A 72,089-nucleotide genomic window follows, 5' to 3' on the forward strand; every position below is an offset into this window, starting at 1 on the left:
ATGGGTGGCTAATCAAATGATCCTAGTATGTAGGCATCATCCTTGCATCTGCCACATTTGGGAGATAGTCCCACTATGTCGCAACCAAGTTGCACACATCTATCATTGATCACCCTGGGTCTAGTCATGGTGGCCACCCCCACTCTATGTCCTTTGCCAGTCTAGCGTAGGCACAGTACTCCTGTGATATATCTTGTAGTTGATCATACTACCGCCACACTTGTGAAATCACAAATCACTCAATGATCTGTGTCATCCTACCCAACAATGGCCATGAGAAAAACATCCAACCTAGCTCTCTAGGAGCATCATCCCACTCCTTTGTCTCTCGCCAGGGCCACCATACGATGGAGACTAGGTCATCAAGATGGGTTCTCTAGTGCTCAGTCTTACCTAGGGTAACCTAGGTAATGTGTCCTCGATATCGACAGATGTATGGCTCCATTGGCTCATGGGCATCCTCATGAATGGGCTGACATATTGGTAGATGCTCCCATGCCTAGATTTGTAGCACGTACACCTCAGCGGCCATAGTCTTCTTCCCATGGAAGACTATCTCATGCATCTCATGGAACATGTGTGCCAACATACACTAGCCCCACCCGAATATCTCTAGGGCCTCTACCATCTGACGTAGCATAACCCCCCAACCACACTCCAAGCCATGTTGTCCCCTATCTAGCATTAGGAAATAGCTCAAAAAGATTGCTAACACTGCTACCAATCTATGCGTCTACCCATAGGTGTGTACGATCTCATCCCAGGTGATGGCTCGTCCACTAGCCAACTGCCTCCCATGTTAGGATAAACCACGAACAAAAATAAAAACTACATGCAAATATAACCAATAACAAAAAATAATAGATCACACAAAAATGAACACAAGGCACCAAGATTTAACGTGGTTCACCCAATCCCTGGGCTACATCCACCAAACAACAAGTTCGATCTTATTACAATCTAGTGATTACAACCTAATTACAGTCTGTAATCCCTTACAGCCCAATACCATCGCAAGAAGCAATTTTGCATCACAACATAATAAAAATATCTAACCCTAAACCCTTTTATACATGTATTTTATGTCGTTTTAGGGTTATAACATGTCAGCCATAAATTAGCCATAATTTTAGTGGCGAATCTATGAATAGTACTATAAAAAATAAAATTATGGAGTATGTACAGTACTTTCCTAATCAGTCACCACAATCTAACAATCTCCCACTTGGGGACTGATCAGGCTCCACACTAAAAAAAAAAATCGCCCACTTGGAGACTGATCCTGTAGCTATACCACTACCACATGGGGCTCCCACTAGATCAAACCACCCTGGACTCTACTATTTTTTTTATTCATGTTCAGTCAACCGAAGCTGAAGAGGAGTTTAGCTTCTCCCTTGTTACAATCTTTGTTAACATGTCTGTTGGATTGTCATTTGTATGTATCTTCTCTAGCTTTAACTGTCCATCCTCCAAAATTGACCGAATGAAATGGTACCACAACTGTATGTGTTTGGTCTTAGAATGCGGAGCTGAATTCTTTGCAAGATGAATGGCACTCTGACTATCTGTGAACAAATAATTATCTTTCTGAGGATGTCCCAATTCTTTCAAGAAGAATTGAAACCATATCATCTCCTTGGCTGCCTCTATAGCAGCAACATACTCTGCCTCTGTAGTGGATAGAGCATTAATCTTCTGTAACTTAGAAACCCAGCTCACGGCTACCCCACCAACAGTAATGACATAACCTTTAGTACTTCGTCTGGTATCAATATCCCCTGCCAAATCTAAGTCAACATAGCCCTGCAAATCAGTAGTAGAGCCCCCAAAGTGTAAACACTTATTGGATGTTCCTCTCAAATATCTGAGAATCCACTTGAAAACATTCCAATGCTCAAATCCTGGATGACTCATATACCTGCTAACGACTCCCACTACATGTGCAATATCTGGCCTAGTGCATACCATAGCATACATCAAGCTTTCTATAGCTGAAGCATAGGGTACCTTGGACATGTTATCCTCCTGTTCCTATGTCTTAGGACACATCTCCTTAGTCAACTTAAAATGACCAGATAAAGGTGTGCTGACAGCTTTAGCATTTTCCATAGAGAAATGTTGCAACACCTTCTCAACATAATCAGCCTGAGATAGTGTTAATGTTCTGTTCTTCCTATCTCTACAAATCTTCATACCAAGGATTTTTTTGCTACCCCCAAATTCTTCATAGCAAATTTATGTGCTAAATGACATTTTAGCCCCTTAATATGATCCATGTTGGACCCAACTACAAGCATATCATCAACATATAAACATAAAATAATGTAGCTATCATCATCCAACCTCTTAAAATAAAAATAGTAATCTGAATGACACCTATTATATCCATGCTCATGCATAAAATTGTCAAATTTCACATACCATTGCCGAGGTGCTTGCTTCAAGCCATATAAACTTTTCTTCAATTTGCACACTAAGTTCTCCTTACCTTTGACCTCAAAACCCTGTGGCTGAGCCATATATATTTCTTCATCCAAATCATCATGAAGAAAGGCTATTGTAACATCCAACTACTCTAAATAAAAATCTTCAGTAGCCACAAGACTTAAAACATTATGAATAGAAGTCATTTTAACAACAGGAGAAAATATCTCATCAAAATCAATTCCCTTTTTCTGTGCAAATCCTTTTACAACTAACCTGGCCTTAAATTTTTTCTTACCTCCTTCCTCTTCTTTCAACCTGTAAACCCACTTATTTTGTAAAGCCTTTTTACCTGCAGGAAACTTGCACAAATCTCATGTCTTATTCTTCAGCAAAGAGTCCATTTCATCTTTCATTGCAGACTCCCACTGAATCTTAGTATCCACCTGCACAGCTTCACCATAACTTTCAGGTTCACCAACATCAGTAAGTAAAATAGAATACAAAGAGGGAGAAAATCTTTGTGGAGGTTGAATTTTCCTCATTGACTGTCTAACATTCACTAGTGTGTGTGGTATTTGTTGTTGCAGTTGTTGCACATCATAAGGAATGGCTGGAACATTAGCTTTTGGAGTATCATCTGGCACTACATAATCATCTTCTTTCTTCTCATGTTGTTGTAATAGATCTTTGTACAACACTTTCTCATTGAATATGACATCCTAACTTCTAAAAATTTTATGATTTTCAAAATCCCAAAGCCTATAACCAAATTCATTAATGCCATATCCAACAAAGACACATTTCTTTGATTTAGCTTCTAGCTTGGTTCTATTTTCAGAGTCTATATGAGCAAAAGCTTCACAACCGAAGGTCTTGAGAAAAGAATAACTCACCTTCTTACCAGTCCATGCCTCCTTTGGAATAACACAACACAAAGGAGTATAGGGACCTCTATTAATCAAATATACTGCATTATTGACAACCTCTGCCCACATGTGTAAGGGCAACCCAACATGCAACCTCATGCTCCTTGTGCACTCCATTATAGTCATGTTCATGCATTCAGCCACGCCATTTTCCTGTGGAGTCCTTGGAATATTTTTCTATCTACGAATACTATTAGTGGAGCAATAATCTTCAAATTCATGACTACAATACTCACCACCATTATCATATCTGAGACATTTTAATTTCTTACTAGTCTCATTTTCAACCAAGCATTTCCATTTCTTAAAAGTTTGAAATACATCAAATTTCTATCTAATGAAATAAACCCATACTTTTCTAGTTGCATCATCAATAAATGTAACATAATAATGAGAGCCACCAAGGGAAGATACCTGAGTTGGTCTCCATACATCTGTATGCACAAGCTCTAATTTCTCCTTTTTGTTTTCCTTCCCAATCTTTACAAAACTCACTCTCTTTTGTTTTCCATACACACAACTTTCACAAAAATCCATATTTACACATTTTAGACCTGGTAAAAATTTCTTTGAATGAAGTACTTTCATACCTTTCTCACTCATGTGCCCAAGTCTATTGTGCCACAGTTTTGTATTAGAATCTATAGCAGCTATTTGTTCTCCCTACTCAACTGCAACAATTGTTCTTGAACATTCATTTTTCTCTGAAACAATCAAAGTACAAGGAACAATATGACTTGTACAAAGATATAAGGTGCCTACTTTCACACCTTTTGCTACTACAAGGGAACCTTTTGAAACCTTCAAATTTTTATCATTAAACGTAACTATACAACCCTCATCACCGAGTTGCCCCGCTGAAATTAAATTCCTACTCAGCCTTGGAACATGTCTTACCTCATGTAGTAGCCAATGATTCCCATTCTGCAACTTAATCTTAATTTTTCCCTTTTCAACAATTTGACAGGGTTCATTATCCCTCAAATAAACAAGCCCAAAATCCCCTTGGACATAATCAATGAAATAACCTCTATGAGGTGTAGCATGAAATGAAGCACCAGAATCTAAAACCCATGAATCATCAATACTTTCTAAAGATAGAAGCAAAGCATCCTCTTCTGATTTGTTACTTACCACATTTGCCTCCTTGTCTCCATTTGATTTATCTCCTTCATTTTTCTTTCAATTCCAGCAATCTTTCTTTTTATGACCTAGTTTGCCACAATACCAACAGTCATTTGGTCCTCTTGATTGAGACCTCTTCCCCTTTGACTTTCCTCTTGATTTCCCACGATTTTCAGAGTTACTTCCTCTCTCAGTCGTTATGTCCCTACTTTGTGCATTCAAAGCACTTCCTGATGTAGATCCACCTGAGGATTTCCTATGACTTTCCTTACTCAAAACAACACCAATCACATCTTCACATTTTAGGGTACTAGATCCAGGAATAGAATTACTCACAGCCATTACCAAGCCATTCCAGCTTTTAGGCAAAGAACATAAAATTAAGAGAGCCCTAATTTCTTCATCAAAATTGATACCCACGGAAGATAACTAACTAGTAATAGTATTAAACTCATTTAAATGATCTGCAACAAATCCACCTTCTGCCATTTTCATATTAAATAAATGCTTCATGAGAAATACCTTGTTTGAAGCGGAGGGCTTTTCATACAGTGTCACTAGGGTTTTCATCAATTCTTCTATCATCTTTGCTTTTGTAATATTAAATGTCACTGATGGTGCTAGGCATAATCAAATGCTTCCAAGTGTCTTTCTATCCAAAAGATCCCATTCATCATTTGACATAGTTCCCTGATTCTTGGCTTTGCCTTTCAACGACTTCCATAAATCCTTCTAATATAGATAGTCTTCCATTTGCATCTTCCACAACTAGAAGTTATGCCCATTAAACCTATCAACCCTCAACTTACCCTCATTTTCCATTATTCCCACTCAACCATGAGACTCCCACTCGATTGTGAAACTTTCCTGCAGAGGATAACTGAAAAACAACTAGTCTTTGATACCACTTGTTAGGATAAACCACGAACAAAAATAAAAACTACATGCAAATATAACCAATAACAGAAAATAATAGATCACACAGAAATGAACACAAGGCACCAAGATTTAATGTGGTTCACCCAATCCCTGAGTTACATCCACCAAACAACAAGTCCGATCTTATTACAATCCAGTGATTACAACCTGATTACAGTCTGTGATCCCTTACAGCTTAATACTGCCGCAAGAAGTAATTTCTCATCACAACATAATAAAAATACCTAACCCTAAACCCTTTTATACAAGTATTTTATGTCATTTTAGGGTTATAAAATGTCGGCCATAAATTAGCCATAACTTTAGTGGCGAATCTACGAATAGTACTATAAAAAATAAAAAATTTGAGGCGATGCCTTGAACCCCACAAAATTATGAAGTATGTACAGTACTTTCCTAATCAGTCATCACAATCTAACAATCTCCCACTTGGGGACTGATTAGGCTCCACACTAAACAACATCCCAAACATGATAGACAAAGCCTCTATACCTACCTGGGGCACTACATCATACATCACTCTTGATCCATGAAATGGGATTCTTAATATCCTCTAGATGTACTCCAGGGTGATCGTCATCTCCCCCATTGGTAGATGAAAGGTGTTTGTCTCCAAATGAAAATGCTCCACCAAGGCTGTGAAAAGGTCGTGATTCACCAGCACTACTGGGATCTGGCATAGAGAAGACAGACCCAATCGCTTGATATGTGCCATGTCAGCAGCATTGAGACTCTAAATTAGAGCTCCATAGGGCAAAAAATGAGACCTAAATGACACATTGTCAAAGACCTCCTACATACACAACCAACAACGACAAGAAAACAATCAATACTCGGTCGATACAGCTGAACGATGAAGAAAAAAATGCAAATTTTAGGTTAAAACGCACAAATTTTTTTTTTTTAAAACAAATTGTACTTTGTTGTCACTGGATTTTGCGTGACATCTCAAGATCTCGCGCAATATTTCAACTCTTCACGTGAGAATTCACTTCTTTGAGCAAGAAATCAAATTCTTGCGTGAGAAATGAGATCTCGCGTGCAAAGATTGAGAGGAATTTCTCATTCTTCGCGAGAGAAGTGGGGGTCTCCCATGCGAGAAACTCCACCAAAGCGCACGAGAAAACACCAATCTATGTTTCTTTGTGCGAGAAGAGAATGTCTTTGCATGAGAAAGGACAATCTCGTGCGAAGACCGATTGACCCTAATTTAAAACATGCCTAAAAATGCAATGAATGACATCATAAATTATGAAAATGAAAGTACAAAGTTGGGAAATCGATGACTCACCGGAGGTCCATAGTCCACCAACAGACTGTGTCATCAGGACCACTCAAAATGATGATCTTGCATGTTCACTGCCATACCTCCCTTAGAGCTCAATCCACTAAAAGACAAAATGCACAAATGAATTGAAAATGACCCCTTAGGCCCTTATATAAGGGTTGACCTAATTTTTGAAAGTGCTATTATTTGTGTGAAAATCAACCCCTGGCTAATTTGACCATTCTGAATCTATTTTCGAGATCGAATTTGAAATCTGACACACCTAAGTGCCTTAAAAATGTGTTTTAAAATTTTGGGGACTGACACAATCGAACGCTTGTGCAGTTTGAATTTTTTTTGATATTTTGGGATTACCGGAATCCTCTCAACTCAAAATTCTTCATATTTTCAAAATTCATTTCTGAAATAGTCAACTCAAGTCAACTATGGTCAAATATGGTCAACTTCTGGTCAAACCTGGTCTTCTAGACCTTGAAATCATTGCAAATCAACTCTGAATTTTCTTCTGATTGTTCTGATCTCGTCTACATTCTGCTACATCTTGGATTTCTTCTGTATCTTTCAACATACTCCTTACATCATATTTCTAGTGTGTCATCTTTCGATTTTGCTCCCGAGGGGGCAAGATGATTACATCATTGAACTCGAATTCCAAATCAATCTGAATCCTTATTGCTCAAGGCATCTCGTTCCCATCTTATGTCCTCATCATTCAGGGCATCTCACCACTAGGGGCATCTTGTTCCCCTCTATCTGGCATCTTTGTCATATATCTCATCTTTCTATTAGTTGATTGTGTCAATTTCAGGTATCTAGGTGTTCTATCTGGATCCTTAAAGGTTAAGCTTCGTTCTAGAGATAATCTTTTAAATGCTTAACACTCTCAAGTATCTAGGTGTTCTATCTGGATCCTTAAAGATTAAATTCTGTTCTGGAGATAATCTTTTAAATGCTATCAATCTTACGTATCTAGATGTTCTGTCTGGACCCTTAAAGATTGAGCTCCTTTCTGGAGATTATCTTTTAAATTTTGTCGATCTCAAGTATCTAGATGTTCTATTTGGATCCATAAAGGTTAAACTTCATTCTGATGGAAACCTTTAGAATGCTTATCAATTTGGGTATCCAGGTGTTCTGCTTGGATTCCTTAGGATCAAGCTCCATTTTGGAGATGGTTCTTAAAAGCTTATCAATTGGTCTCTGTATCATCAACTTCGGAACTAATTTCATCTTTGCATCATGCTTTCTGATTTTCTTTGAATTGAATGTACTGCTCACACATTCATTCAAAGAGGGAAAAATGTAATACCCCAAAATTGGCTCATTGCCATTATATCAATTCTAGTCTATTTGATCAATTCTAAAGTCCTAATTAATTAGACAATTTTCATTCTGATTGTCGCTACTTGACTTAATTATCAAATGCATAAAAACCCTAAATCAACATTAATCATGCTCTTTATTTAATTCCCAAAGTATGGACTCGTATTAGTCACATTAAACCTGCTGATTAAGATTTAATTTAATTTAAAGTATTTACACTTTAATTAAATTATATTATATCCTAAGACTAATGTACTAAGGATTAAATTTATTTAATTTAATAATTATACTTGTTTTAATTAATTAAATGCAATCATTTAATTAAATAGAAAATGCATTCATGAGTTCATATCTCACTTTATTAAATTAAATAATATCTTCAAAATCTTCTCTTTAGTTCTAAATGGAAACTTTGAGTGAACTATCTATCAAATTGGAATCAATCTAGTTAAACTTGATCTCACACCCATGACAAGTTTAGTTAACTGCTCATCACACTCAGATAAAAAACAATTCACTTCACCTGCACAAGGAAGTTTCCATCTTAATTGAATCTTTGCTTCAATCTTGACCATCGATCCGAGTTGATCTCACCTATTGATGGATTCCAGGAACTCTATTTAAGGGACTCTTAATTCCTCATTAAAGAGGTTGAATTGAATTGATGTTGAAATTCATACTCACTTAGCTCATATATTTGCACACATTTACATTCCTAGCTTAATCTCATTTAGTTTAAATATGCATATGTTTAATCTAGTTTCCTTTACATGTTTTTAGATTAAGCACATATCTCATTTTAGATTACATTGCATTCTCACATAGATTAGTTGCATATCAAATCCTTCATTCTTAGAGGGTCTGGTTGTCTAAGCCTCATCTCTTAGGATTTTGAACAGGCAAAATCCCTTTAGATAAGAGGCAATGGGTCATGTTGTTGAGTGTTCTAGATGAACAATTCAATGTTCATTCCAGGATGACTTCACAGGTAATGACCACGTTGAAGTGTGTGTGAGGTTCAAAGGCCCGCATTTCATACATACAACAACCAGATTAGATGTTGTGGAGACTACATAGAGGAGAGGAGCACATCTTGATGATTTGAGTAATGATAAAGCAGCAACACCAAACCCTAATGTAGAACCCAAAGAAGATCAAGATGATGCAAGGTTGTTGGGAGTGTTGTCTAGGGAAAATTCAAGGCCTATTGTTGAAGTTGTTCCTTATGATGGGAAATTGGATACCAATGATGTGTTGGATTGGATCTCTAAAATGGAGAAGTTCTTTGAGAATAAAAACACTTCTGATAATAGGATGGTGAAGATTGCAGTTACAAAGTTGAAAGGACATGCCTCACTATGGTGGGAGCATTTGCAAACTGATAGACAGAGGAGAGGAAAGGAGAAGATCAAGACTTGGGAAAAAATGGTGAACAAGGTAAAGAACAAGTTTCTTCCTGTTGATTACCATGTTAGTTTGTTGAGAAAGATGCAAAATTTGAGACAAAGAGACATGACCATGAAGGAGTATACTAAGGAATTCTATAGACTAGACATTAGATCTAGACATGTGGATGATGATGTTGAGAAAATTGCAAGGTACATAAATGGATCGAGATCTAGAATTCAAGATGAGTTAAGTTTTGTGAAATTGGAAAGTGTGGAGGAAGCATGTCAATATGCCTTGAAAGATGAGGATATCTTAACAAAGAAGCATGAACAAAGATAGAGAGGTAGAGGTGGTAGATTCCAAAGAGGCAAAGGTAGATCTTATGGAGAAGGTGGTAGATATGACAGTTTTGTGCAAGATAAGAAAAAATCTGAATGGAAGAATGATGATAAAGAAAAGATCGAGTAGAAAGGTAGTGATTCTTACCGAGAAGGTACTAGTTCTTACCAAGGAAGAGGTAATTCTTATTCTAGAGGTGGTTTTCATGGTAATTGTTTCAGATGTGGTAAAAAAGGGCACAGATCTTTTGAATGTAGATCCTCTAAAGGTGGGCAAGTTAACATAAATATTGTGGTTCAAGGAGACACTAAGGGTTCACTGAGTGGACTTGAGGCTAGGGAAAATTTGATGGTGAGAGGAACCTTATGTAATAAGGGAAGTGATGATGAACCTTCCCTTAGGATAAGTCTTTTCAAGGTCAGATGTAAGATGGTTGGAAAATGTTGCAAGGTTCAAAGGTTCGCCTTGGAAACCTAATCTCCTACAAACTACTACCAAATTTCTTGGGAGACATGCCTTCTCTTGCTTTGAAATGTGTAATTTTGGTTTGATGGTTTTGTTACACCATTTCTAGCCCACTCAAATAATTGAAAAAAATCTTAATATATGTTAGGTTTAAAAAACTTTCACTTTCCTTATTTGAAACATATCATTAACATAGGCTTTAACAAGAATTGCCAAAAATATGATTTCTGATTGGATGCTGCCAAAAAAGTTTAATCTTGAATTATGCAAGAAGCCTTAGCAATAGTTACTACCATATGCATGGCAATGCATGGGGTTTGGAACATTCAATTGGTTTAATGGTTTGTGTCGAGGCATGTAAAGCCAGAGTGGAGAGTTTGGATTGTAGATTTTCTTTGCATTGCAAAGCCAAGTATAGGATTTCAAATGGGTCACATTGGTTACTAGTCACATGTCCTTAGATACCAAAAACATCTCTACCATTTCATCATATACAAGGTGTGGACAATTTTTATGACCTGAAATTGAATGGCCAAAAAAATATGGTGAGTATTATGTGGTTATATACTAGATTGGGTGATGGTGAAAAATTATGGATAGAGAAAAGATGAGTTTGATAAGTCACACCTCAAATTCCTATTAGAAGAATACTAGAGGGGTTTGGATACTAATAAATATGAGCATTTACAAAGAGGTGGTGGTGGGAGAAGGAGGAGACACGATAATGCAACAACTTCCTCATAAGGCCAATGGGACACACAATGAAGGAATACTAAGGATAATGGAAGGGAAGAAGACTAGAGATGTGGTTTCAAAGGATGGGTTGTACAATAAAATGACAAAGATGATCAAGGGTAGCAACTGAGGATCCAAGTATGTCAAAGCCAAAGGTGCAATCATTTTTAAGATGTGAATTTGATTTTTTTGAATTTGAAATGAATATTCAATGTTATTGTAATAACCTTTTGTGATGTAGTTTCAGCATCTATAAATATTTTTTTTAATGATTGTAACATACATACATCAAACTAATACTATATGTCAGGTGGAGGGGAGGTCATTTTGGATATACAATTGACAACCAATGAAAAGGGGTCAAAGGATTTTTGGGATTATTGGAATGCAATATTTTTTTTATGGGTAATGAATCAAAACCTACTCTAATTATTATTTTTTGAGATTTATTATTATTATTTTTAAAGCTTGAGTAGACTCAAACCAAGGATCTCCCAAATGAGAGACTCACAACTTTACCATTGTGTTGTAGTTTTTTGCTTGAATGTCAAAGCTATCAAACTTCCACAGTCCGTCTAAATCTTCAAGAAATTTTGGGATATGATTGTGTACATTTTTTTATCATCAACATTTCAAATCATACCATGTGATCCATCATTAGTATGCAAGAGATCAAAAGGAGAAGAAAGTTGACCTCCTTTTGATCTCTCACATCCTTATGATGGATCATGTAGCGTGATCTTAATTGAATTGATAGTAAAAAACCTTACATAATCAAATCCAAAATTTCTTGAAAAATATTATATACTAGTTTTTATTAACATAAAATTGAAGTAAATTTTTTTAAAGAAAGACTACAAATTGAATCCTCCCCCACTCAACCTCTCCCCTTGAGGATGAAGGGGAAAAGAGAATGATAATTTTCATCATCCTCCCAATCCTTGTAGTTAGATGAAAATGTCAATATCATCAATCACAGGTCTCTAGTACTCCATCTTTCTTGAATATGAGGATAGATGTGACAAATGTGTATGTATAGAGACTAGATTTCCTTATAGTTTTGAATCATACAGAGTAGTCTCAAGATTGCAATATGCTCCCATTCCAAAACATGTAGTAATGTCCCATGCAGTTAGACTCACTCCATCATAGTATACAACTTGATGAAGATCATGATATAAGTGAGCTAACAAGCACAAACCCATGTGAGTTGAGTGCCACCCATGACCATGTTCTCGAGCATGCACTCCCATTCTAAATTGCCAATCCATATGACCTCCTCTCTAGACATAGGAATCCCCCTATAACCCTAGCCAACACTATTGGGAGTGGTTAATAATATATAACCATTGCTCTCTAGCTGATGTCTCCTTGTTTAATCTCTAGGTCACCATGTTTGAATGCCCATTGTGGAGAATGGTCATCCCCCATCCAATCATATCGAGCTCCCCAACTATCTTTGATATACAACACACACATCCTCAAGAGTATCTGAAACCTCTATAGTAGTACATATATATTAAGTGGCTCTTACTATGCCACCTTTAAACCAATATAAACACGAGCCCTATGTTACCCTTGATCTTAGGTATAAAGGTCATAACCATAATTCTATGTAAGTGAGTACACCAAGCTACATCTCATATAGATCAACGTACTTACACCAGGTAAGAGGGTATTATTCTTGCAACATCAACACTAGTGCATTAATTTGTGATCAAACAACCATTGCTTCAGCCTATCAAGTGCTTGATCACAACTAATCAACTAGTCAAACTTGCCTAATTACATAAATTGTATAACTACCCCTATTTATACATTTTTATCAAATGCACGACATTATTTATCAAAAGCACAACTTTTTATTGGAAGTGTATTTACCCTAATCATTTGTATAATTTCATAAATTGCATAACACTAGTAATCATTTGTATAATATCCTACCAAATAAGATCACTTAGCATATGCCTAGGATTGTGCATACACACAAGAATGAGCTTCAAATACATTGTTGGAAATCACAAGCGTAGTTTTTGCTATCATATGCTGAAATACTCAGTTCCAACACATGATTAATTTAACTTCCTCCCTTATAAATAACACATTGATTTCAACACAGGGACACTTGAAGTGGATAAATATCGAGTCCTTGTATTCTTGCTGATCAAACCGTTGCATTTACCAAAATCTATGTGTTTCCATCATAATTTTTTCATCTTTTTTCTCACTCTAGGATCTTCTTTGAAAATGAAGGATGCAAATTGAACACCAAGCTCCTATATTTTGTAGCCTAATATTTCTTGTTACCTCATCATGGTCTTGTGTGACTCTAATCACCCTAATCTGACTCCATTTTCTTCCAAATTGATCAAGTTTTCTTCCAAGCATGGATTTACAAACTCAATTCAATAAACAACCAATGATGTTCTAAATCATGAAATGCAACAAAATAAACTATTTTATAGCTTAATCTATGGTACACTTCATTGTTCTCATATCCTAATATCTATCAAAATATTGATTTTTCCCCCAATTATGCAATGCGTGTACAAGATGATGTAAAGTAATGGGGTGTGGTTGAATTGATGATGCAAAAGCTATTAATGCAAGATGAAAAGATAGAAAAATGATAGCATGAAAACATAAGTGATAATGGTTAGTCAAATGAGAACAAATAAGCTTTTTATATTAAAACTTTGAAGAGAATCGATGGTGGAGATTTTATGAGAGCTACCAAAGATCAACATATGAGAATTGATGAGAGGAATTGGTAGAGAGTTAAGTGACTACATGACTTGGATAAAGATAATTGTTTCATCAATTAAATGGGTTGATTCATTAATTGACTAAGTTGATCGATATTTTAAATAAAGTAATTAAGTGGTAAGCCAATTTGAGTTGATTTATCCATTAAACTAAAAATCAGTAAGAGTTGAGAGGAGGAAGTGAAAGAATAATAAAAATTAAATAATTAATAATTACTTAATTATGTACATGAGCAAGAATTAAATAAGTAAGAAAATAAATGCTTTTTTTGGTCCCCAATGCCCCACTTGAACATGGCAACCTTGTAAAAACTAATTTTGAATTAATAAAAAAATATTAATGTCTTTGGTCTATTATCTATGAAAATAAAAAACAAAAAAATGACCTTAATTATCTCATTCACAAGATAGTGTCTTGTTAGGGTTTTTCTTTAGGGTTTTCAGCATCGCAATAAGGATAGGCTTGCTCTACGATTCTCATCCCCTCGTTTACTTAGCTGTCAATGCTTGTACTCCATAAACGGAAGGGTAGACTTGTGCTGAAGCTGATATTGGACCCTCCATTTTATTTCAGATGAAAGGTAAGCACGAAGTTTGATCTTGTTCTGTTTCTGATCTCAGTCATTCGTTTTGGAACCGTAAATGTTTAGTGATCAGCTAAGGCTATTGAGCAGTAGCGTGGTTGATGTAATAATGAGATGGGAAAAAAACCCATTAGGGTTCGTTGGAGATCTACAAAAGCTTCATAACATTCACTCAACAAGCTTTGATTCTAGGGTGATTTTGGGGATGGGCGGTTCTAGTAAAATCATTTTGACAAATGAGTTCTTTATAAATCTGTCCCATCGGCCTTTTGAATCAAGTGTATTTCATGCCACAAAACTTTTCTGTTGGCACGCGATGGAATAATTCAATTCATTCTAGGGCTTTGATGAACCTGTTGAAGAGTTCTTAGAAGTTTTTCATGGATTACCTTTGTCTCTTACAGTTTTTGGAGGACAACTATGTCAAGAATTTAATAATTTTTGATATTGTTGTCTTGATATTAGATAGAGACTGAAAGTAATATATATCATTGTTAATGAATAAGAGCAATGGATAGTTTTGAAAGCAGCATGTTTCTTTATCGGGAAGAAACATGTGGTCATCATGAGGAGCTAGAATATAGATATATACCATTGGTCAACTGAGCAAATTGGACACTGCAATTTGCAGAAAAAGTAAAATGTTAAAATGACACAATGGGTGGTTATGGTAAAATTGCATTTCCAAAGAATTAACACAAGAATAAATTCTTGTGCATCTATAACAACATTGTTTTATAGATCTGTGAGATGCTCACAGTTGTGATTGAGGTGGATCATTTGAACCAAATAGATACTCTACCGTAATCTATTGTTAGCAATTAAAAGTTATGGATTGATTAATATGATTGTTGTCCTAGCTGACAAATGATGTGTCAATTACAATTATGTGTCCCTTGTTTGAGTATGTTCCTTCATGTATGAAGTTCAGATAATGATCAAAGTTTGCCTATCTCCAATGGCTTTTGCTTATTTCTAAAATCATTGTGTTAATAAATCAGTGAGTTAAACAATTATTAGGAATGGATTATCTTAATTCTCTCACAAGATCTTTTCTTCTCAGTGATTTCTGTTTTTTGTATGTACTGAAATTTTAGTTAATGTTGCATTCAAGGGTTGCATGAGAGAATAAAAAATTTCACTTATAGGAAATTATTGTGTTCTCAGAATTTCTTCAGTTGCCTCAAAGGCTTTAGAAGAATTCATCTTCCTCAAGTTTAAGGACCAAGTTGTGTTTACCTGTCCTTCCCTTTTTTTTTGGTTAGCAAGTGAAATGAGTATACTCTCTACTGTTACACAAGTTGGAGGAGGTCTTTAGCAGGTCCAGGATGAAGAAAATGGTTTCCAATTCTGAGTATGTAGAAGGGGATAGTTTACATGAATGCGAGATTTTCACAGTTCAGAATAATTATGCATTGTTTTTAAGCAATTTTCTCCCTGCCAAATCTATAATTTCTCCTACAATGGATGAGAAAACTGTGTTTTCTGAATTTCTTCATTTACCTCATAATGCTTTTGTAGAATTCAATGCCTTCTAAAGGGTAGGGATTGGAGACATGGAATTGAAATTAAGTACTAACCCAAAGTTAAGGAAAATCTTCTGTTTCTCTGTCTTTTCCTTTTATTTTCAAGCATAAGTGAAATGAATATTACTCTCCTCTCTTACACAAGTAGGAAGGGGTGTTTAGAAGGTCCAGGATGAAGTTGGTTGCCAATTCTTATTACGTAGGAGAGGGATAGTTTACATGATTTTGATGTTAACATAGTTCACAAGAATAATCCATTGTCTTTAAGCAATAATTACTGCTAAATCTAGATTTTGTTCTACAATTTATGGGATTTTTTTCTAGTGTATGAACAAGGAAAAAATCCTACCTCTAAAGAACAAATCTTTATCCCTTCTGAAAAAGGAATTGCTTATGCAGACATCAAAAGGGCTCATGAAAAAATAGTTTTTACAGTTATCAATTAGATTAAAAACCAGAGTACAACTGTATTCTGATCTTGCTAAATCTTGCTGCTCTTTTCTATGCATATTGATGGAACTGACATGAGTGGAGGAATTACACTAATCTCTGTTTGGCGTTAGATTGTGCACGCTGCTTGCATCCTGTAGAGGAGAATTATAAGTTTTTGCAATGTAAATCAAGCAATTATCTTGTGTTCACAATTCCTCTCGAAGCCATTTTACTCAACTAAATACAGTGCTTGCCACTCAGAATTTATTGAAACCATCCAGCCAAAATGCAAGAGTGGGTGTATGATTAAATAGAAAGATCATGAAGAGAGTTCAGATGTATTTATGAAGTATAAAAGATTCAATATAGAGGAAATTGCAAATTCTATAGGAAATAAGTAAGCAGCATCCATCCAGGTTAAAGAATAGCAGTGCAAAAGGATTGAAATTCACTTTTGATTACATAAGATGGAAGAGTTTAGCTTCACAGCTGTTGATTGCATTTGTTTATGTAACAAACTCCATTTTCACCATCTGCTGGAAGGATACTGGTCAAAATTGAAGAGTTTAGCTTCACAGCTGCTGATTGCATTTGTAAACATCCACGAGTTCACATCTCTTCTGATATGTAAGAAAACATATCTTACTATACCTGCTGTTTTCTTTATTCAATAATAGTAAATTACATCACCAAATCTCTCTAAAATCTACGGTTTCAGCTCCCCTCTTTATGATCAAGAAACTCCTAAATCAACTCCTTCAAAGATTACAAAACAACAGTTTGAAACGAACATAACTAACTCTTAAATCTAATCCTAAGAAAAGGTTATCCTAAATCTGGGGATCGGTTGGCCTGTGCCTCCTAAATCACAGGAGTCAGTTTTGCATCATCTTCAAAAGATTTAAAGCCTCATTAAGAAACACCATTTTATGCATAACAGTTTGTGTGCTTACACATTTTGCATATGATTGAACTCGCAACTAGAGCATCTGACAAATCATTTCCAACATATCAGTTCCTCTCTCTGGTTGGCTAATCAGGTACGTTTTATGCAGCCTGGGGTTGATTCTGTTGGGCATGTCTCTGACCTTAGTTTGGGTAAGAAGCGCTTTCCGCATCAACTGATGTTGCACCATTCTGAGGGATTTGCAGATAGAGCTTCTACCATAGTTGGGAACGCCCTCATCAAGTTCCAGTGGCTGTCACGACAATTGGATTTTTCATTGCCATGATGCTTTCAAGATCATTTAGATTAAAGGCTTCTCTTTCGATTAGGAACTGAGGTTAGATTACTGGATTAGAGATTTCATTTGCAGCATTGTAAATTCTTTTGGACGTGGCTATTCTTTCTACAAACTATACAGTTGACCAATTTTCAAAAAAATTGAAAACATCATGGATTTTTTTTGAAAATTTCAGCATTTGATCTTCATGATCTGCATAGTTTATAGTCGAAAACAACAAAAAATTTGGAAAAAAATCACTACGTTCTTGTGATTGGAATTACTGCATTTTGTTTGGAGATTAGCATGATCAATTTAAGTTCTTTGATGTTTCAAGAATAGAGATAGAGATGGGATGTATATGTTTTGGGATGTTGTTTTCTAGAGGACTATTTATCAATATGTAAATAATAATAATGAGAGCATTAGTATAATAATTTAATAAATTTCACTAAAGCATTGTAAAAATAAATATTAAAAAATTATTTTCCAATAATGTTCCGATACTATATAAAAGTTCTATTCAAAAGTTAAAAACATTAAAATACATAAGTCTATGAAACTAAGCTTCTTTCATGTTATCAAAAATCCAAAGACTTCAAACTATCTTAATTACTATCACCCTCTAATATAGATGAAAAGTTTTGGAGTATGTTTTTTAAAAGTCTTTTTAAAACATCAAAATACACAAGCTTATGAAACTAAAGATTTGTTCAAGCTATCAGTATAGAAGCTATCAGTATAGAATAACTATGTGGGATCATCCAAATAATAAACATTTTGAGAGCAAGTAAAGTACAATCATATTAAGAAACAAAATAGCACTTTTTTTTTAATTTCAAAAGTTGAAAATTGAACTTTTCAAAAATAGTATTGAGATTCAAACTTTACATAACAAGGGCTGCAGGCCTAAGATTGAAGATTGAAAGAATAAATATGATAATAGCCACTTGTAACATATAATCAGCTGTAATTGACAAAGAAAAGGCCAGTTAGCCTTACAAATTTTAGTGAAGAAAGAAAAAACTAGTTCTATGTGCTCTAACATTTTGCTTCCAAAGCAACTATAAGACAACGTTCAAGACTAGTCAAGTTTGAATGATAATATAGTTCAGTACAATGTTTCACAATTGTGGAAGCCAATAAAAGAAAATTTCAAATACTTTATATGAATAATTAGCAATATTTTTCATAGTTGGGTTGGAAAGGATAAATACCTTAGGACACATAAGAAAAATAAGTAACAAAAATATAAAATTGAAAAAAAAAAATACTATGACAAGAACAATTTTTTTTGTGTTTGGCACTAGAAACAATATTAACTAGGTACGTTTTATTTTGTGTATAACCTGGTACATTTTATGTAGCTTGGGGTTGATTCTGTTGGGCATGCTTATGACCTTTGTTTGGGTAAGAAGAGCTTCTACCTTAATAGGGAATGCCCTCATCAGGTTCCACTGGCTGTCATGGCAACTGGATTTTACATTACCATGATGCTTGATCATTTAGATTACAAGGCTTCTCTTTAGATTAGGCTCTGAGGTTAGATTACTACATTAGAGATTTCAATTGTGGTATTGTAAATTCTTTCGATCAGTATTTAGGTTCTTTGGTGTTTCAAGGATAGAGATAGAGATGGGATGTATAAGTTTTGGGATGTTGTTTCTTAGAGGACTATTTATCAATATATAAATAATAATAATGAGAGCATTAGTACAATAATATAATAAATGTCAATAAATCATTGTAAAAACAAATATTAAAAAATTATGTTTAGTTAATATATAAAAGTTCTTAATATGTATTCAAAAGTTTAAAACATTAAAATACAAAGTCTATGAAACTAAGCTTCTTTCACGTTCTCAAATATCGAAAGACTTAAAACCAACTTAATTACAATCACCTTCTAATATAGGTGAAAAGTTTGGAGAATGTTTATGTAAAATGTCAAAATACACAAGTTTATGAAACTACGATTCATTCAAGCTATCAATATTTAATGACTGAAAACCATTTGAATCACTATCACTCTCTAACAGAGGCGGGATCATCCAATGATATCGCACTATGGATAGTGCCAAATAATGAACATTTTGAGAATAAGTAAAGTACAATCATATTAAGAAACAAAATGACACATTTTTTTAATTTCGAAAGTTGAAAATTAAACTTTTCAAACATAGTATTGAGATAGCTAAGTTCCTACCTAAGATTGAAGATTGAAAGAATAAATATGATAATAGCCACTTGTAACATATAATCAACTGTACATTATAAAGTCTTGCGTTTGACTTTGGCTTTCGCACCCGACTTTATGGCGACTGCTCTGGCTCTAGCTGCTGTTGCTTTTCAGGCCAGGGCTTCTTTTGATCCTAATGGGGATATTCGTTCCCCAAGAGCTGTAGGCGGTTCAATCATTTCCTATGCTGATGTGGTTGCTTATGGGGCTGGTCTTGGTGGCCAAGCTATGCGTCCAGGGCTCTGTGATGCTGTGCCTATTGCAGTTAGTAACCCGATAATGATTGATTTAGAGCTTGATATTGTTGATGAGGTCTCTGTTTATATGGATGATCTCTCTTCCAATGTTGTTATCTTTTGTTTTAAGGGTTTCTGGCCCTCTTTGCCGAAGCTGCATGCTTGGATTAGCCATGTTTGGAAGCCCTTCATTTCAAGTACAGCTCAGATATACCTTGTGACAAGAGGTTTCTTCATTGTGAAATTTGAAACTTCAGAAGATAGAAATGTAATTCTGCGCTGTGGTTTCTCATGGAGGAGAAGTTTCCTTTGATGGCTAAACCTTGGTATAAGGAGTTTGACTCAGCAACAGAATCTTTTAATTGGATTCCTCTGTGGGTCAGGGTGCCGAATCTCCCCCTTCACCTTTGGGTGGATTCTGTCTTAGAGGCAGTGGGGGAAGCCCTTAGGGACTTCTTGATGGTAGATACTGCATCTTCCAATGTGTTTAGGATGACGTATGCTTGCATCCTGGTTGAGATCAATGTCTCCAAGGGACTCCCTGAAATGATTATGTTGAAATCTTTGCATGGCTCTTGGATTCAGCCTCTTGGTTATGAGGGCATCCCCTTTCAATGCAGGATATGCCACAAGACCGGCCATCTTGCTACTCGTTGCTCCTCTAAAAAATCTGGACTGAAGAAGTCTCCTTCTTGGTGGAAGGGGGGTGTCTCAGATGCTCACTACACTGTTCACAAAGATTCCTCTGATGGGAATGGTGACTCTTCTCAGGACAGTGTGGTGGTGGACTCGACTGCTAGTTTTAATGGCATGACTATCCCTACAGTGGTGACCTCTTCTGATCACCTTCCTTCGGATTTTGGCTCTGGCGATTTGACTGTTGCCCCACCTGTGGCTTCGTCTCTGGATTTTGCAGCCCCATCTCTGGATGTTGATTCTTCTTTTGTGGTTCATTCCCCAGCTACAGGGGTTTTAGGGGATGGTTGTGGTGTTGTTGACTTTATAGGGCAGAGGGCAGTTGGTTTGGTGGAGGAGGGATGGACCATAGTAAAAGGTAAAAATGTTAGGTCCTCCACTCCTTTTGATATGGCATTACGTTCTCAAAAGTTGGGAACAAAAGGGAAAGCTTGATTGCGGATGCCCCTTTCTTTGGTTTTCCTAGCTCTTTTGGCATGTTGTTCTTTGTTGTCTGACATGGTAAGGGACCTATTGTGTATTCTTCCTTTTTACCATGGGGTTTCAGGTGCCCGTTCAAATTTTTTTTGTATGGCTAATGAGTACTATGTTATCTGCGATGCCACCCTGGTCATTGTCTCTTGTTGGGTGACCTGTTTCACCTTTGGACTGTAGTTTTGTTTGGTTGGGGCTTTGTTGAAAATTATATGATTTGTAAAGGGTTTTAGGCTCCCTTCAAAACCTGTTTTTCTTATCAAAAACATATAATCAACTGTAATTGACAAAAAAAAAGCCAGTTAGCCTTACTAATTGTAGTGAAGAAAGAAAAAACTAGTTCTATGTGCTCTAACATTTTTACTTCCAATGCAGCTTTAAGACAACACTAAAAACTAGTCAAGTTTGAATAATAATATAGTTCAATCCAATGTTTCACAATTATAGAAGCTAATAAAAGAAAAATGTAAATACTTTATGAATAATTTAGCAATATTTTTCATAGTTGGGTTGGAAAGGATAAATACTTTAGGACACATAAGAAAAATAAGTAACAAAAATATAAAATTGAAAAAAAAATACTAAGACAACTTATATTTAGTGTTTGGCACTAGAAACAATATTAATAGTTTATCTTCCCAGCCAAATTTCCTGTACACTAAGCCACTCTCTATTTCCAAAAGTGCAAGTACAAAACCAATCCATGATACAAAAAATGAATAGACAACATTGCCAATCACGATCCTATAAACATGCACCTTACAACTTGCTCTGCCTATGCCAATTCTTCTAGAAGAAATAGTCGTAACCGCCACAGGAGCTTCAACCAATTTAGGAGATTGAATGGTTGCTTGTTCAATTGAAGCGGCTTGATCCTTAGCAACTGCATGTCATTGTATATAGACAGTTTCATGGGCAAGAATCATTGAGAATGATTTAGAAACTCTAAAACACATGCAATTATCAAATATGTATTTAAAAGTTCAAAACATTTAAATACGTCTATGAAACTAAGCTTCTTTCATGTTATCAAATATCCAAACTTCAAACCATCTTAATTACTATCACCCTCTAATATAAATGAAAAGTTTGGAGTATGTTTTTAAAAGTCTATGTAAAACATCAAAATACACAAGTTTATGAAACTAAGATTCATTCAAGCTATCAATATCTAACGACTCAAAACTATCTGAATCACTATGTGGGATCATCTAATGATATCTCACTATGGATAGTGCCAAATAATAAACATTTTGAGAGCAAGTAAAGTACAATCATATTAAGAAACAAAATAGCACTTTTTTTAATTTCAAAAGCTATAAATGAAACTTTTCAAACATAGTATTGAGACTCAAACTTGACATAACTTAAAAAATTAAACAAAAGTAATTCAATTGAGTGTATATCATTCTCTTCCTTTTAAAATTACAATAGTTGTTTTCATTGTCATACATCTAAATTTTGAATGTACTATTTTGATTCACACATTGAGGTATATAAGCGAACCATTTTTTTTTCCTTTAACACATGTTCTTGGTCATAAGTATGGCTAGTTGTCCCCACACAATTAGGGACGTTTCTTGTTGTTTCCACAGTTGAGCAGGTATCAAGGTTAAGAGGAGAATGTCCACTTGGTGTCTCTTTTTCTTCAAAATGACTAGTGGACGGTAACACTAGGTTTGAGGGTAGGGGATCATGTGTCATTGTGTTTCATGTGTTTTTATCTATTATGAATGTTAGGAAACCCATGAAAGCCAGTAAACATTTAGTTTTTATTAGATTTTGTGTGTTGATATTGATAGGATCTTGTCAATCATTATAAAACTATGTTCTAAACTTAGGATTTGGAAGTTAAAAATGCATTACTATTCCTCTTCATAGATTTTCTACCATTTCCATAAAGTTAAGACATGTCTCCATTTATTCAAAGGTATTAAATAAAGCTTTATATTTAGATAAAAATATATAACGAATCCTCAAATACATGGGAAGAATTATCAGAATGTTTTAAAGGAGCCATTTGATATAATGGATAAAAAAATTGGTATTTTTTTGTCTGCCTTGTTGGGGATGTGTAGGGGTCTCCTTTTTAGGACACGTGGGGATCTCCCTTTATAAACAAAATAAAACTTAATTTGTGACTAAGTTCCCTTTGGGTGAGTTGAGATTTTCTTAAAAATTACTCGGGAAACCAATGACTTCTAAGCCATGAGAAGAAATATCCATTCAATTATATCATATGCTTTCTCAAAGTCAAGAAGAAGCATAGTAGAATTTTGATTCTAGCTCTTGGACCAATTCATTCCCCCAACTTGTTACGAGGTTATCATGGACATTTCTTCCCTTAAAGAATCTCGTTTGAGTACCACTGATGAACTTAGGGAATATATTAATCAATTTGAGAGCCACAATCTAGCCAAAATTTCATAGTACATTTAGTAGAGCAATCAATCTCAAATTCTATAAAAACCCCCTCTTTAGGTAGGAGCTTGATGACACTCTATTTTACTTTTGCCCACCTGACTTTTCTTTGAATGCTTCTTTGTAGACATAGAAGAAGATCATAGATAATCTAATCACAATTAGCTTTGCAAAACTTTGTTAGGAGCCCATCAATATGGGGAGGTTTATCATTGTTTTTTATTAAGGAAAACAGGTTTTAGAGGGAGCCTGAAACCCTTTACAAATCATAAAATTTTCAACGAAGCCCAAACCAAAAAAAAAACTATAGACCAAAGGTGAAACAGGTCACCCAACAAGACATAGTGACCAAGGTGGCATCATAGATAATAGAGTACTCATCAGCCACACAAACAAGTTTTGAATGGGCACCTGAAGCCCCATGGTAAAAAAAAAAGGAATAGACAATTAGTGTCTTACCATGTCAGACAACAAAGAAACAATAGGCCAAAAGAGCCAGGAAAACCAATGAAAGGGACAACCACAACTCAAGATTTCCCTTGTGGTCCCAACCTTTGAGAATGTAAAGCCATATCAAAAGGAGTGGAGGGCTTGACCTTTTTTTCCTTTAACTATGGTCCATCCATCCTCCACCAAACCAGTTGCCTTCTGCCAAGAAAAGTCAAAAACACCACAACCAACCCCTAAAACCCCTGCAGCCGGGGAATGAACCGTAGTAGAAGAATGATCAATAACATCCAAAGATGGGGCAGCAATATCCAAAGACAAAGTCGTATGTGGGACAACAGTTGAATCACCAAAGACAGAATCTGGATGAGGGTGATCAGAAGATGTCTCCACCGTAGGGAAAGTTGTGCCATCAAAAACAATAGTCAAGTTCGCCACCAAAGTGTCCTGAGAAGAGTCACAATTCCCAATAGAGGAATCTTTTTGAATCGTATAGTGATCATTTGAAACCCCCTTCCACCCAGAAGGAGACTTCTTCGGTCTAGATTTTTAAGAAGAGTGGCGGGCAGTGAGGTGGTCGATCTTGTGGCATATCCTACAAGAGGTTTATCATTGTTGACAATCTAAATAGTCTTAATAACTTCATCCATTGTGATATCTTTATCTGAGTTGAACAAGAAAATGAATAAAAGTATCATTATTATTATATTACTTTTTTTCTTATGGCATTACAAATTATTATAAAATTACAAATGCTCCTACACTAGTTACTCCATGCAGGAAAATACATAAGTTTCACCTTTTGAATTCTAAATAAGTTCATCTAAGAACTAGCCATGATGATTAATTTGAGGTTGCCTCATTCAAGTAGCATTTTGGTTGCTTTCCTATTCACTTAACTAGATACTCTTGATATTTTGTATCTTTCATTATCCTCTTGATCTCAACTAATGTGTGAATTAGCTATTGTTTATTTTCATATAATTGTTATCCCCATTTTGAAAGTTCCATTCAAATATACTATAAGCCCCCTTTGAAAACCTCACTTTTTAAATGTGCAAGAAACAACTCACTTATAATTGTACTTTCCTTGTTTACACCTGATCGTAATGTTTGCCCCTTTATTCTTTTTTTATCATCATATTGCCCCTTTATTCTTTTTAAAAAATAAAGTCTTTATATAATCACATATTTAAATATGTACATAAAAATACTTTTGGAGATCAATAAATGACTCTTTGCATCTCCAAAATTAGTCTTGTGATACCAAAATTCATGAGGATCAATTCCTCTCCCATCTCTTTCCAACTTAGTGTTGCATGTTTAGAAGTAATGCATCCCTCCTTATGATGACTATACATAATCAATCCATTATTTATCGACTCTACATTTTTAGTACTTTGAATAATCAATTGTAATATTTTAATTACAACAGTGACATCAAGAGATTGTCTTTTTCTAATAGCGAATAACTTTATAACATACATATAAATGTAGCCACCACTTGTAAGTGAGTTGGTCTGTGCCTTGAGGTTTATTTTGTTGAGGTCATAGGTTCGACTCCCCTTTGTAGTGGAGAAGGGTTGTAGGCCAGTTTCCCTTATGAGACTTTTGTGCCAAGTACCTACTTCGTTGACCTAGGGTATAGGACTGGACTTTTTCCCTAAAGTTTTTTTAAAAAAGTTTTGTTGCTCCCACTTGTTGCCCCCTCCTTCGCCTAGGCCAAGTATGGCTATTAGAGCCATGTTTGCTCGGCCTGTTTCTTCTAGCAGTGTTTTGGGGGTTTGGTTTTTTTCTTCTGCTACTGGAGGCAAGGCTACCTCTTTTGTGGATGTGGCAACTTTTGAAGCTGATGCCCATGGTTTGGGGGTTTTGGCTGTGGATCGTCCGATTTTCCCTCGGTTGTGATTTATATCACAGTTTGCAAACTTATCCAGTTGGAGTTAGAGGATGATATTGCCGAAGAAATTGCTCATATGATTGCAGACTTCTCTGTGAGGGTAGCCATTTTCAAATGACAAGGCTTTTGGCCCTCCCTTTAGGCTCTTCATGCTTGGATTTCCAAGCACTGGAACCCGTTGACTGGGACCCATTGATTTCTAAATTTGTCTAGATTTACCCTATGGCTAGGATTTTTTTCATTGTTAATTTTGATGCTACTGACAATAGGAGGGCTATTTTGTGCACTCGCTTCAGCTGGGAAGATCATTGCCCTTTGTTGGCCAAACCTTGGCATGAGGGTTTGGACCCTGCATCTGAATCTTTTTCTCATATGCCTCTTTAGGTTAGGCTTCCGAATCTTTTCCTTCACCTATGGCTGGATTTGGTTCTTGAAGCTATGGGAGATCCCATTGGTGACTTCCAAATGGTGGATTCTAAATCTTTTGATATTATGCATACTACTTACGCTCACATCCTTGTGGTGGTTGATACTTTGAAGGGCCTCCTTGATAAGATCAAACTTGAGGTCCCTAATGGCTCCTGGATTTAGGCTCTAGACTATGAAGGAATCTCTTTCCATTGTAGGGTTTGCTCTAGGACTATACATATTGCAATGTGCTATCCTACGAAATTGAGGAAATCAAAGAAAAGACCTTCTTGGTGGTTTGGGGTTTTGGTCCAACATTACTCTGCTCCTATGGATTCCCCTATGACTGTGGCTGCTACAAGTTCTTGTAGCTCTGCCATCGAACCAGACTATTGATTCATTATTGGATGTGGATGTCGTGGTTGCCCCTCCCTTTGTGGGTTGGGTTCTTGTAGGTATTCTTTCTAGTGTGGTTTTTCGTGTTTCTCTAGGTGGGTCATATGTCGATGCTTTAGAAGTTGATGAAATCCAACTCCACAGCTCACCAATATCACCTGCATGCAAATAACCTGTCGAAGGGAAACCAAGAAGGAAGAGGTGGAGCTTGGAAAAACCCTAAATGGATTTGAGAGAGAACATATTGCAAAACAATAAAAATATATTTACAATGAAAATGCAATGTTGTGAAAATACAATGAGAGAGCTCGAATATAAAGGCTTCATGGAAGCTTGTAGAACAAGCTGGAAAGTAGTAGAAGATAAGGTTGACAACTAAGCACACTTCCACAAAAAAAGTGGAACATGCTAGAAGGGAACAAACTCCTGTGTTGTCAACAACTCATCACTACAAAAAATAACCACTAAATATTAAATAAATGCATTAACCTAAGTAAGCTTAAGTAATAGAATAAATAATTAATTATTTACTCTTAATACCCCCCCCCCCTTAAGTACAACTTAGGGGAATGTCTTAAGCTCACAAAACTAAGATGAAATGCAAAATGGGTCCCGACAACAAGGCCATGTTAGGTACCCATGTACAATGCAAAGAAATGTAACCTCTGAAAACAGGGAAAGAGAGAAAACCTCATGGGAAAAAACCTCCCCCAAAAAGAGGTAAGAACCTTGTGAAGGACTGAAGAAGCCTCCAACTAGGGGAATGTCCCCATAAAACAAGAACAAAAAGTGATCATGAAGAGCATCACTAAAGCATGAAGAAGTCGCAAAATCTGCCATCTGAAAGAAACTATTGATCTGAAGAACCTCCATGGAAGAAGAAGGCACAAACTGAGCGTGTCTATATGGTAGATGATCCATCTCACCGAAATGCATAGGTAGCCAGCCACTGCAATTGCCTTGTATATATGATCAACCACTGAATACATAGCTCACATTATCGAACCATCGAACCAAGGATGCATTAGAACAACAACATAACCCCCCCTTAATGCAGATGGGGTGAGATGATAAACAATTGAGAAGGTGGGCCAAAATCCTCTGCAAACAAAACCAAGAACAACGAGAGAGAAAGAGGTACAAACACCTATAAAGACATGGTAACACCGACACTACATGGGAAAACAAAAGGAAGAAGGCCAAAAACAACAAAAAACTATCCCCCCATGGTGCTTTATAAAAATAGTGCATGTACAACTATCTCAAAACAACGGTCATGAACCTGAAATGCAAAAGTGGCACTTTATCTCAGTGCATATACATAAAAGTGCTTACAAATGATGTCAAAAATGATCAAAAAAGGAAAAAAGTTGAGAAAAAAGATAGTATAACCTAAAACAAAGGAAACCATGCTAGGAAAATGATCCTCGAACTTGAAACACCCAAGATATCCACCATAGAGAAAAAAATGTCAAAAACATGATAGAAAGAGCATGGGCCAGAGTTTAAAGGAAATGATAGCATTTCTAAAAAGATGACAGAACCAGCTTTCCAAAAATATAACATTTTCCAAAAAACTAACATGAGACGCAAAAATATGCATGCTAGAGTCAAAAACAAAACTTCAAACTTCAACTACAAAAATGAGCAACTAAACTACATCAAAACCTAAAAATACTTGCACAAATGTCTCTATCTCGGAACTAGCTTTCTAGCGCTTCTTTTGGATTGGAAAAATACCTCTGTAAGATATGGCCAAAAAATTGCAATTAGGTCAAAATGACATTGGAGAGCCTGGTAGGGGTGCTGATGTAGGGTGACATCATGCGACTAACTTTGAGGGCCTGGGGGTCGTCACCACAAAAAAAAGTGTGACATGGTAGGGTCTACGTGGCAAAATGCCACCCTCGGATTCGGCCAAGTGGCAAATTGAACCACGCAGGCAAAAATTGACGGGCTGACTGTCCAGAGCAGTGCTGACTGTTCAGAGGTAGTGGGAACTAGTGGAGTGGAGGAGGAGCTGGATGCAGGTGGTAGGAAGTGGGGGTGCCACCGGCTATGGAGGAAGGTGGGCGGCGGCCTGGCCGTGGTGGTCCTGTGGCAATGCGACTAGTCGTGGCTGCTGTTAGGTTGCTTGGTGGCGGCCTCACGGCGGTGCGTTGGTGGCCGCTTGGTGGTGCCTATGTATTTATTTTTAATTTTAATTTTTTGCTCCAAATTCCATATAGTCCGTACAACAACCTATTGGGGGGCTAATTTATTTTTTTCGGATGCAATGTAGCCAAACTTGAAAAGTTTTATATGAATCTTGACTATAAACGGCCTTCCAAATCCAATGGTAGCATCCATTTGGGCCCAAAGTGCTTCGAAAAAATGCTCTTCCTCCGGATTGAAAAAAAATGCACAAACAAACTAGGGTTTGTGTCTCTGAATCACAGATTCAAAAATCCTTCAACGAAGTAACAGTAGAGCCACTCTGATACCATGTAGGAGTTGATGAAATCCAACTCCATAGCTCTCCAAGATCACTTGCATGCAAATAACTTGTCGAAGGGAAACCAAGAAGGAAGAGGTGGAGTTTGAAAAAACCCTAAACAAACTTGAGAGAGAACATATTGCAAAACAATGAAAATGTATTTACAATGAAAATGGAATGTTGTGAAAATACAATGAGAGACCCTGAATATAAAGGCCTCATGGAAGCTTGTAGAACAAGCTAGAAAGCGGTAGAAGATAAGGTTGACAACTAAGCACACTTCCACAAAAAAGGCGGAACATGCTAGAAGGGAAAAAACTCTGGTGTTGTCAACAACTCATCACTACAATAAATAACTACTAAATATTAAATAAATACATTAACCTAAGTAAGCTTAAGTAATAGAATAAATAATTAATAATTAATTAATTATTTACTCTAACAGATGCTTTGGTTTGGGAGAAGGAGGCTTCTCTGGTGGAGAAAGGTTTGACAAAGGTTAAAGGAAAAAATAAAAAACATTCTCAACAATCCTTTGATCGACTTCTTAGATCTCACTCTTTTGGGATTATAGGGTCCTAAATAGTTTTATTGAGTTTTTATTTGGTGGCAGAAGTGTACTGTGTTCTGTGAAGCCACCTTGATCACCTTATTTTGGTTGGTGACTTGTTTCACCTCAAGTCTATTGTATCTTTTGTTTGGACTCCATTGAAAATATTTTGATGTGTAACAGGTTTTAGGCACCCTTCTAAACCTATTTTCCTTACTCAAAAACATCATGTAAATGTAATCCAAGTTTGGACAAAGACTATAGCAAACTTTTATTTTCATCTGTATTTATTCTTACACAATGTTTTACTCAATTAAAAATAATATATAATAGTTTATTTTAGGAAAAATAAAACATCTTTCTTAACATTCTTGTAATGATTGTACGGCTTAAGACGTTATTTTTTAATGGCTGCAATAACAATTATTGATTTAATGCCCACACTTACTAATCTAATGTTCAAGATTTTTTTATCACACTACATCAATAGTTGTGACTTTAAAGTTGTTGTTGCCAATAACGACTACTCATAATTGAATGAAATGTATCCCTTCTTGTAAAAAAACCAATCACATGATGTTACACTAGATGCACTAGTATGGATGTCCCTTTGTCATGACTCGGCCTATGACTACCTACCTTTCATAACATTTTTGACATTTGACTATAGTTGACTTAGACTATATGTAGCAACTTTGTGTAGATTTTTTTGCTCACATATCATTAGTCGATCTTGTTAGATGATTTGACTTATGTCATCATGTTTTTTATCTACTTGTTATACATATGGGTTGATATTATGATATTAGTAATATTACATGTTTCAACTAGATGACATTGATATTATGTTTAACACTTATCATTCTTCACCGTGTTTTCTTCCAAACATGACTTCATTTTCTTCCAAATTTACCATGTTTTCTTCCAAGCATGGATTACAAACTCAATTCAATAAATAACCAATGAAGTTCTAAATCATGAAATGCAACACAATTAACTATTTAACAACATAATCCATGATACAATTCACTCCATTTTTCTCATATCTTGTAATATCTATCAATGAAATATTTTTTTATCACAATAAGTGTAGAAGGTGATGTGAAGTGATGAAGTGTGGTTGGATTGATGATGCAAAAGCTATTGATGTGAGTATGATAGAAAGATTCAAATATATAAAAATGACACCTTGAAAGCATAAGTGATAATTGTTCGCTAAATGAGAATGAAGGAGTTTCTTTATTAAAACCTCAAAGAGATTTGATGGTAGTGCGAACTTCTGAAGATCAATCGATCAAAGGAATTGGTAAAGAATTACGTGAATACATGACTCAGACAAAAAGAATTGATTCATGATAAAAGATTTCCACAATCTTTAGTCTTATATTAGTCCAAATAATGATTAGAATAATTGATTAATGCTCAAGAGATTGGTGAGGTAGCACCCTTGACAATTTGAAAACAAAATAGCTTGTAGGCCTATACCTAAATTCAAATCCACTTGCCAAAGCACCAAACAACTACCAAACAAAGAATATTTCCACAAAAGTGGGGTTAGATTATAATAATCCTGAATATATTCATGAGTTTCTTAGGAAGCCTTCATGAAAATTTCATGCATGGGAAAGCTATAGGGTATTTTGTTTGCCAATGAAAGAACAACCCTAGCTTAAGATTATTAAAGAAAAATAATAGAATAGCTCATAAAATTGGGATTATAAGATTCCAAAAGAAGACTAAATGAAAGGAATCTCTTTATAATAAAATAAAGTCCCGTTTCCCTAAAAAATTGCAAAATGACATATTCAATTCACCTTGCTCGCCCTTAAATAGGAAGATAGGGAAGACAAGAAATAAAGGTCTATCAAATGATAAAGTACCTAATGCTGGCTAAAGTGTTGAGTACCAAACCAGAGCATATGAGAATCATCAAATTGTTAGATTATGACCTCAAAGGTAAGGATACTATTCTTCAAGGTCACAGTATTGCTTCTTTAAATTTACATTATGGAATCCACAAACAATGTTCCGCTAGAAAATAAACCTTGTTAAAAAGTTAGAAATGAACCAATAATGCTAATCGAGTAAAATACAAAGCAAGGATTCACCCTGGGTTCAACTAATTTAAAGAACCCACTTAATAAACATGCATTGTCACTTTGACAATTGATTATAGCAAGTAGACTAAATTACAAGAAAGAGTTCCTATTAGAGAGCATTGTTTATGTTAATAATTCATCAAAGACTTCAGTTATTTACAAAAACCATCCATGGTGAGAAAATTTCACCTTAGAGCCAAAAGATAAACGATAATATTGAGATTTAATTAGGACTATAAAGCATAAGCTTTTTTAAAAGTAAAAGTAAATCGAGAGTATTAGTCTTGAGCTCTAGCAAGCTCCAAAGGTTGAGATAATTAAAAATAAAATATGTGCATTAGTTCACCCTAAAGGCCTCCCAAAGATCATCAACAAAAACCCTGAGGAATCTATCCTGTAGAAAATCCTCATCACCAAAATAACGCTCCAACCAGTCATCTTCTAAGGGCTCTAAGATAGAGCAAAAAGTGAATGAGGAAACACATGTTCCTTTTGCAAGTGTCACTTTTAGCCCAGAAACCAGTCAAGTTCTTTGTGAAGGTGATCAGGTAAGTGATGAAAGGTTCCCCTTTAACATATACCATATCATAGTTTTTCACTAATGGAATAGTGAGGTCATCCTTGATATTTTGGAGAGCAGTGTCTAGGTTACCAAGAAGAACATCCTCAAACAACTCCCTAAATAGATTGGCAATGAGGTTAAGGTCAACATAGAAGTGACGAGAAACTATAATAAACATAGTGATAATGTCCAAGTTGGACCAAAATTTATTAGGGCTATTTATGTATTGGGTCCCTAAACATCATAGGATGGCTCATCAGATGACCATGTTCTGAACTTTAACAATCTACACAATTCTTTCTATTTTGACAGGCTTGTCAAAAGCCATGAGCCGAGAGGGGCAAGAAAGCTTGATCAGAGTATATGTGGGGAAAAGTGAGGCCATGGAAGCAATCCACTAAAATAAATAAGTGTGGAAATGCCACCCAATCCACATAAATTCCACAAAGGCTCTCGATTTGTTAACTGGAGAAATTGACCAAAAAGTACTACCAATTCCAAGACTTAATAAAGATGGTGCATAATTTAGGACATTTAATTCTAGGTAAATATGCCACCAAAAGAAAGATGTAACAAGGAAGTGTAAATTCTTGTTGCCAAAAAGAAACTCAAACAACATAACTAGAGGGGGTGGGGAAAAGGGGAAGCCTAGGAGAAAATGGGAGAGCCATCCTCCTACCTAGAAAGAACTTTTAATTAAAATTAAAAAGTAGATTAATAGAGGAAAATTTCCAAAGCTTAAGGTAGGAAGGGGTGAGAATAGAGGATAATTTCCTCCTTTCCATCAACTCCCTCATTGGTAAGTTTATCAGCCAAAATATAGCCCTTCGATATATATGTGTAATAATGAAATTTTGGATGTTTTTAGCTAGGTCTAAAGCCTTAGTTAAGAGGGAATTTAATCTCTAGTTAGGCAATGATTGGTTCGTAAATGCATTGACCACAATAGCTGAGTCTCCTATTTCAATTTGGTTAAGATCTAATTTAGTGAATAACCATAACCCCTAAATGAGGGCATTAAATTCCATTTTGTTATTGAAATCTTTACTTGTAGGATTCAAACATTGGGCTAGAAGCTTTCCTTCATGATTGTGTATAGAACATCCTATCCTAGCAATTCTTGGGTTACACCTTGATGCTCCATTAAAATTCAATTTAACCCAATTTTTCAGTTGGAGGGGTCCATCTACAAAGGGCTCTTTTTAATTTGCTTTCCCCACCACCTCTACCATAGAAAGATGGAATTTTGAGGCCTGGCCATTTGTTCTCATTTTTTAAATCCCAAATTGACATGGATTTTGAAGCCATTAGAGTTTAAAAGTTTACTGTTAGGGGTTTCTATGATAAGCGCCTCAATTTTTTAGGTTTAGTTGTCCCCAAGATGTACTAGACTCCTTAAAGATCCTTCTTTTCCTTTCCTTATCCATAAACCATGATAGATGTTGTTGGAATACAATTTTGGCCAAGAGAGCATGAGAGATAGTGTTATGCTAGGGAGGGCCATCTTAAGATTCAATTTATTATAGAGCCAATACCAAACTTTAAATTAATAGGAGCAATTGAGAAGGATGTGATCCATATCTTCCTTAATGACAAGACATAGAGGACAAGTTGGGGGTCCCTCAAAAACAATTCTTTTAATTCGATCTATTGTCAAGATTCACTTTTGAAGGTCCAACCATGAGAAGGACCCAACTTTTGGTACACATAGGGGGTTCCATCATAGTGAGTATGGAAATTACATCTTAGCGTGATGTTTTAGATTGGTCAGATAGTTATAGCAATCCTTGGAATTATACCCTCCACTTTTGAAACCATCCTGAATTATCATATCTTTTGTAACATTTTATTTATTTAAAATATTCAACATGATTGATTCTTCCTCTAGCAGGATATGGAAGGGAGAGAGCGATTTCCACACATAAAGAATTGTGGTGAAAACCTTTGTTTCAGGTTCCAAAGTAAAAAGGGTGGTTTCTATTAAGCCAAAATCAACTGGTTTAGTAAGTGAATAATCTTGCTACTATAGGATATTTAAGTGAATATTATGTTCATCAGATTTATGAAGACTGATATGGGTAGAAGTAAAATGTTTTAAAGATCCATTGACCTATCTAATTTATTGCAAATCCAACCATTGTGACCCTTAGTTGTGAGTTATTTCATTCATTTACTACCAACATTTGAATTTATGAGTCTATATGATTGGATTTTCCCCAAATAGTTCTTCATGTCATAACAACTATTTTATCAAAGCAATTTGTCTCCTCTAAGAACGTATAAACTAATGGCAATAAAAGTAGCAAGGTATGATTGCCTGATTGGATTGGAGAGTGAGTTAAAGAGTTATTTTGACACTTAAATTTTTACGACCTGGGTGATCTACATAGAATACTCAATACCCAACCCATTCATCTAATTACTCAGAAGTTGAAAGAGAGTAGACTAGTTGAGTCTACTAAGTACCCCATGCCCATGCAAGTGCCATAATTGGTAAGGGAATGTATTGAATGATACAATCTGGAGGCAAAGAAAATACTACTACTTGATCAATCTATACTATGTTTTGTAAACAAAGAATTGATGTAATCTACATTCAACATCCTAGTAAAGGAAGCGTATTGCTATATCAATTTCTCTTCCTCTGCATCGATGTTCAATGAGAAGAAGACTCTAGTGAGAGAGGACATTCAGAGAACATGGTTTCAAACACCCCATTCCAAAAAAGAGTAAGATGCTAAGGATTCTTTTCAGAACCAATTTAAAGAGGGAAATTGTGAATATATTGGCACTGTTGCTAAGATTAAAAGGAAATGAGGAGATACTTTATTTCATTGAACATCACTTCTTTTTCATCCAGGTCATTTGTTTTGAAGGACTACAAATTGATTGGGCTCAAATTATATGTGAAGAGCTTGCCTTGTGGCTAAATTTGGCAAAGGTATTTAGGCAGTTCTTTATGTCTTCATATTTGATATACACCTTAGCCATACATCATCTCTAGCCTGGTCTTCCCAGTATTGAAGACTATGATGAGAATACCAAGGCATATGAATTCTACCCTCACCTACAATTGTAGAGGAGTTTTGAGGCAAATGAAAGGTAAATGATGCCTTCATAATGAAGATGTGTCAAGAATTGCAAGGGTGCATTTAGTAGAGATTCTCACCAGAAGCCATATCAGTGGTCAACCAATTTGGATGTTGTTTCATTCAATCTCAATCTTTCTCCTACCTGAGAATTGGTGCATTTGATGCCTTTCCTAGGAAGGTCCCTAGATATCTTGAATATTACACAGTTCTAGTTGAATTATGTAGGAAAATACTAGAGTGGACACCTTATGCTCTAATGTGAAGAAGATAGTCAAGATCCCTTTTCCAATAGTGGTAAGACCCTATTCTTGTGCCTTAAGATCTGATGCTCAAAATTTAGTTAAATCCTTTGAGAGTAGAATTAACTTGATTGATTATGAGGTAATAAGACCCTAGTATGACCCTGTTAACTTTGTAAAGTATCATCTAAAGCTAGGGTACACTCATAGGCATGTTTCAGATATAGAAGACTATTGGCCCAAATGTTATAATGAATAACAAACCAGAGAAAGGTACTAGTCCATATCGACAATTGATGAAATTAATTTGTATAATGACACTATTGATGTTAGTGATCTTGCAGATGATGGATCCTACATGCATCCATCAACTTACAAGAAAATTAAGGACACTCCTATAGTGTCAACTCTGCCTGAAGGTCCTCTTATCATCACAATGGAAGTTATGATGTGTGATATCATCAAAAGGACTGACAACTGGGTGGAATGGATCAAAGAAAGGAAGAAAGAACTAGAACTGTAAGTTCTATAGGTGGAGTAGCTTCTGGGACAACCTAATCTACTATTGCTACATCCAAAACTATCGCTACATCAACATTAACTAGACCAATACACTCCATTGGTGTAGGAGGAGAGAAACCTCTTGAAAAGAATAGTCAAAACATTCCAATTTGTGGAGGAGGATCTTTGCCAAACATGGGAAAGGTTGGGGAACAAGAGGAAGACAAGGAAAAGTAAAAGGAGAAGGAGAAATTAGTAGCCAAGCCCTCCTCCCATGTTCTAGTCATCAAGCTCGATGGTGACAATAATCCTTTGGATGGTCAAGAGTAGAAGGCATCTCAACAAGGTGATACTTTAGCTCTCTTTGTTACTAAGGCAACTTCTTTTCCTATTGTGAGCCAAAGAAAGATAATTCCTCAAGCTGCAAGGAAGTTGTTTGATCCTATAATGAAGCAAGTCTGAGGCCAATAAACTATGAAAAAACCCAAGACTAAGGAATTATAGGAATAGAGTCTAGGATGAGATAGAAGATCTTGATGCCTTTTCTATACAAGTTTCTCCAAGGGAAAAAAAATGTAAGGGCTAATATGTTAACTGCCTCTTCATCTCTTCTATTACCTCACCAAAATTCAAAGATAGGGAATACAAGGTTGACATCCTCTTCAGACCTAATGCAATTGATAATACCGAATCATGGAAAGTCTTTAAGAATGATAAGTAAATCCAATACTTTCTAGAAGGAGCCAAGCCTTTCACAGACCTATACTTTGAAGAGAGTGTCAACCCCTACCACGAGATTTCTCCTAACAATAAGAAAGACTTGGAGATAGTTGTTGAGCAACTGAAAGGTAAAAAAATACCTAGACACCTAATCTCTTTAGAAAGGTTGTGCAATAGACATGATGCATATATTAGGAGAGAAAGAGGCAAAAAATGTGGAACCTCAGATGATTATAAGGGAATCGATGTAGGCATTGAACTCAAGCCTAAAATTATCAACATTGGTAGTTGTTGTTCAACCAAAGAGAGAATCAGAGCTAAAGCACTACTTTCTGAATATCAAGATATTTTTGCATGGGGTTATGAAGATCTAAAAACCTTTAGGGATTGTGAATTTAAGCACAAAATTCCCCTTAAGCTAGATGTAGTCCCATTTAGGAAAAATTGACACAACTAAAACCTAATGATTTCATATGCCATCTTTAGAGAAATTCAGTAAATGTTAAAAGCTAAGATTATCTACCCAATATACCATTCAACATGGATAGCTAACATTGTCCCTGTCAGGAAGAAAAGTGGGGAGATCAAAATCTGTATTGATTTTAGAAATCTAAATCAAGTATCTCTCAAAGATAACTATGCTCTCCCCAACATGGATCATTTGCTACAGAGAGTGGTAGGTTCTGAAATGATGTCTATGTTGGATGGTTTCTCTAACTTCAATAAGATTGAAGTTCATCTTGATGATCAGTTTAAAAAAATGTTCACCACTCGTTAGGGAACTTTCACTTACAATAGAAGCTGTTTGGGCTAATTAATGTTGGAGCCACCTTTCAAAGAGCCATGAGTTCATCCTTTCCGAATTTGAAGGAAAATATCGTTGTTGTCAACCTGGATGACTTGACAATTTTCACTAAAAGAAGAGATCATTTGAGAGATTTGGAGAACATGTTGAAAAGATACAGGGAACATGGAATCTCCCTCAATCCTAAGAAACCAATCTTCTATGTGATAGAGAACAAGTTCATGGGTCACATAGTGTCTTGGGTAGGCATCAAAATTGACCTTGACCACATTAAAGCTATACAACAACTCAACCTACTAGCAAGAAAAAATAGAGTTAAATCATTCTTTGGTTAGGTAAATTTCTTAAGGCATTTTGTTCCTGACTTTTTTGAAATTAAAAAATGCATTATCGACGCAGTGTAGGGTAGGAGAATCCCCAAAGGAGATGTCCTATCCCCCAACAATATAACCACATAGTAAAAAAACAATAGAAAGAAACAACAATGCAAGATCTGATACCAAATTACAATACTTGATTTATAAAATATAATTGATTACATGCAATCCCTACTGTAAGGCCTTCTGGGTTAGGGCCAAATACAAATAGCAATTACAAAATACAATCAATTCTACAAGATCCAACAAGATCCAACTTACACCCAATTTCAGCTAGTGTAGATACACAATTGGATAAGAACACCAAGAAGAATCCACACTTGTACCCATAGGTCCACCAAGAGATCCTCTAGTTCCTAAGCTGCAACTCTAGCTTTTCAAATTTGCATCTATCCTTCATTCCATCCCAAAACTAAATAATGACTAAAAGACTCCACAAGACCCCTAATAATACCAATCTAAGCCACAAGTTAGCCCAAAACACAAATTAAATACAAATACATAAATTAAATGCTACAAGTCAGCCTGCAACAACAATTAAATGTCCAAAAATTGATATCTAAGTAAAATTGTGATATCTCCTAGCTCTAATTGAATTAGAACTCATGATTTGAATTTTAGGTAGAAATATAGGTAGTCTACAACCCATTAAATGTGCAAAGGCTTATTCCCCAAGGAAAAGTGTGCATCCATCCTAAAAGTCACACACAATAGACTGTCGCATGAAACTACCAGAAATTGATACTTCGGGAGAATTTCCATATCTCCCAACCTATAATGAATTATAATTTGCACCCTTAACCAAATATTTTAATCTAGGCCCTCTTTAATCCCTAAAGTTAAAAGCATCTCATTCATTAAAGATAATTAGATAGATAGCCTGCAACAGACACCGAAAAACTACAAAAACATAGTTTCAGCAACAAGGTTCAAATAGCTCAAACTTCAACTTAATCCATACAATCTCTATGCAATCATAAGGAAAGGTTCTCCAATGTGTCTCCAACACATCCCTAACCATGAAAATATAACTCCACCAAAATCCAAGCTCATTTCTCCTCAAAACTTAACCAAAATCCCTCCAAACATGCAGGATTGTAGGAAAGCCTAGGATGCACCTACATCAGACACCCTAGGCTCAAAAAGATGTTCTAGTAACTGGAAGAACATCTTCTAGGATTCAACACATAAATCCAAAAATAGTTCTTTACATACACATCCTCCAAGTCTTCAACTTGTACACTCTTTCTCTTCTTCTTCTTCTTCTTCTTCTTCTTCACATCCACCATAGGTGTTCCATAAATTTGCTTTCCATGTTGATCCCCAACCTCAAAATCTGCCAACTCAACTCGGCTGCTAATACTTAGATTCCTCCTACTGAGCTCTTCATTCTACAAAGGAATGAGAGAAAAGTTCCTACCACCTTTCTCAATAGTAAACACATTCCTAACACAATCATGCACAACTCTGCAATCATACTACCAAGGTCTGCCAAGTAACACATGATAACTATTCATATCCACTACATCACACAACACTTGATTCTTATACTACCTAATCTGGAAATCAACAAGGCATTGCTCCCTCACTTCCAAAGCACTCTCACCTTGTAACCATTCAATCCTATAATGATAAGGATGTCTCATTCTCTTCAAACCAAGTTTCTGAACCATCACTTCAGCAACAAGGTTATCAGTACTACCACCATCCAAAATCACCTTGCAAGCTTTACCACTAGACTTACAACAAGTCTTGAACAACCTAGTTCTCTGAAAAGAATCCAATGTCCTCTCACCAACCAGTACTCGTCGAGCCAACAAACTCTCTCCTTTCTCAGGCTGACTATCCTGGACTATAGCCTCATTCACAATAACAATTGTCCTACCAATTGGGCATTTTATGCCCTTCTTGACCACACTTGAAATAATTACCTATGAACACACCTCCACCTGTCCTTCTTTTCTGTTCAATGAGTTTTGGTTCACCTTCTACTTTTGGTTTAGCTTGTGTCAAACTATCTTGCTTCCCCTTCCCTCGGGAACTACCTTGATTCTTCCTCTTTAGCTTCTCCTCTACTCTCAAAGTATACTGATAAGCATCCTCAACTGAAGAAATATTCAACATACCAACCTCATCCTAAATATTGAATCTCAAACAATTAATATACTAAGCTACCTTCTGTTTTGACAATTCTCTATTCCCATACCGAATAGTCAACTTGTAGAACTCCTCTATATAATCTTTCACAGTCATATATGTCTACTTTAGATTCTCCAACCTTTTAAACAACTCAAGTTCATAATCAGTAGGAATGAACTTAGCCTTTAGTTTAGTCACCATTAATCTCCATCTAGTGATCTTCATCTCACCTTCCTCTTCTCTGTCTCTTTGTAATTCCTTCCACCAAAAAGTAGCATGTCCCTTCAACTTAGTTTGTGCCAACCTCACTCTGAGTGGATTCTCAATATTCTCAAGCTCAAAGTAGTCTTCTAATTCACCAATCCAATCAATTAGGTTTTTAGGATTCAAAGTACCTAAAAATTTAGAAACCTCCATCTTATATTTCAACTTGAATTGAGATTCAAGCCTAGCAAACTGACTAGCCCTGGTTCCAATAGGTCTCTCCACATGATCAATTCTGTCCTCACTACTTGATCCAGCAACTTCAAAGTCTTTAGCAACTTTCACATAACCATCTTTAGTATCCACATGTCTAGGTAGACCACCTGAAGCATTTACAATTTCTACAACCATGTCACTCTTCAACAATGCAATCTCAGATCTAAATTCTACTCTCAACTTCTCTGAGATCCATTCTTCTACAACATCACTAAGATCAAAAATTACCCTAGGGTCCAATCTTCTAGGAGGCATCTTCCAAAATTTTATCAAACCCTAAGTAACAAATCCACCAATAGATCAAGATCAACAAAAATCTACTTCTTCAACCCAAGTCCTGGTGCAAACTGCCTCAACTTTGGCGATTTGTCTACACACTCATGAACAACCTTTACTCTGATACCACCTGATGCAACATGGGGTAGGAGAATACCCAAAGGACATGTCCTAGCCCCCAAAAATATAACCACACAATGGAAACACAACAACAAGATCTAATACCAAATTAGAATACTTGATTTATAAAATATAACTGATTACATGAGATATCGCTCGGGTGTAAGGCCTTCCTAGTTAGGGCCAAATACAAATAGCAATTAAAAAATAAAATCCAGTTCTACAAGATCCAACTTAAAACCAATCTCAACTAGTCTAGATACACAACTGGATAAGAACACCAAGAAGAATCCACACTTGTACCTACAGGTCCACCAAGAGATCCTCTAGTTCCTAAGCCACAACTCTAGCTCTTCAAATTTGCATCTATACTTCATTCCATCCCCAAACTCAATAATTACTAAAAGACTCCACAAGACACCTAATTATACAAATCTAAGCCACAATTTGTCCCAAAACACAAATTAAATACAAATACATAAATTAAATACCACAAGTCTGCTTGTAACAACAATTAAATGTCTAGAAATTGATATCAGAGTAAAATCACAATATCTCCTAGCTCTAATTGACTTAGAACTCAAGCTTTAAACCATAGGTAGAAATATAGGTCTTATACAACCCCTTAAATGTGCAAATGTTGAAGCCCCAAGGAAAAGTGTGCATGCATCCTGAAAGTCACACACAATAGACTGTCATGCGAAACTGCCAAAAATTGATACTTCGAGAGAATTGCCATATCTCCCAACCTATAATGAATTAGAACTTGTATCCTTAAATAGAGATAATACTCTAGGCCCTCTTCAATCCTTGACCTCTCATATATATATATATATATATATATATATATATATATATATATATATATATATATATATATATATATATATATATATATATATATATATATATATATATATAGCTTGCAACATGCACCTAGAAACTATAAAAACATAGTTTCAACAGGAAGGTTCAAATAGCTCAAACTTCAAACCCATCCAATCTCTATGAAATCATGAGGAAAGGTTCTCCAATATTTCTCCAACACATCCCTAACCATGAAAAAATAACTCCACCAAAATCAAAGCTTGATTCTCCTCAAAACTTAACCAAAATCCCTCTAAAACATGCAAGATTCCAGGAAAGCCTAGGATGCTCCTGCATCAATTATAGACATGATAGTGGTACCCACCTCAGTCACTCTTCAAATTATTTCCCATAGGGAAATGGTCAAGCAAAATCAAACAACAAGGGTTTGGTCAATATCATGAGAAAGCTTGTCTCTGACAACTAGAAGGACTAAGACAAGAAGCTATATAAAGTTCTTTGGGGAAATAGATTACCACTTAAGAAGGCCATTGGTATTTCCCCACTTGAGCTAATATATGGAGATGAGGCTAGTCTTCCCCTTCCCTTGGAGTTGTCAATTTGCAAGTTGCAACAAACAATTGAAGAATCTATAATTAACTTCTAAAGATACAATGGTTTTCCTTTTAGATTCTAGCATGTGCTATCAAATCCTTGTTGTTGGCGCACTCGATTAGGTAGCATATCGAAGAACAAGGTGTGTTGACATCTCTACGTGCATTTAAAGGTTGATTCATGATGAGAGGATCAGAAGGACATGGATCCAAAACCATGGAACTCTAAAAATACAAATTCAAAGTCAGAATCTTTTTGTGTGTAGAGAAACAAAGTTTCATCAATCTGAGTGCTTCCCCTTGGAAGTGTGTGTCTTTGAGTTCATTTCTAAAATAATGTTAGGAAAAGGAGAGAAATACTTCTAATTTTTCAAATCCTTGGAAAGCATATGCTTCAATGGTACTTTTAGTCTAAGAGATATTATGAAGCCTATATATGAAATGTGGATATGTTAAAACCGGATGCAAGGACATCCTTTGGAATTACTACAAAGTTGTTCTCGATGGAATAGTTTGTGAAGTCCAAACTTGACTAAAGAAGAGAATTTTCCAAGTGCTCAAGGAAAAAATATCATTTTGTGGCCTCTCCAAGGAATGAGATAAAATATAAAGGAAAGATTTGCATGGAAAGGAAAATGATAGGGTAACCAAGCCATTGAAGGAGTATTGCATGTGATGTGATCCCAAATCAAAGGAAAAGGAAAGCTTATGGACATATAAGCTTATGCTTCCTTTCCTCCACATAAAGAATTGTGGTGCAAACCCTTGTTCCTATTTTCGAAGTAAAAAGGGTAGTTTCAATTAAGCCAAAATCAACTAATTCGGTAAGTGAATAATCTTGCTAGTATAGGAGATTTAAGTGAATGTTATGTTCATTGGATTTAAGAATCATGATATGGGTAGAAGTAAAATGTTTTAAAGAGACATTATCCTATCTAATTTATTGCAAACCCAATTGTTACAATTGTTAGTTGTGAGTTATTTTGTTCGTGTGGTGCCAATGTTCGAATTTATGAGTCTATATGGATTTTCCCCCAAAAAAGTTCTTCATGTCATAATGACTATGATAAAGTATAAGCTGATAGAAATCAAAGCAACACGATATGATCACCTGATTGGACTAGATAGTGAGTTAAAAAGCTATTCTAAAACTTCCTTCAAATTTTTCAAATGAGTGATCTATAAAGAAGACTCAATACCCAACTCATTCATCCAATTACTTAGAAGTTGAAAGAAAGCAGACTAGTTGAGGCTGTTGGGTTCCCCATGTTCGTGCATGCACAAGAATTGGTAAGGAAATGTATCGAAAGATACAATATAGAGATGAAGTAGATATTGCTGCCTAATCAATCTTTTCTACTTTCTTTAAACAAAGAATTGACACAATCTACATTCAACATCCTAATAAAGGAAGAGTATTGTGACATCAATTTCTCTTCCTCTGCATTGATGTTGAATGAGAAGAAGACTTTGAGGAGAGAGGCTCTGCAAAGAACTTGGTTTCAGACACCTCATTCTAAAAAGAGTTAGATGCCAATGAATCTTTTTGGAACCAATTTAAAGGGGGAAATTGTGGATATATTGGCACTATTGCTAAGATTAAAATGAAATGAGGAGATTCTTTATTTCATTGAACATCACTTCTTATTGGTCTAGATCGTCTGTGCTAAAGGACTGCAAATTGACTGGGCTCAAATTATATGTGAAGAGCTTGCCTCCTGGCTAAATTTGGCAAAGGCATTAAGGTAGTTCTTTATGTCTTCATATTTGATATACACCTTAGCCATGCACCATTGCTGGCCTGGTCTTCCCATTATTGAAGACTATGATGAGAATACCAAGGTGTGTGAATTCTAGCCTCACCTACAATTGTAGAGGAGTTTCAAGGCATATTTAAAGGTAAATGATGCCTTCACAATGAGGTTGTGATAGGAATTGCAAGGGTTCTCTGAGAAAATATTCTCACTAGAGGTCATATTAGTGGTCAACCAATTTGGATGTTGTTTCATCCAATTTCCATCTTTCTAATACTTGAGAGTTGGTGCATTTGATGGATTTTCTAGTAGGCTCTCTAGATATCATGAAGATAAGGTGGTTATGGTTGAATTGTGTAGGAAAATACTAGAGGTGAACACCTTATTCTCTAATCTAAAGAAGATAGCCAAGCAATCTTTGTATTGCTTAGTTAGTCAAACATCCTCTCCTTATACAATATGTATTGTTAGTTAGTCATGCATTACTACCTTTTGCATTCAATAGATTAAATGGGTTGCATTTAGGTGTTCGAAGAACTTAAAAGTGACTCTTGTGTCTTCATTGTTGTAGAACTCTATGAGTTATTGTCTAAAATTTGTCTAGATTGTTTGAAGTTTTTTTGTAATCTAATCATGCCTCTTTTTATCTCTAGTTAAGAGCATACCCCTAACTCTTTCTTATCTACTAAAGATGGTATTCATTGCAAATCTTTGCATATAAGGGAGTTGCACCTTTCTAGTTCAGGGGTCCTTAATAGAACACCTACTTTGACCCATTATGTTGCTAAAAACTTTGTCTTTCATCACAATGGACATATTGAGAGTAAGGGCATAGACCAAACCAAGGAAGATTAATTGTTAACCAACACTTTAGTAATGAAGGCTTCCCAACTAGATGCCTTTTTTGACCCAATTCTAGGAAAACACCCAAATACTTACAAGGTAAGGAACCTTTCTTAATATTCAGGATGTTATTAATATTTTGTTCCTAGGCAACAAAAGTGTTGAAAAAAAAGATCTCATATTTGGATAGGTTGATTTCTTGTCCTAAGGCATTCTTACAAGAACTAAGGACATTGTTTAAGGCCTCAATTGTTGGAAACTTACAATTGAAAAAGTATTGCTTTGTCATTGATGTCAAATCTATTGATAAGATATATTGCTACCTAATCTAAATGTCATATATATTTGATTGATGTATAGGATTTTAAAAATTTCTTATAACAGTAGCACCTAGAGGTAATGTTGAGTTATGAAAAGGAAGTTACAATGGAATTTTTTTAAGATAGACTTTGATAAAGAAAAGTGATTTTTTATGTCAAGAAAGCTAAGACATGTTGAGAAAAAGTATAAAATATAGTTAGTGTTGAGTAAATCTAGTCTCAACTGAGCTACTTTTAGTGTCAATAAAATCGAGTGTTGACTAAGCATTAGCATCAACCAAGCAACACAGTTGATGCCGAGCCAAAAAACTTTATAAAGACCAAGTATTTCAGTGATGACTGAGTGTTGGAATGTAGAGATTGTCAAGTGGCAATATGAGAATGAATTCAATAAAATTGTGAGATCAAGCCAACTAGGTTGATTTCTTGGGAGATGTAAACTATGTTGAAGATAAGATTGATGAGTTGGATCATTAAATTCAAAACAAGATGTTAGAATTAACCTCAGATAGAAATAATAGTTACATGAAAATATAACCAATACTAGGAAATAGTAGATCGCATAAAAAAGAGAACAAAATATAGCAAGATTTAACATGGTTCACCCAATTCCTGGGCTATGTCCAACAACAACAAGTCCAATATTATTATTATTTAGTAATTACAACCTGATTACAATCTGTAATCCCTTATAGCTCAATACTGCCGCAAGAACCAATTTTCACATCACACATTATGAAAATCCCTAACCTTAAGCCTTTTTATACAAGCTTTTGTCCACTTGCAAAATTAGGGCTAGAATAATAAAAAAATAGTAGTTGATACCTTTTACAATATAAGGGTATTTTTGGCTTTAGAGGCACTGCCCCAAAAAACCCTCGCAGACCCCACCCTTTATTGCGATAGGGAGCGCATCTAGGGCATTGCCCGAAGACCCCATAGGGGCACTATCCCTTGACATCGTCTTGGGGGTATTGCCCCAAACCCCTGTAGAAATAATATTGGGGAAAAATTGCACTAAATAAACCCTTGAGTCTTATTAGGATCCACATCACAAGACAAGAATTAGGTAAATACCTAATGGATGAATTCTAAAAAAGTTTCAAGAAGAAGATCAAGAAGATGGATAGATATCGTGAATCAAGTTGAACATGATCGTAAACCCAAAGATCTATGATGGATGTAGAAAGTGGTAAAACATGAAATGCCTATTTAAAGAGATAAAGAGCCAAACAATTATGTGTGTGTGTGTGTGTGTGTGTGTGTGTGTGTGTGTGTGTGTGTGTGTGTGTGTGTGTGTGTGCGGAAAGCTTGTATGTGAAGAGAGACATAGAGAGAAAGATTTATCAGTAACACAAAAGTGTGGTTGATTATGAAGCTAATAGAGAAAGCTTGTTGAGATAAGGTTAATGTTGTTAGGTGAATCTAAGAAGAAGGCTTAAGTGTTATGGAGAAGAGTGGATTGACTGCTTGAATGGCCTCCAAGAAAATCAAGATCAGAGATGAAAGTGAAGAACTTATCAGCCAGTCAACACAATGACAAAATAGAGATTTGAACCAACAAAAGTGAGTTGTAATTACACAAATCAAACCTACTATTTTCTTTCTAGTTATTGTAAGTAGTTTGTATTAAAATCCTTTTAAAAGAGGTTGACCTAATAGTTATTTGAAGACTTAACAGTCTATGTAAATCTTTTAACTAGGCGATATTCTAAATGGAATGATCAAAGTCCTCTTACAAGGCCACTCCTAATAGGGTGATTAAATCCTCTAACCATGTCACATTTAAAAGTGTGTTTTGTAACCTTTAATAGGGTTGGCTCCTAGAGTTCACTTAAAAAGAGTGAAAAAGAGTGACATGTTGTTAGTGGTTTTCCCTAGATTGCGTTTCTACATAAAAATCCTAGTATCAAAACTATGAGGAATGATTTATGTATGTTTACATTTGATAATGTTTTCATTATGTAATCCAAGTTATGTTTATGACAGTTTTACAATATAGACTAAGCAACAACATAATAAAAAGAACAATGAAGTGTTTAATTATTCAAGTGGTACATATTGACCTTGAGTAACTAATTCACCTTACCCCCCCTCTTAGGTATTCTAAACATTTCTAACATCTATTTCTTTACAACTCATTTCCCCATATAACATGGTATTGTCTATAAATAGCTGGTGGGTGGTTGCCTTTTCTTCTTGTGAGATTTGAATTCCTTTAAGGGAATTGTTATGTTTGAAATGCCTTAAGCCTCATCCCAAAGCCTTAGACATAATAATGAAGAGAAAAGGGGATATGGGTTCCCCTTGTCTTAATCCCCTAGATGAAGAGAAGAAACCCCAAGGGGAACCAATGACCAAGACTAAAAACTTGGGAGTTGAGATACATTCATAGAGAAAATTTATCCATTGTTTAGAGAGCCTAAAGGCTTGAAGACATCTACAGAGGAATCTCCAACCGATTTTATCATAGGCTTTGTTGATGTCTAATTTGATCATCATATTAGGGGCTCTATCAAAGCCAAAATAATGGATTACTTCTTGTGCAATAATAATTCCATCATAGATAGATCTACCTAGGAAAAATCTTGTTTATTCCTCACTTATAAAAAATGGGAGGAAATTAGTCAAGTGGTTGGCAAGAGTTTTAGCCAATAACTTTGATAGAGTGTTGTTGTAATGAAATAACTTGCATAATAGAAGAAATAACTAAAATTAATAGGCCACTTCAATGGGGAAACCTCAAAATATCTCCAATGAGAACACACTACAGAATATGATGTTGAAATAAGACTCACAACCTCCTATATATACCTAATTATGCTTAGGTTAAATAGACACAACCCTACATAACAAATAGGCCGACCTACCTACCTAAATAATAATATAATAATGATAACATGACTTAATTAAGGATTAAGATAGCCACAATTTAACTATTTATAACCCTATATACACCAATATTAAGGGCATAGCATGCCCCCTCTCTTGAAAGAAGCATTGTCCTCAATGCTAATCAAGTGTGGATTCTTTTGAATGACCTCCTCATCCTCCCATTTGGCCTCTTCAACTAGTAAGTTCTTCCATTGGATGAGATACTGAGTCAAGGTTCTATTCCTTAGCTTCTTCATGTGTGTTTGAAGAATGCACTCTAGTTCCAAAATTATTCTTCCTTCTTCATGAAGTTCTGGTAGTACTATTTGAGTAGGAATATTCTGCCCAATTACCTTCTTTAAATGAGAAACTTGAAAAAATTGATGTATGTTTATTATTGGTGGCAACTCAAGCTTGTAGCAAACACTACCAATCTTTTGCATGATTTGGCATGGTCAATAATATCTTGGAGACAACTTATTATTCTTTTTTGTTGCTTCATTGAGATTTGTTTATAAGGTTGCAATCTCAAGAAGATCCAATCCCCAAATTCAAAACTTCTTTCACTATAATTTTGGTCTACTTGTTGTTTCATTCAATTTTGTGTCATAAATAAATTCTCCTTGAGTCCTAATAGTACCCATTTTTGATGAAGCAAGTGGCCCTCTATTGCTTGAACTCTTGGTGACACCTTTAATGATGATGTGATGGAAGGATGATGATGATGTAGGAGCATCATAATTTGATTTTATAGAGTTATTAATTTCATGGTTAGGGATGTGTTGAAGACACATTGGAGAACCTTTCCTCATGATTGCATAGAGATTGGATGGTTTTAGTTGAAGTTTGAGTTGTTTTTACCTTGCTGTTGGAACTATGTTTTCTAGTTTCTGGGTGCTTGTTGCAGGCCATGTAACTAATTTTTCACAATGAATGAGAGGATTATCTCTTCAAGTATTGAAGAGTGCCTAGATTAATTCATTTTTTCAAAGGTACAAGTTCTAATTCTTAATAAGTTGGGAGTAATGGCAATTCTCCTAGAGTATCAATTTCTTGAAATTTTGCACGACAGTTTTCTATGCGTGACTTTCAGGTTGGATGTGCACTTATCCTTTGTGAATCAAACTTTTTTAATTTAAAGGGTTATAGAGGACCTAAATTTATACCTTTCTTTCAAAGCATGAGTTCTAATCCAATCAGAGCTAGGAGATATCACAATTTTTCTCGGGTATCTATTTTTGGATATTTAATTTATGTCGGAGGCTGACTTGTGGCTCTTCAAGTATTTAATGTTAGTTTTTTGAATTCTAGGCCAAATTGTGGATTAGATTGGTATAAGTAGGAGTTGTGGTGGACACTTTTATTGATTCATTCAATCATGGAGTGATTCATTCATTCAGAGGAGTGAGTCTGGTTTTCCTGAGCCTGTGGATAGAGCGCAAAATGTGAGGCAATTTACAATAGGATTATGATGGAGTTGTGAGTGTGTGGATAGGGTGCCAAATGTGACGTAGTTTACACTTGGGTCTTGGATAAATTAGAGAAAAGCTAGGGCTACAACTGGAAAACAAGGAGATTGCTTGGTGGGCTTGTGAGAACAAGTTGAGATTTCCTTGATGGTTTCTTCCAGATTGTTGTAGCTTGTTGTTATGTTACAGATTTGGGCTAGGTAGGATTGGTTTTGTAAGTTGGATCTTGAGGGATCTTGTAGAACTGATTTTGTAATTTCTATTTGTATTTAGCCCTAACTCAAAAGGCCTTACAATTAGGCATATATCATGTACTCACTTATATTTATAAATAAATTATTGTGAATTAGTATCAGATTTTTGCATTGTTGCTTCTTATTATTGTGTTTCCACTATGTGGCTATATAGCTTGGGGCTAGGACATCTCCTTTGGGGATTCTCCTACCTTGCACTATGTTAGGTGGTATTAGAGAAAAGGTTATTCCTGAATATGTAGATAGATCACCAAAGTTATGGCAGTTTACACTAGGACTTGGGTTGGAGAATTAGATTTGAGTTGATCTTGATCTGGTGGTGGATTTTCTTTCTAGAGTCCTAGATCTCTTGGTTGTTAGGTGGCAGATAATGATTATGACTTGCAATTGCAGAGTGCTTGTAGATGGATCAATGGATGCAAAGGTGAAAGACTAATCTTGTTGAGGCATGATCGAAGAGAGCTTGTGGATTGTAGATCCATGGTCCTAGACTTGTGATGTGGTTCCTGATTGTTCATGCAAGGTGGTAGGTTGCGATCTAACTTGCAAACAATTGAATTTTTTCACAAGGAGCATAGGAAGGATTTCTTGCAAAGGGTTTATGAAGATCTTGGGAGTCATGATTCTGACTTATAATTCCAGAGTGCTTGTAGATGGATCGATGGATGCAAAGATGAAAGATTGATCTTGTTGAGGCATGATCGTAGAGAGCTTGTGGATTGTAGATCTATGGTCCTAGACTTGTGATGTGGCTCCTTATTGTTCATGCAAGGTGGTAGGTTGCGATCTAACTTGCAAACAATTCAGTTTTGTCATAAGGAGCATAGGAAGGATTTGTTGCAAAGGGTTTATGAAAATCTTGGGAGATGGCTCCGAGAGGATTGGACTCCAAGATAATTTTAAATCTCTGTGATGTGTTGGAAAGGAGGTTTTTTGAGATGTTTGCTTAGGTTGAAGCTAGTTTTCTTTATCGAACCAAAGAGGTGGTTGCTCAATTTGAAACTAGTTCGGCTGATCGAGATAAGCACAAGATGAGGAAGGCATTGCGTAGATTTTTGTGGAGTTGGAGTCTACCAATTTGAAAGAGAGTTGTTTGGCTAGTTAAGAGACTTGTTCATGAGATAAGATGGCATGACAAGGTCAAGGTGGAAGAGGTTGGTTTTGTTGATCAGTTTGTGAACTATAATATAGAACTTTTAGAGAACCTAGAGGTTGTTGTTGAAGATATTCCTAACCTTGTTGATGTTGGGATAGACATTGGTTTTCACAATCAGTTGGTTGGATCTAACATGGAAATTGTAGAGCACTTGGTCATGGATGATCTAGTTTCTATTGGTGGTGAGTTATGTATTGAAATGCATCTTGTTGTGAGAAATGGGTTTGTTGGTGTTGAGATTTTGGCATATGTTGCTAAGGACTTACATATTGTTGCTGATGTGGAGTTTGTTGCTGCTGGTGTGGATTCACTAGTTGCTGATGTGGATGAGGGTTTGTTGATGAAGCCTTATGTTTAGTTTGCTCTTGGGTGTCAGCATGCTGATTGGGTTGTTGATATGTATTTGATTCTGATGTTTCAATGGATGAAGCATAGATGGTGGATTTTCAAAGTTTTTCTATTGACTTTGATTAAGTGGAAGCCTTTGGTAAAGATGAAGTTGGTTGCAGATCTTTTTTTAGGCATCAAAGTATGGGACATACTTTTCTATTTCCCTGGGGAGTCTGATGTAGGAGCATCAAGATTGGATTTGGTGGAGTTATGATTTTCATGGTTAGGGATGTGTTGAAAACACATTGGTGAACCTTTCCTCATGATTGCATAGAGATTGGATGTTGAAGTTTGAGTGGTTTGTACCTTGTTGTTGGAACTATATTTTCTAGTTTTTGGGTTCCTATTGTAGGCCATGTAACTAATTTTTCACAATGAATGAGAGGATGATCTCTTTAGGGATTGAAGGGGGCCTAGATTAATTCCTTTTCTCAAAGGCCCAAGTTCTAATTCTTAATAAGTTGGGAGATATGGCAATTCTCGTGGAGTATTGATTTCTAGTAGTTTTACGCTATAGTTTTTTGTGCATGAATTTTAGGTTGGATGCACACTTATCCTTTGTGAATCAGCGCTTGCACATTTTTGTGGTTGTAAAGGACTTAAAGGTCTACCAATTATCTAAAGCACAAGTTCTAATTCAATTGGAGCTAGAAGATATCATAATTTTTCTTGGGTATCAATTTTTGGACATTTAATTTCTATTGGAGGTCAACTTGTGGCTCTTCAAGTATTTCATGTTAGTTTTTGACATTCTAGGCTGACTTGTTGCTTAGATTGTTATAAGTAGGGGTTGTGGTGGAGTCTTTTATTGATTCATTCAATCATGGAGTGATTCATTCATTCAGAGGAGTGAGTCTGGTTTTCCCAAGTTTGTGGATAGAGCGTTGAATGTGAGGTAGTTTACAACATGATTATGATGGAGTTATGAGTGTGTGGACATAGCACCGAATGTGAGGCAATTTACACTTGGATCTTGGATAAATTGGAGCAAAGCTAGGGTTGTGGTTGGAGAACAAGGAGATTGCTTGGTGGACTTGCGAGCATAGGTAGAGATTTCCTTGGTGGTTTCTTCTAGATTGTTGTAGCTTGTTGTTATGTTACAGATTTGGGCTAGCTGGGATTGGTTTTGTAAGTTGGATCTTGCAGGATCTTGTAGAACTGATTTTGTAATTCCTATTTGTATTTGTCCCTAACCCATAAGGCCTAATGACTGGGCATATTGCATGTAATTAGTTATATTTATAGACAAATTATTGTGAGTTGGTATCAAATCTTGCATTGTTGCTTCTTGTTGTTGTGTTTTTGTTGTGTGGTTATATAGCTAGGGGCTAGGACATCTCCTTTGGGGATTCTCCTACCTTGCACTACATCAAATGATGGACATTTTTGATGAGCTATGAAAATAAGTATTGTACCACCATTCTGCAAGAGGTAGCCAATCTACCCATTGAGATTGTTTTTCTAAAGTGAAACAACGTAGATATCCTTCCAAACATTTATTGACAACCTTAGTTTGCCCATCTAATTGAGGATGGTATGAAGAACTACGACCCAATTGAGTAAGGGCGGGGGCCCTAGCTCGGTTGGCTAAATCTTCCCTGTTGCAGGGGGTTGGTCACGGGTTCTAGTCTCCCTTGTCCTCGTGGTGTCGGTGGGTGTGTCGTGCCAGTACTACCGGTCACGTTAAAAAGTTTTCCAGGCGAACTGCAATTTATAGGGGGGCCGTGTTGCATCGATTCCTGTAGTGTAAAAAAAAATTTAAAAAATGACCCAATTGAGTACCCAAACATGAGAATAAATCTTTCCAAAAGCGATTAGTAAAGAGAGGATCATAATCACTAACAATAACCTTAGGTGTACCATGTAGCTTTTGGATATTCTCCAAGAAAACTTTTTCCATTATACTTGTTGTAAAATGATGTGATAATGTAATGAAATGTGCATATTGAGTGAGGCGATCAACTACTAACATGATGACATTACGACCTTTAGATTTGGGAAGCCTCGTGATGAAGTCCATAGATACCTCTTCCCAATGCTGGCTAGGAATAGATAAAGGCTATAAGGGCCCGTTTGGTTGTGAGCATAGGAATTGAGAATTAGAATAGAAAATTTGAATGAGAATGGAAAATGAAGAATAGGAATGGAAAAATGCAATCTAGTCTTGTTTATCCCTTGTTTGGTTATGCAAGCTTAAATTGGAATAGGGTGAACTTGCAATCGGCGCCGTTTGAAAATATTTTGAAGATGCAATCGGTGCCATTGGAAAATCGCTGAAATATTTGAAAATATTGAAAACAAAGTTCTCGCACTCACCCCAGGTCAAAACGGATTTGAAAATTTAATCAAATTTGAGAAAGCGAAAATGAATGCAAGAATAGCAATTCCAATTACAGGTATTTTTTGGAATGGACAAAAGCTCATTTTGGGGGTAAAATGAGAATACGTATTCCTATTCCCTATTCCTATTCCATGCACCAAACAAAGAATACAAATCATATTATAATTTCCTATTCCTATTTCGGTTGTATTCCAGAAACCAAACGGGCCCTAAGAGACCTAGTGTCTTAATTGTTTCCCCCTTATTTCTTTGACAAATCAAACATTCAACCACAAATTTTTGAACCTCACCTTTTAGCCCTTCCTAAAAAAAATCTTCCTTGACTTGATGATATGTTTTCAAAAATCTTGAATGACCACCAATTAGGGACTCATGTAGTTCTCTAAGAATCTTATGTTTAAAAGTGGAATTCTTACAAAGATACAAACACTCTTTATACCAAAGAATATCCCTCTTTAACAAAACTTATCTAAACTACTAGGGTCACTTTTTATTTGATGGATGAGATTACTTGTTGCAACATCCTTTTTCCACTCTTCTTTAATTTCTACCACCCAATTTTCTTGTAATATTGAGAGGGGACACAATAAGGCTTCATCTTTTTCATCCTTCCTAGAAAGTGCATCGAACACAATATTTTTCTTCCCTTTCTTATATACAATTTCAAAGTCATATCCCAACATCTTAGTGACCCATTTTTGTTGCTCTTCTGACAATAGTTTTTGTTCTAAAAAATATTTTAGGTTATCATGATTTATCTTAACCTTAAAGTGTCGAACCATTAAATAAAGCCTCCATTTTTTAACTGCATGAAGGATTGCTAGAATTTCCTTCTCGCAAAATAGGTTTGAGTTGATTTTTACCTTTTAATTGATGACTCTCAAAAGCAATTGGTCAACCTTCTTGCATGAGAACTGCTCCTATCCCATTTACAAAAGCATCACATTCCACAATGAATTCCTTGGTGAAGTTTGGATTGGCAAGCACTAGAGTTCTACATAGAGCCTTCTTCAATTGCTCACATGATACATTAGTAGATTTATTCTAATGAAAAGAATCCTTCTTCAATAGAGTGGTAAGGGGTGCTACTATATGAACATAATTCTTCACAAATCTACTATAGTATCCTATCAATCCCAAGAAACCCCTCAACTTCTTAATAGTTTTTGAAATAGGCCATTCCATGATAGCCTTAATTTTGTTAGCATCCACCTTTACTCCATGTGAAACTATGTGTCCCAAATACTCCACCTCCTTAAGACCAAAAGAACACTTGGATGGATTAGCATAGATTTGATGATCTTCAAGTAATTGTAATTCTTGATCTACATGCGACAAATTTTCTTCCCAACTCTTGCTATAAATTAATATATCATCAAAAACACTACCATAAACTTTCTCAAGAACTTCTTAAAAATGGAATTCATCAAACTTTGGAATGTAGATGGTGCATTGGTAAGACCAAATGGCATCACCAAAAATTTATAATGATCCTCGTGAGTTTGAAATGCTAACTTAAAAATATCTTCCTCCTTAATCCAAATTTGGTGATAACCCAATCTAAGATCTAACTTGCTAAAATACATAACTCCATTTAATTCATCTAGAAGATTATCGATGACTAGAATAGGAAACTTATCTTTAATGGTGTACTTGTTGAGCACTCTATAATCTTGACACATGTGCCAAGTTTCATCCTTCTTACACCCCATCACAATAGGTGACAAGTAAGCACTTTGACTATGACTGATAATTCCTACCTCCAACATTTCCTCAACAATTTTTTCTATCTCACTTTTTTGTATTTGTGGGTATCTATAAGGCCTAATGTTTGGTGGCTAGCTCCCTAGTGCTAGTTGTATGTGTTGGAAATGAGAATGGAGTAACTAAGAGGGGGAGGGGGTGAATCAGTTACCACAAAAACATTTCACAGTCCCTTAGATGTCTGAAACCTTGATCTTAGTTACAGATTACTAAAACTTGATAATGCAGCAAATACTAATAATTATTAAGAACTGATAACCAAAACAATTCAGCAATCATGAACATTAGAGACACCAGATTTAACGTGGAAACCCAATATGGAAAAAACCACCAATGTAACTAGTTATTGTTTTTCACTCTTCTGAAGTGAGCCCTGTAAGGAGCCAACCCTGTTAAAGGTTACAAAACACACTGTTACGTGTGACCCTGTTAGAGGATTTAATCACCCTGTTAGGAGTGGCCTTGCTAGAGGTCTTTAGAACAATTCAACTGAACTGTCACCTTGTTAGAGGATTTACAATAGGGCTGTTAAACCCACTTTGTTAAGAGATTTTGAGTTCACTGTTACAATGGTTAGAAAGCAACAATGAAGTGACCTGATATAATGTGCAACTTATCTTTGTTGATTGCAGATCTCTGTTATGCTTGACTGGATCCTTACTGATCACATACAACTTTGCAGCTCCTTCAACACATTTGATCCTTCATCACACTTCTTCAATATTCGCTTATTCCATATCCATACATTCGCACTCTTATGCATCCAAACTCTTACATCTTACGAATTCAGAACTTGATCTTTCATATATACCTTACAAATTATCTTAGTCAGCTCTAATCACTGACCAATAATCAAATAAATACAATAGTCGGCTAGAAAAAATTACAAATCAACAAATCCCTTTACTGGCTGACAATGCTTGGTTAATACTGTTCAGAAAATAATTCTTTTGTTAACCGATTGAGCTCGGTTAATACAATGAACTCCATGTCATCCCTTCAATCATCAGGAGAACTCGATAAGTATAGATGACCGAGTGAGCTTGGTAGAAACTGTCTTTGCCAAATTCCCTTTGGACACCGAGTGAACTCGGTAAACACTGATTTTCCTTTGCTTACCTTCCTAGCTCGATAAACACTAACTTTTCTTCGGTTACCTTCCCAGCTCGATAAATACTAACTTTTCTTTGCTTACCTTTCCAACTCGGTAAACACTCTGTCACAGTTTCCTTCGATCACTGAGTGAGCTCGGTAAGTACTGAACTTCCTTCGTTAACCAAGTTAGCTCGGTAGAAGCTATCTTTACAATGTGATATAAAGCAATGCTCGGTAGACTCTGTAAACTACTATGCTTACCTTCTGAGCTCGGTAGACTCTGTCTGATGACTGATATGAAATTTTGTGTACCATCAGAGACAACACTCAATTAACCAATTGTATCCAACAATCTCCCTCTTTGGCATTGATGGCAACACAACATGTCATAGCAGCATGAAATTTGAAAACAAGTCTTTCTCTTATAGTGTAGCATAATATGTCAACATACTACTTCTCCCTCTTAGATAGAAACTTCTCCCTCTTTTAGTAATCTCCCTCTGTGAAAGAATTGTATAACAGAAAGATATGACAGTTTTATTCTCCCTCTACAAATTCTTACAAATTTCAGAATAGATATTATAGTTTTTCTCTCCCTCTTTGACAACACATGCCAAAGACAATACAACATAGTAAAAGCTCTTCTTCGTATGCCAAAAGTACTTTTAACTAGATTACAATGTACCTTATGTACAAATTCATATGCAATGACTTCAATACTCTGCTGCATCAACTTGATAGATTTTCAACTTGTCATAGGTTGATGCATCACTTAAAACTTTATTTTAGTGAACTTCAGATAGGGGAGTGACCCCTAACTTACCTCTGAGATATAAGAATGTATCCTTAGGTAGTGGCTTTGTGAATATGTCAGCAATTTGTTCCTTGGTATGCACATATTCTAGTCTGGTCTCCTTGTCCTACACCAATTCTCTGACAAAATGATATTTTATTGCTATGTGCTTGGTCTTGGAATGCATCACTGGATTCTTGGATATGTTGATTGCACTAGTATTGTCACAGAACATAATAACTGGTTCTTTGATTTCCATCTTCATTCCTTGTAATTACTGCTTAAACCAAACAATGTTGGAACAGTTTACTGCTGCAGCAACATACTCTGCCTCTACTGTAGATTGAGATGTATAATTCTGCTTTTTGCTTGTCCAAGAAACCAATCTCTTTCCAAGAAAGAATGCTCCTCCACTTGTACTTTTTCTATCATCAAGATTTTCTTCCCAATCAGCATCAGTAAAAACTTTCAAATCCAAGTTACCTCCAAGTTTGTACCATAGTCCATAATCTTCAGTTCCTTTCAAATATCTCATTATTTTTTTGATTGCCATTAGGTGAGTGTCTCTTGGTTTTGCTGAAAATCTTGCAACAATACCAACTACAAGAGCAATATCTAGCCTGGTATGAACTACATACTGTAACTTTCCAATCATAGATCTATACAATATTTGGTCTACTTCTTTGGATTCATCATCTTTGGTAAGTTTCAATCCAGTACATGTAGGAGTTACAACAGGTTTGCAGTCCTCCATACCAAACTTTTCTAATATCTCCTTGATGTATTTTGATTGAGTAATGAATATGCTATTCTTATTTTGTTGAATTTGAAGACCAACAAAGAATTTTATTTCACCAAACATAGACATTTCAAATTCTTTGTTCATTTGTTCTGAGAATTCTTTGCAAAGATCATCATTCCCTGTGAAAATAGTATCATCTACAAATATTTCTGCCAAGACAATCTTATTATCTGGTCCTTCTTTTATATACAAGCTACTATTACCATTAGTTCTTTGAAAACCAATCTGAATAAGATAGTTATGCAATCTTTCATACCATGCTCTAGGGGCTTGTTTCAGACCATACAATGCCTTGTGTAATTTGCAGACCATGTTCCTTTTCTCTGGATCAACAAAACCTTCAGGTTGTTCAATGTAAACCTCTTCATCCAGTATTCCATTGAGGAATGCTGACTTGACATCTATCTGATAAACTTTGAATCCTTTGTGAGCAGCATATGCAAGTAAGGTTCAGACTCCTTCCAATCTTGCAATAGGAGCAAAGGTTTCCCCATAATCTATGCCTTCTTCTTGAGAGTATCCTTTGCATACCAATCTAGCTTTGTTTCTGGATACATTACCATCTTCAGTCAATTTGTTTCTGAATACCCACTTGGTTCCTATTATATTCTTATCTTTAGGCCTGGGTACAAGAGTCCATGTCTTGTTCTTCTCTATCTGTTCTATTTCCTCATTCCAACTATCATTTGCCAATGCATCTTTAATACTTCTAGGTTCAAAATCAGTGAGTAAACAAGTATTTTTCAACTTACTTCTTGTCAAGGTTCCTTCATATTTGTCTCCGATGATCTGATCTGGTGTATGATGTCTTTTGACATATTTAGCTAATACAGGTTCTTTACCTCTTGAATGAGTTTCATTGATATCTGCTTGTGCTTCGATTTTATATGCAGGTTGTTCTGGCTCTTCAGACTCGGTAGACACTTGCTTGGTAGTGTCTGAATGTTGCTGTGGCTTGGTTTGAACTATTTGCAACTCGGTTACTGAAGACTCAGGAGTTGAGGATTCTTGAGTGAATGGTATACTTGGTATAGTATCAGGTTCAATGTAAACAAATCTCTTGTAGTCTTCAGGTATCTTTTTGCTTTCTTCTTCTAATTTTTCTGCAAACTCATCAACTGTCACATGTGCACTTTCTATGACTTTGTGAGTGGATAGATTTAAACATCTATATGCTTTGCTTTTGCAAGAATAACCCAAAAATATTCCTTCATCAACTTTTATATAAAAATTTTCTTTTCTAGATTCTTTCAAAATATAACATTTGCTTCCAAATACTTTAAGATAACTTACATTAGGTTTGTAGCCATACCATAATTCATAGGGAGTCTTGAATAAGTCCTTCTTCAACTGTACTTGATTTAAGGTATGAACTGCAGTGTTGATGGCTTCCTTCTAGTATTTGATAGCAACGTTTTTTTCTATCATCAGGGTTCTTGCACAATCCATAATGGATTTGTTTCTTCTTTCAGCTATTCCATTTTGTTCTGGAGTTCCTGGTGCTAAAACTTGTCTTTTAATACCTCTTTCAATGCATAAGTTATTGAATTCATGTGAAATGAATTCACCACCTCTGTCTGACCTTAAACATTTCAGCTTTTTCCCTGTTTCTTTTTCAACTCTTGCCAAATACCATTTGAATTTCTCAAATGCTTCTGATTTATTCCTTAGATACATGATAGTCATCATTCTTGAATAGTCATCAACAAAAAGAATGAAATTTTTTTCTCCAGTATAGCTTTCTATTCCAATGGGTCCACATAAATCAGTATGCACAATTTCTAATATATCTTCAGACTGATAGTTTTTACCTTTAAAACTAGTTTTTCCCATTTTACCAATCTGACAATTCTTGCATAGACCAACCTCAGGTTTCTTAATGTTAGGAATGCCTCTTACTTTCTTGAATTTTCTTATTTTTACCAAATTATCAAAATTGACATGACACAACCTTTTATGCCATAACCAACTCTCTTCAATTTGAGCAATAAAACATGAGCATTCACTGAGTTCCAGATAGAACAAACTACCTTTAGTTTGAGTGCCAGATCCTATCAGTTTTCCTTGCTCTTTCAATAGTCTCGCCTTTCCATGCATGAATTCTACCTTGAATCCAGTATTTAGTAACTGTGCCACACTTAGCAAATTATGTTTGAGACCTTCAACCCAGTAGGCATTATTACATATGAGTTCTTTGCATAGATAGATTCTTCCTCTTCCTTTTATGAAACAAGGTTCATTATTACCAAACCTCACACTACCACCATCATAGTCTTCAAATTGATCAAACTTAGTTTTATCACCAGTCATATGATGTGAGCAACCGCTGTTTATAATCCATGTATCATTCTTACTTACATGAGAGATAAGAGCCATTTAATTTTCGTCATCACTATCAGAGTTATCTTTAACAACAATATAAACAATTTCATCCTCGCTATTATCAGAATCCTTAGAATTTCTAGACATGAAACATGATTTCTTACCTTTGTTCTTGGATGATTTAAAGTCTTCTTTGCCATTCCATTTGTGATCTTTCTTTTCATCATTGTTTTGCTTGTTTGGGCACCTTGCTGCAATGTGACCAATTTTATCACAAGAAAAATAGATTAGAGGAACTTTACCTTTGTATTTTCCTCTGCCTCTAAAATGTTTCCTGGCTAATAGAGCTTCAATCACTTCGAGATCACTGTCTGAACTTTGGCTTGATTCATTTTAACTTTCTGACTGTGATTCTATCTTCTTTTTGTTTTTCTCTTTGAGTGAGAGCTTGGCTTGAAATGCTGATTCAATGTTTTTAGAGGCTGGAACATAGTTGTCAAAGTTATCTAGTTCAAATGTAGTTAGTCTTCCGACTATGGCCTCAAGATTTATCTTATGGTTTGCCTCACACCTTCTTTCCTGTATTGCAGAGACTCTAATTGCATAAACGGGAAGCAAGGTTTTGAGAACTTTGCTTACAACTGTTTCTCCTTTGATGTCACCTCCAGCTGCCTTGATTGCACTTACACATGCTTTAACTCTTTCAACATACTTTGCAATGTTTTCATCCTCTCTCATCTTCATTTGATCAAATTGTCCTCTTAGACTTTCTGGTTTTGCTCTTCTCACATTATCATCCCCTCCATAGATCTCCTTTAGCTTGTTCCACATGTCAAAGGCAGTTTTGCAGTCCTTAATGTCATCAAATTCTTCATAGCTGAGAGCAGATGCTATGTCTATCATCATATTGTTGTGAGTCTTCTTTTCAGCAATGTCATTAACTAACAGTGTGCCAGAAGGTTCTTCATATTTTTCTTCAAGGTATTTCAGTCCAATATCACCAACAGTAGCCAGATGAAGTTTCATCAATTCTTGCCATGCTGAGAAGTTATCTTTGTTAAGTTTTGGAATTTCTCTTCTGTAAGACATCTTGATCTTTGGCTTAGAACTTTGAAATCCTTTCCTGCAAGCACCAAAAGCTCTGATACCAATTTTTGGAAATGAGAATGGAGTAACTGGGAGGGGGAGGGGGTGAATCAGTTACCACAAAAACATTTCATAGTCCCTTAGATGTCTGAAACCTTGATCTTAGTTACAGATTACTGAAGCTTGATAATGCAGCAAATACTAATAATTATTAAGAACTGATAACCAAAAAAATTCAGCAATCATGAACATTAGAGACACCAAATTTAACGTGGAAACCCAATATGGGAAAAACCACCAATGTAACTAGTTACTGTTTTTCACTCTTCTGAAGTGAGCCCTGTCAGGAGCCAACCCTGTTAAAGGTTACAAAACACACTGTTAGGTGTGACCCTGTTAGAGGATTTAATCACCCTATTAGGAGTGGCCTTGCTAGAGGTCTTTAGAACAATTCAACTGAACTGTCACCTTGTTAAGAGGATTTACAATAGGGCTGTTAAACCCACTCTGTTAAGAGATTTTGAGTTCACTGTTACAATGGTTAGAAAGCAACAATGAAGTGACCTGATATAATGTGCAACTTATCTTTGCTGATTGCAGATCTCTGTTATGCTTGACTGGATCCTTACTGATCACATACAACTTTGTAGCTCCTTCAACAAGTTTGATCCTTCATCACACTTCTTCAATATTCGCTTATTCCATATCCATACATTCGCACTCTTATGCATCCAAACTCTTACATCTTACAAATTCACAACTTGATCTTTCATATATACCTTATAGATTATCTTAGTCGGCTCTAATCACTGACCAATAATCAAATAAATACAATAGTCGGCTAGAAAAAATTACAAATCAACAAATCCCTTTACTGGCCGACACTGCTTGGTTAATACTGTTCAGAAAATAATTTCTGTGTTAACCGACTGAGCTCGGTTAATACAGCCAACTCCGTGTCATCCCTTCAATCACCGAGAGAACTCGGTAAGTATAGATGACCGAGTGAGCTTACCATCTATGGGGATTTTTCCTTTAGTCCCCTTAGCTCCACTACCTTTCCTTTTGATTGAAATCACATGAATAGTTATTGGAAGTTCATCTCAATTTTTCCCAATGTAGTAAGCCATTGTGCTCCCAAAACAATATTTGTTGCACCCATGGATATCACATACATGGGGGTATCAAGTTAATAATCCCCCATAGATAATTTGATGCTATGAAATTTCCCTAAACAACTAATTGTGCCCCCATCTACAATAAAAACTTGAAACTCTAGGGTTGGATATATAAAACAATTTATAAAAGTTGCCAACTTTTTGTTGATGAAATTATGAGACCTACCTGAGTCAATCAACATTGTTACTTTTTTCTTCTTTAAGAAACCCACTACCTTGAGAGTTTGTAGTTCATTGAAACCTAAAATTGCATGAGAAGAAATGATTGGTTGAGATTCATGTGATTCCTCACCTAACTCCCTATCCTCCTCTCATATGGGCTCATGCTCTTCTTCCTCACTTGGACCTTCAATACAGAACAATTTCTTTTCACTACATTTATGTCCTTGACTATATTTGCTATCACAATTGAAACACAACCCTTTTTATCTTTTCTCCTCATTTTTTTGTGGAGTCAACCTAGTAGGTTGAGGAAGATAAGGTGTTGAATATCCTTTTTCTCTTGTAACATTAGCCCCTTGCTTTCTAAGAATCAAGAACTTCTCCTCTACCCTACGTGCAAATATTAAAGACTCATTTATTGAGTTGGGCCAAAACATGCGTACCTCATGTTGAATGTGATCCTTGAGACCACCCAAGAATAAATCATTCAAGTTCTCCTCTATAACTGTATCCACTCTTAAGCATAGATTTTGGAATTTTTGAATATAATCCTTAACTGATCCTATTTGTTGAAGCTTAGCAAGTTGGCTAAAGAAGTTTTATGCCACACTATTGCTATATTGTGCTTGGAGTTCTTCTGTAAAAATTGACCATGATAGAATGAGACCCTTTTTCCTTCTACGAGTATAAAGCCAATGATACCAAATGAATTGATTTGGTTCCAGATATAAGGAAGCCATCATGACCTTTTTTCCATATGGGATTTGATATACTTCAAAAAATTCTCTATTTGATTTATCCATGTTAGAGGATCCGTACAATAAAATTTTTGCATATCCACCTTTGGAAAAAAATTCCTAGATCCTGTAGGATTATTAAAATTTGTGTCACTATTAGTTGACTTGAAGGTTTCACCTTAATTGATTGAGAACTCCTTCCTTGTTTCATTCATATAGGTGCTTAACATGCTTCGTATATCTGATATATCTCCTTGTAGGTCACACATATCCCTCTTAAACTCTTCCATGAACTTACTAAGTTCCTCATTAAGATTACTATCCTCTATTGCTTCCTAATCTTGACCAGTTTATTTCCTCAGTGTGGTAACATTATTTTTGCCTCTTGTTGAAAGCCCCCTTGTGATAGAAACCAATATTTTTGAAATAAATCACACAAATGAAATGTAAATTATCTAATTTATTTATTTTATTTTTACTGTAACTTACTAGGGCCAAGATACCCATTCTAAAAAAAAATCCCAAAAAAATTAGCAAATTTACTGCCTTGAGAGAGGATTTTCCTAATTTTGCAATATCTTGCTTTTTTTTTTTCAATTTCTCCAAGCTTTGAAATTTAGGCTCCTATACTATGTATTCAAAAATCCAATACAAGCTATACTCCAATTTGACAGGATGTGAGAGATATGAAGATCTCAATAAATTGTGTAGAAATAGTAATTTTACAATAATTTTCTCAAATTTGCTCTAATTCCTCTAAATTTTGGACTATAGCTTCTTTAATATGGTCTTCAAAAACCTTTTAAAAATATTTGAAAAATAACTAAAATCTGAAAGTTATGCTCTTCCCAAAATCGCCCCAATGTTGAGAAAAAATCTTACCCCTATGGTGCCAAGATCATGCTCTAATACCACTTGTAATGAAATAATTTGCATAATAGAATAATAATATGAAATATTATATAAATACTTGATAATAACTAAGAGTAATAGGCCACTTCGAGGGGGCAGCCTCCAAATATCTCCAATGAGAACACACTTCACAATATGATGTTGAAATAAGACTCACAACCTCCTATATATACCTAATTGCACTTAGGTTGAATAGAAAAGAAGGTGTGATTAACCTCTATGAGGAATCCACTTGAATTTCTAACAATTTCTAGGTTTGTTTGTTACTGCTTCTGGATTAGATTGTGTTGAAATTTTTACCATCAACTTTTTTATAGCTCTTGCTCTCTCATCTTGATGATGAATTACAGTGTGATTCTTGCTCTCTCATCCTGATGATGAATCACATAGTGTGATTCGAAACGTTGATGGTAAAAATTCTAGCACAATCTAATCCATAAGCAATAATGAACAAATCTGATGGATTGTGGAAATCTAATCTCTCTAATTTCTAGGTTGTTTTTTATTTCATCAAACATGAAGTGCCAACATTTTTGAAAGAAACGTGTAGGGAAGTTATCTGACCTGAAGATTTGTCAGGGCCCATTTGAAAAAGAGTTGTTGTTACCTCTTGCTTTAAATTATTTTAGGAATATTACTAAGCAGAGCATTTTGAGAATGCTAGAGTAAATAAATAAATAATTATTTATTATTTATTCTATTACTTAAGCTTACTTAGGTAAATGCATGTAGTTAATAGTTGTAGTGATGAGTTGTTGACAACACAAGAGTTTTTTCCCTTCTAGCATGCTCCACCTTTTTGTGGAAGAGTGCTTAGTTGTCAAATTTATCTTCTATAAGCTTCCTTGAGGCCTTTATAAGTGGTCTCTCTCTCATTGTAAATTCATCCATTCACATAGCAATTTCATTTTTCTATTGTGAAATATTTTTTCTTGCATTGGTTGCTTCAAGCTCTTGCTCCTTTGGTTTCTCTTTGGCAAGCTATTTGCATACAGGTGATCTTGGTGCATTGCGGAGTTGGATTTTATCAACTCCTACATGGTATCAGAGCCTCCCTGCTGCTTCTTGGCTGAAAGATTTTTTTGAAGCCACGATTCGGAGACAAACCCTAGTTTGTTTGTGATTTTTCTTTAATAGGGAGGAAGAGCCATTTTTCAATATTTGGAGAAAAAGGAGAAAGAGAGTTTGACATAACAGATCTGACATTTTTGGGCTTTTTTCTTTATTTTTTGGAGGTGTGATGATGGCGATTTAGAAAAAAATAACTACAAAGGTGATTTTCAAACAATAACATCTTCCTCATATGGACTTGTTTTTTTTAGCATTTTTTTTTCTTGTTTTTGGGTAGAATTTTGTGATCTACACATTGGTGCGAGAAGTTTGAAATCTCTATTCCTCAATTTTTCTACAACTCAAAAATCCCATTTTTTGCACCTTCAAAGGCTTCATTCGGGCTCATATGGACACATATTTCAATGCTATTTTAAAAAAAAAACTGCATGATTTATCGTCTAATTTCCAGATCTGGAATCAATTTGGAGTAATATTGAGCTCCTATTTTTGATGTTGAAGTAGAGGCTTCAGTTTCCTCCGTCTCTGCATCTGAAATCTAGGTTCTTTTTTCAGTTTTTCTTACTTTCCATAGTTGTTCTTTTGTGGTATTTAAGGGATATCATTATATGTTGTGAGGGGGGGGGAGCGCATTTTCTTTTCTATAATTTAATTTAAAATAAGACTCTTCTACTTTCGTCTTCTTCTCTCAATGGTGGATCCGTCTGTGACCTATCTCACACCACACAACTATCACACCTGGAATGCACAAATGACTAGGCTTCTCATGTCAAGGGGCTTATGGTCATGTTTGGATGAGAATCAACCAATTCTTACATGCCCTTTCAAGGTTCTTCAATACAAGAATAAAATGGATGAGGCCATGGGATTGATTGCACTAAATATTTCAGATAGTCTACTATTTCACTTGGATGGTTTGACCACTCCATGAACTTATTGGCTCAAATTTCAAACTTTGTTTGGCACAGTGAATGAGTTTTAGGCACTTCAACTTGATGCAGAGCTGACTTCTTTGATGCCTAACAACTTTCCCACCATTGAGGACTTCTTGATGAAATTTAAATCTTTGCGTACACTTTTGCAGGAATGTGGGAAAACCAAGACAGATGATGAGTGTATCTTTTTTATACTCTCAAGGTTGAGGGGACAATATCAGATCTTCTCTTCTACTTTCTACTCCACTATGGATGCCTTGGGTGAAAGACACAGGATGCCTTCATTTGAGATATTTTGTGATTGGTTAACTCGTAAATAGTCCAAGATCAATAAGATGGATTCACTTTCAGGTTCATAGTCACAGGCATTGCTTGTCAAGGATACACAAGAGTAGAAGTTGAAGCAGATATTAGATCCCTCTTCTACTAGTTCATCATCTTCTAAGAAGAAGGAGAAAAAGAAGACTGAGACTCCTACTTGTTCCTATTGTTGAAAAGGATCTCATGATGAGGCACTTTGTTTTCAGAAAAATTTGATGGCTATGAAGAACAAATTACAGATTTGCAAGCTCTTCTTCAAAAGAACACTGTTTCTTCTCCATCCTCTTCTACCTCATAGGGGTCTACCTTTTAGTCTTCTTCCACATCTTCACCATCTACATCAGATCTTGGAAAGGGTCATGCATTATAGGCTTCCATTGTGTCTCCTTCACAGGTTCCTTGGATACTAGATTCAAGTGCTTCTCACCATATGACATCTTCCCAAGGTGTCTTCTCTACTCTTGAGGCTTCTCCTATTCCTCATATTCTCATGGGGAATAACACTTCCCTACTAGTTTGTAGAAAAGGTTCAGCTCACATCCATGATGGTATCTTCAATGATGTATTGTATGTTCCATCCTGGTTTGCCAACCTTCTCTTGATTTCTCAGTTTACACATAGTGGATCAGGGAAGACAGTTGAGTTCACTACTGATTCAATCTTCATTTGGGATCATGTAACAAGAAGAAGTCTTATTGCTACAGGGGTAGTTAATCCTTCCACTCATCTCTACACCTTCTTGCACTTTGGTCCACCATCTTTGTTGTTAGAGCACACTACTTCTCTTTCACAGGAGCATCATGTGGTGCAGTCAAGATACTCGAACCTTTGTATTGTTGCTGAGATCCCTATTTTGACTACCACACCACATCCAATTGAGGAATTTTCTCTTCAGTAGGTTTCTTCTTCTTCTGCTCTGTCTGAACCTCCAGCTCCATTCATCGAGCCTCTAGGTGCACTTGTTGCAGATTCTACAGTGGACATTCATGACAGTATCATCACACTTGCCTTGGGGATTCCCTTTTAGGATCCTCATATTTTCTCCTTTGAGCATCAGATAGGCCTTCCAATTTTCCCTCTCATTCAGGGGTTCCCTTGTTTTGTTCCCTTGTTTACTCCGCATTGGAGTTTCATTGGTTCAATTCTTTCTCTGAGGGCTCCATTATTTTGGGGGGGCTTTGGCATCTTTTCTATCTCTCATGGGGGGTAAGTTGTACTTATTTTTTTGAGAGAGCCTCTTAAAACATTTCCAGTGGAAGTTGTCCTTGGGGGGTCTTGTTGAGGCATTCCTTCCTTCCTTCATTTTTTTAGCATGTTTTTTACCTCTTTTTGGGCAAGGGTTTTTCCCATGACGTTTTCCCTCTTTTTCCATTTTCAAAGGTTGCATTTCTTTGCATTGTACATGGGTACCTAACATGGCCTTGTTGTTAGGACCCATTCTGCATTTTCTCTTAGTTTTGTGAGCTTAAGGAATTCCCCTAAGTTGCACTTAAGGGGGGGTGTTAGAGTAAATAATTAATTATTTATTAATTATTTATTCTATTAATTAAGCTTACTTAGGTAAATGCATGTAGTTAATAGTTGTAGTGATGAGTTGTTGTCAACATGGGAGTTTGTTCCCTTCTAGCATGTTCCACCTTTTTGTGGAAGAGTGCTTAATTGTCAACCTTATCTTCTACCACCTTCTAGCTTGTTCTACAAGCTTCCTTGAGGCCTTTATAAGTAGTCTCTCTCTCATTGTAAATTCATCCATTCACATAGCAATTTCGTTTTCCTATTGTGAAATATTTTCTCTTGCATTGTTTGCTTTAAGCTCCTGCTCCTTTGTCTTTGACAAGCTATTTGCATGCAGGTGATCTTGGCACATTACAGAGTCAGATTTTGTCAACTTCTATAGAGAATACAAGGAGGATCGCTCAAAATTGTTTAACATATCTTCAAAGGAGACTGCCTCATTAGTGATATTAGTAAGTTGTTCCACCATGTTGTCTTCATTGTTTATTTTAGATATTCTATTTACAAGCTTTCTTTATTTGATGTTCTTATGAAATAATTTTGTGTTTTTGTCACTCTCACTTAGCCATGTTTCATGAGATTTTTGTTTCCAATATACTTCTTTGCCCAAAATATCTTCCAACTTTAGTCTTAGGTTTTTATCTTAGTACAGGGACACCCCTCAAAGAAAAAGACATTATGAAGACTCCTAGCATGGAAAATGAAAAAAATACATCCCTAAAGGTCAAGTGGAAGGTTTTGGAGCCAATCATGGCTATATGTAATAATCAAACTCATAACATGTATGTGATTCCTCAAGGTCCTAATAAAGGATTGAGAAAAATATGAATGTAATGGGAGGCCAATAGTGCCCAATAGATACAAAATAGGTTAAATGGATATTATACTAGTTATTTAGGTCCTACATAAATATTTTCCAAAATTTTGATGGGTTTGAGCTAATTAGAATGGAGAAATAAGAGTTGTAATTTTGAATATTTAAATTAGAATGGTTGGTTTCCTTTTGGAGGGAAGTTAGTTTTAATGGTTTAAAAATGTCTATAAAAAGTCCAAACTGAATGGAATACAATGGGGAGGTTATTTTACATGTTATATAGCCTCGTCAAGGCATAGGAGCAAGTACAGTACATATTTAATCATCATTTGTATAGATAGGTTATGAGAAACTCAATAAATCTCCATTTTGCAAGCATTTTGTGCATAGTTTCATGATTATCTTTGATTCCTTGTAGTCATATGTTCTTGAAAGAATCTTCATACATCTTTTAAACATGTTTACATGCACTAATATTCATAACATTTTTGTCCTTAAGAGTTTGGTCTTCTTTTGAAGGATTTTATTGCTTTCCTTAGCCAGTTTTGGTTTTCATTTGGAAATGATGGTCACCTCATGGATGTAGACCCTGATTAATATGAGATGATCATTAATATATATAATACTATCCCTAAGTTCTAATGCGTAGATATAGGCATGATACTAACATGTGATCACCATTCTTGCTTGGGAAAATCATGAAATTCATGGCTATGGAGCAGCAGTAGGAGCTATGTCCATTAAAGGGAAATTTTTTATGATGTCATAGTTAATATTTATTGAATTAATGGTGGAAAAAATTTCATTTTATTCTACAAGTGGGTTCTTGGTCAGATTTGAAGAGGCCCTAATTTTTGGCCTTATTTGGTGAGGGTTTCATAAAAAGTGTATATGGAGAGTTTTTGGGTTAAAAATAATTGAATAATACTTAGTTTAGGATCATTTGAAGATACTATAACAACTTTTAGGGTTGGGGGATAAGTATTCCTTATAGTTCCTTTGTAAATGAGGGTTTTTTTTAATGCATAAAAAGAGGCCCATACTATAACAATAGAGACATGGTTGAAGAAAACCTCACATAATATTTTGATATGTTTGTTAAAATTAGATTGGTTTTGACTAGTGAGTGTGTATACACTTAAGTCATTTACTTGGTTCATGCCAAACAAGTAACATTTATTGATCACAACATATAAGTTAGAGCATGTTGAGTAAACAGTGAATGCTGAGTCACTTAAGTGTTGAGCAGATAGTATGTGCCGAGTGATTCAAGAGCCAAGAAAGTAGTACATGTTGAGTCATTTAGATGTTCAGTGACAACATTGAAGTTAGTATGTGCTGAACACTAGGAACTTCAAATGTCAAGTAACATTATTTTGTCATAGTTGTTTGTATTGGCACAAACTACTATATAAAGGATTTTTGAGCATACTTAAAGATCGAGCCACGATATTTTGGTGATAAGGATAAATCTTAAGTTGGAATCCCTATGTATTACATGCATCCAATTAGGTAAAGGGAAGTTTTTAGTGGCAATATGGATGAATCACAGTCATTGATTCATATAACCTAACCCTAAGTTACCTAGGTCTTCTTAAGGAGGACAAACCCTAAACTTATTATGATGAGCAAGAAAGGGAATGAATGGATGATCAAGGAGAATTTTGCATGCACAAACCAAGACATTCATGGTGATCAAGGAATTATGATCTGACTTGTATTGCAGAACTAGTTAAAGGAGAACATAGGAAGGAAACAGTGAATGAAAAAGAGTCATCTGATCAAGAAGGATCAAGTACACAACAAAATAGAGGCAAGTTTTCATCAAGCATCAAAATTCTAACCACGAGATCATTGCTGAGACATTCTAATAGGCAAAATAGTTAAATCTCTTGAGTAGTCCTAACATGTTGTATTAAAATCCTCTAACAAGGTGTTTACTTAATTTTGAGTTGAATTCCTTTAATCAGGAACACATTTAATAGGGTGTTGAAATCCTCTAATAGGGTGAGACCTAATAGTCTGTGTAAGCCTTTAACAGGTAAAATCTTTCATAGGGTAGATCATGGTTCATGATCAAACTTTGTAACCTTCATTGGATACACTTTATTATTGTAGTAGTGAAGATTTGTGGGTTTCATCCCCACCCTAGTTTTACCTTCTCATTGGAGGAATTTTGGGTAATCATATCTTGTGTCACATATGTGTGAATGATTGCTTGTTTGCATGTTTTAGATGTACATGTTTTACATGGTATTTTAGTTTTGAATATGTGAGATGAATGTGTGGTGAATATTTCATGGGTCAAAGTTTAAAGAACTGATTCACCCCCCCTTAGAAGTTTACCTTTCCTATTTTAATTCCAACAATTGGCATCAGATGCTTGTTCTCTGAAAGTGAAGCTATCATGTCCCCTTTTCAAATAATTAAAAATAATAATCTGTGCTAAGGCAGGCAGGCCCAAAAAGGTGAAGTTTTGGAAAAAAGGGATAATATTTGGAAGCTAATGGACTAATAAATGAATATTATTATTAAAATATGTTTTATTAACCCCTCTTGGACGTGAGTTAGGGTTATGCCCTCTTTTAAGGGGTTTGGAGGCATTTTGGGTTGATTCC

At 35.6% G+C, this 72,089-nt stretch overlaps 1 long non-coding RNA gene across 2 annotated transcripts; it reads left to right on the forward strand.

The window, feature by feature from the left end:
- Positions 1 to 14,117: 14,117 nt before the first annotated feature.
- Positions 14,118 to 17,679, forward strand: LOC149575689 (uncharacterized). Of its 2 annotated transcripts, none has more exons than XR_016360212.1 (2): positions 14,118 to 14,305; positions 17,307 to 17,679. It is a non-coding gene; the product is annotated as an uncharacterized LOC149575689 (long non-coding RNA). The 2 variants fall into 2 exon arrangements; XR_016360211.1 differs by having other exon boundaries at positions 17,322 to 17,679.
- The last annotated feature ends 54,410 nt before the right edge of the window (positions 17,680 to 72,089 follow it).

Source organism: Cupressus sempervirens, chromosome 2 (genome assembly GCF_028749045.1).
Source record: "Cupressus sempervirens isolate cs-2001-9-10 chromosome 2, ASM2874904v1, whole genome shotgun sequence".
Taxonomy (NCBI): domain Eukaryota; kingdom Viridiplantae; phylum Streptophyta; class Pinopsida; order Cupressales; family Cupressaceae; genus Cupressus; species Cupressus sempervirens.